Genomic DNA, 63,301 nt, shown 5'->3' with positions numbered 1-63,301 from the left:
ATCCAGGGATTGAAAGATCCAATGCCTGAACTCCCTCGCCCGAGGTCACACTTTCCGGGCCGGAGTTGGACCTCCTCCACTATCCCAGGAGCGTCTGCTTACGTTCAAAGATATTCTTAACTACTACCGAGATATCCGGCGCGTTTATGCACCACCGGCTTCCTCCCTAACCTTAACCCAGGCCTCCCACTGTCGCCGACTCCAGACCCGAGCTGCTCCCTACCCTACTCTCCTTCATGCCCGCTACCCCGATCAATTAATTTCTTCTTGTAAGCTCTGCGGGAAACCAGGAGACTTTCTTCATGTCCTCCTCACATGTCCTACCTTCCCACACCCTCCATCCCCACCATGGCGGAGTTATACTGGGAGACTCTCCTGGCCAGCTCCGCTGCTGCTGACCAGCGCCGGATAATTACCGACGCCCTGAAGCAGACAGCCTTAAGGCTGTCCTTTGCCCTGTAAGGGCGGCCCTCTAAGGGTTGCCTCGTGCCATGTTAGGGGGGTTTGCCCCCCTCTGTATTCGGCAATAAATGTTTCCACCCCCACACCACCACCACCACCAGAGAAGAAACTGCTGCACTACAGTTTTTTATTTTTTTACTATAAACGTTCAGTTGCGAGTGAGCGCTTGTGTAGTGTTGTTTGGTTTTGGTTTGATATGTGGGTTTAACGTCCCAAAACGGCTCAGGCTATGAGGGGCGCCATTGTGAAGGGCTCCGGAAATTTCGACCACCCGGGGTTCTTTAACGTGCACTGACATCGCACAGTATACACGGGCATCTAGAATTTCGCCTCCATCGAAATTCGACCGCCGCGGCCGGAATCGAACCCGCGTCGTTCGGGTCAGCAGCCGAGCGCCATAACCACTGAGCCACCGCGGCGGCCCGTGTAGTGCTGTCTTCTTCCCTGCCATTTTCGTCTTTTTTGCGCTCGTTAACAATGAATACGTACCAACTAGCCCAACTTCTCACGTCAACGTAAGTCCGGTTGCATCTCGCGTCACAAAGAGAGCGATGTGCCCCTCATGTAAAGCCCTCAAGGGCCCTTGAGGTATCTGTAATAAATAAATAAATAACGCCGCGTGCGGGCGGCTTTGAACGCGAACGAACAAACCGTACAAAGATTCGCGGCAGTATTAACGACCTGACTTAAAACATCACCATAAAGCGACGGACGTAACATGAGAACAGGACAGAAACAAAAACCCGGCTCATGAGGTGGGAAATTGCTCCAGTAATTCCTTTTCTGGACACATATTATGCGCAAAAATATGACCGTCAAATGTTGCCTTTTAAGAACAAGGATACTGCATGTATGTCCAACAAAGGAAGAACGATAAATTTAGTGCAGCTAGAATATTACAGCTTCATAAAACATCGCCATATTTCGTCGAACAGTGAGAGCCCCGCCGCGGTGGCTCAGTGGTTAGGGCGCTCGGCTACTGATCCGGAGTTCCCGGGTTCGAACCCGACTGCGGCTGCTGCGTTTTTATGTAGGCAAAACGCTAAGGCGCCCGTGTGCTGTGCGATGTCAGTGCACGTTAAAGATCCCCAGGTGGTCGAAATTATTCCGGAGCCCTCCACTACGGCACCTCTTTCTTCCTTCCTTCTTTCTTTCACTCCTTCCTTTATCCCTTCCCTTACGGCTCGGTTCAGGTGTCCGCCGATATATGAGACAGATACTGCGGCATTTCCTTTCCCCAAAAACCAATTCTTAATTTTATGACAGCGTCCGAATGCTGTCGAGGCCACACCCTCAAACGTTATTGTCTGCATTCTTTTTCTTTTCTAAACGTACGACGCAACTTGCCGCAACCACGAAGCTTGCAGGGCATCCGTGCCTGGTGGAGCGCTGAAGAGATTAAGGCCGAAGGCGCTGTGTGCGTTTTGGCGCTCTGTATCGCGCAGAGAAAGCGTGTTGTCACGGGCAGGAACAGCGGCAGGAAATTTGTACTGGTGCGAGCAGACGGGGGAGGGGGTGGGGGGGGGGGGGGGGGATTAAGACTTTGTGAATTTGGCGTGGAAAGCACAACCCGCCGCGGTGGCGCTCGGCTACTGATCCGGTGTTCCCGGGCTCGAACCATACCGCGGCAGCTGCGTTTCGATGGAGGTGAAACGCTAAGGCGACCGATTGTTGTGCGACGTCAGTGCACGTCAAAGATAATAATAATAATAATTGGCTTTTGGGGAAAGAAAATGGCGCAGTATCTGTCTCATATATCTTTGGACACCTGAACCGCGCCGTAAGGGAAGGGATAAAGGAGGGAGTGAAAGAAGATAGGAACGAATAGGTGCCGTAGTGGAGGATTCCGGAATAATTTCGACCACCTGGGGATCTTTAGCGTGCACTGACATCGCACAGCACACGGGCGCCTTATCGTTTTTCCTCCATAAAAACGCAGCCGCCGCGGTCGGGTTCGAACCCGGGAACTCCGGATCAGTAGTCGAGCGCCCTAACCACTGAGCCGCAGCGGCGGGGCAAAGATACCCAGATGGTAGAAATTGTTCCGGAGCGCTCCACTACGGCATCTCTTCCTTCCTTTCTTCTTTCACTCCCTCCTTTATCACTTCCCTTACGGCGCGGTTCAGGTGTACGCCGATATGCGAGACAGATACTGCGCCATTTCCTTTTCCCAAAAACCAATTTCGTGGACCGTAAATTGGAGGAGGCGGAGAAATATGTATTGGAACCAACGAGATTATTGATCTCGTGGACCGCAATTTAGGCGTAGCGTTATGCGCAACTCGTTACGCGTACCACCGTGAGGCGAGACAGTTATACTGTATAGTTCCTTTCCTCAGATCTAACCGGTTGATTTCTCTCGCCGTTCACTCTCTCCCTGTCCAATGGAAAGAGTGAAAGCGCACGGGCGCCTTCCACCTCCATCAAAACGCGGAAGCCGCGGTAAGGTTCGAACCCGGGTTCTCCAGCTCAGTAGAACCCGGGTTCTCCAGCTCAGTAGCCGAGTGCGCTAACCACTGAGCAAAAGGTGACCGTGTCCTATGCGATGTCAGTGCACGTTAAAGATCCCCAGGTGGTCGAAATTATTTGGAAGCCCTTAACTATGCGGCAGCCCGTTCTTTTATTTATTTAAACGAAATGCCTACAGCGCCCCTAATGGTGCATTTGCTGTATGGGGAAACATCACAAAAGCAACAGACTTATAATGTAATAAATTAGGGGAATGATGAAATATACTCGGAAAACCCATGGACTATGGGAGAATATTAATATTAATAATAATTGGTTTTTGGGGAAAGGAAATGGCGCAGTATTTGTCTCATATATCGTTGGACACCTGAACCGCGCCGTAAGGGAAGGGATAAAGGAGGGAGTGAAAGAAGAAAGGAAGAAGAGGTGCCGTAGTGGAGGGCTCCGGAATAATTTCGACCACCTGGGGATCTTTAACGTGCACTGACATCGCACAGCACACGGGCGCCTTAGCGTTTTCCTCCATAAAAACGCAGCCGCCGAGGTCGGGTTCGAACCCGGGAACTCCGGATCAGTAGTAGAGCGCCCTAACCACTGAGCCACCGCGGCGGGTGACTATGGGAGGAAAGAATTGAAAATGAAAATTGGTTTTTGGGGAAAGGAAATGGCGCAATATCTGTCTCACTTCGGTGGACTCCTGAACCGCGCCGTAAGGGAAGGGATAAAGGAGGGAGTGAAAGAAGAAAGAGGTGCCGTAGTGGAGGACTCCGAAAAAATTTCGACCACGTGGGGATCTCGCGCACTGACATCGCACAGCACACGGGCGCCGTAGCGTTTCGCCTCCATCGAAACGCAGCCGCCGCGGTCGGGTTCGAGCCCCGGAACTCCGGATAAGTAGCCGAGCGCCCTTACTACTGAGCCACCGCGGCGGGGTTGGGAGGAAAGGCAAAAATGAACGTTGCAGAACGTTCTTTCTTCTTTCACTTCCCCCTTCCTCCCTTCCTTCACGGCGCGGTTGAGGCGTCCACCGAGAAGTGAGACAGTTACTGCGCCATTTCCTCTCCTCAAAAACCACTATTTTTTCAACCACTGAGCCACCACGGTGGGTGGAGACCGATAGTATCGTGTTTCCAAAGTAGAGAGGTAGAGAGAACGCTAGAAAAAACCTTATTATAACGAAAGAATTCGGGGCACGCAGGCACCCCGCACGGTCCCCGCACGGCCCCACTGCATGCACTCAAGTGTTTATGTTACTAAGGTCCATAACACTGGTGCCCTGGCAGGTGGGGGTTGTCTGCACGGCCGGCTCCTCCGAGCGCAGCACGGTCTCCCGGACCTGCCAGGTCTTGAGGTACTCTATATATGCCCCGCGGTGGAGGGTCTACAGGGCAGAGGGAGATGATGTGGAAGGAAGGTTTATGGGGGTTTAACGTCCCAAAGCGACTCAGGCTATGAGAGACGCCGTAGTGAAAGGCTCCGGAAATTTCGACCACCTGGGGTTCTTTAACGTGCACTGACATCGCACAGCACACGGGCCTCTAGAATTTTGCCTTCATCAAAATTCGACTGCCGCGGCCGGGATCGAACCCGCGTCTTTCGGGCCAGCAGCCGAGCGCCATAACCACTCAGCCACCGCGGCGGCTGATGTGGAAGGAAGATACGACGGGTTCTGGGCATAGGGTGCAGGCAGGAGTGGGGAAGAAGGGATGATAGTGGGATAGCGTAATGGGTGAGGGGAGAGTGTGTGTCGGTAGTCTGCGCCAACAGCGTGCTCAATTGTTATCTAGGGAGTGGTGGGGTGGGGAACTAGCAAACACCATCATTTTCGGGCACCTTCCGTAGAGCGGCGGGCTTCCAAAGCCTCGGAGCTTTCCTCTAGGACTAACTCCATGCGCCAGATGTTCCTTACGAGTTTCCAAAATGTATGCTGTTTATTCTTAGCGTCTGTTTAAGTTATCTGCGAAGCTTTAGCTTTATAAACTACGACTCACTTATGTCACTTATAGTAACGACATTCCCAAAGCGGATACAGGAGAAAGTTATGCGATTGCAGCGCCAAGGATATCAGTGGGAGTCAGCAATGAAGCTTTCAAAAGGCGCAGAATAGCTCCGCGAGGAAAACAATAAAGGAGGGAGGAAATATGGAAGAGAGGAAGGGGTGCCGTAGCGAAGGGCTCCGTCGCAACCTAGTTTAATTGGTTTTAATCAAAAATAATAAGAGAAAAGTAAATTAGTTTAGGTGAAAAATAAATCCTAAGTTTTTTATACTTGCACACTGGCGACGGCTATACTGTAATGTATAATCAAAGAGGTATGGATAGCCTTTACTTGTAAGGATAAAGTGACACAGCGGTTCAGAGACTTTTGCCACTAACACACCAGCGCTGTATGCTGTCCAAACTGCGTTGCAGGTAATCACGGTCATAAACATTAATGCAGTAACAAATAGCCCATGTTATCAGCATACAGGCTTATTTTGCATGAGACATCCTCAGCAATGTCATTGATGTATACACCAGAAACAGCAAAGGCCCTAGAACAGACATTTGCGGGACTCGCGAAGTAACAGCAACATAGTATAGTGAGTCAATAATTACAAAGCGTTGCATGCGATCCTGCAGATAACACTTAATCCAATCAATTAGTAAAGGGGCAAGGTGGGCACAATTTATGTGGCTGCAAAAGACGTAGAACAGAATCAAAATGACGTTTTTCGCGGCTGCGGCTGCCCTGCAGTTGTTTTTGTACTGGTGTTGCAGTTTTTGTGTTCTAGTGTGTTGTTCTTGTGGTCCTCCCATTTTCTGCCTTTCGCTGTAGGGCGAAAAAACGAGCGCTGTATCGCATCCCTGCGTGGCATAACGCCGCACTTCATCATGGAATCTACTTTGCAACTCAAGTTGCAACTCAAGTTGCAATCGGTTGCAACTCAAGAGCGAAGTGGCAGATGCCCCTCAAAGGAGGCCCTCCAGCCAAGTTCTAACACAATGCAAAGTGATGAATGAGTGAAGTTTCGTTTACAAAGGAGATTTTATTACTTCTGACAGACATATACAACATGTATTAAATGGCAGCGTCAAGACAACACGATAACAACGTCAACATTTGTAACCTTTGCAGAAGACTTCAATGGTACTTTGGTCCAGGCGTATACATGTGCGGATATAACATCATATCATAGGGGTCTTTCACGGCAGTTAGTTCGTGCATTTTTACGGTTTTTTTAGAATAAGAGCGATTGCGTCACCATGCAGATGGCGCTGAACACATGTGACAGTACTACCACTGAGCGGGATGTGTAGGCGCACATACACCTGCTGTAATAACGATATTTAGCTTCATGTGTGCGCTCTTAATGGCTGTTCTCGGGTGACACTAATAGAATGTTTAAAAGTAATCAAATAGCAGATGTTCCAAAATTTTTTATTCCGCGATTTGAAATCCTTTCTGCGAACAAGCCTAACGCGTCAGCTCTCAACGATACTCTGATGTAAATGTGATCTCCTAACTCCTACACCCCGCAAAAAAAAAAAGAATATGTGAACAAGGCATAAGTTAAATAACACATTCGTTTCCGTAGACACCCTGAGAAAAGAGGACACACTGTGGTTGTGGTATATCTAGGATTCCTGGAGCCGTGCCTTTAGAGACAGTTTAATGCACGACCAACATCTCGTCCAATCGGAAAGAAGAAATTTGCAGCAAAGAATCGAACACAGAGTATCAGCGTGATTTTATAGCGAGCAGAAAGTAAGCTTTAACCGGAGAGAGAATAAATTTTTTGGTCGCGCCAGTCACAACCTACACAGTGTAACGCGAGCATCCCACAATACTGCTAAGCTCGCGAAGTGGCCCCCTGGACTCGCAACGTGCTCAGCGGGTAGATCCAATTTCCTTGCGCAGTTTCTCCACCTCAGCGGTCCGCTCGTCAAGTTTCCAGTCCTTGTCCGACGTGTAGATCTGTAACAGAAGCGATTCAGAGGCGTGAAAAACTTATCTGTAACGGGTGTAAACTCAGAGCGAAAGAAGCAGACGGAAACGCCTAATAGCGGAAAACGCAGCGGGACAAAATGTGCCGATTGCAGATGAATAACTCTTGAGAGTTTGATGAAGTTTATGCCGTTTGTTCCTCACTGCCATTTCTTCATTGTCTTCCGCCCTTTAAACCAGTGCAAAACGAATTCACCCTACCTGCGGAACCCTTTTATGTGATGTTGAGAAGCAAGAGGAGCTCCTGCAAAGCATCGCTGCTCTCTGGAAATAATTCCGTCTCGTTTCGCAGCGTCAACCCGCGCCACTGCAGCGAGCGACATATCCCATACGCTGCATGAAGATGCAGTCCTGTGTTGTACCTCCGAAACATCTCCCGCTATGGGTTTTGAATGGTGTATTGCAGTTTATAGCGGCTAAGTAATCAAAGTTGTCGTCATCCGTCGTCCGTTTGCTCTGCGCTTCTAAATACTCGTCGACAGCAGCGCTAGCCATGGCTGTGCGTGCGCAGTGGCGCCGGATTAGTCAAGGGGAATAAAGTTCGCCGGTTTTGTCACCGTCACCTTTATGATGTAGCTACACACGAAGGTAAGAAGGCGGCCACGGCGGCCGAACGCGTCGCTAAGGCTGCAGAACAATGGGCGCGCACCACGGCTCGTCTAGCAGCGAGGGACGAGAGATCAGCGTTTCGATTGCTGCATTAGGCAACCGAAAGCTACTGCTGACAACCACTTGGATCTCGGCAGAAGCGAGACCTGAGCCTGAGCTATGACAGGCGCGTGACTGACTAATAGCGTTCCTGATGTTGCCCGACGCGGACTATACACGCAGAAGCAAGCCACGTATGGCTCCGGCAGTCCGTGGGCACTCGTTTCCCGAGATATGCTCGTGCAGGTGGTGTCGTGAAGGCGCTGCGCAGAGCTGCGCGTTCTGATCTAAGCTGCCTCATCCACTGACTAGGCTATGTGTTAGTGCGTAAGCACTAATCCTATGGGTACCAGCCCCGAGCAAAATCGTCCGTTGTCGCGTTGTCTGTTCGCAGCTATAGCCAAGCGCGAGCGCTCCGTCCTGCGGCACTGCCCGCTCATCGTCGTCTTTTAAGTAGCAGAAATACGTGATTTCACACTAATTCGAATGTAGTAAACATTATTTAGTTTTTACGGCGCTGAGATCGACCCGGAAACGTCCAGCGCATGCGAGTTTCCCATGGCAGTGCTTGAGCACGCCTGGTACACAGAATTCATTGAACACCGTGCTCGATGAATAAACAAATTTAATGTTTCATGCTGTCAGAATAGTACACGCAGTAATTTAGAGCCCGCTGCAAAAGAGGAGCAGACACTGTTCTTTGTGAGGCGATCAAGTTATGATTTCGGCGCTCATTTTCACGCTCATGACACTGAGGTGAAGGCAAAAAACTCCTCTTTATGGGTTTAAAGAATAAGTCCGGCTTTATTGACAGGTGCATCTCGGGAGTATGGAGGATTGTGCTCAAGGAAGTTGGCGGATACTACTAGAATTTATGACACTTTCGTCTTTAACAACAGCCGAATGATGTGTCTATAGCCGTCCTAGCTCCATTGTGCAATTAGTCTTCAACTGCCGTTCTACAGCTCAAAGCGGCGTGGTTTACTTTTGGCAGCACGCATACCTTTTGTTTCTTATCGGCCCTGTATCGCATCCAAGATGGGATGGAGTCTTTCCTGCTGCACCTGCATTACGCAAAAGAAGTCCGTCGAGTGAGTGGCTGATAAAACACTGACGCATGAAGAAAGAAAGAGCTGCACATGAACAGAGTTATTTTAGTGCTAGAGCAACGTAGTCCGAAATAAAATCTGCATTAGAGCTCCTAGTGAGAGCAAGAAAGTTTCATTCAAGGCACTTAATTCCTTTAAGATAGGGCACTCGTTGCAGGACCTCGGCGGTTTAGGGAATACTGTGCAGCAGAGCATTCAGCAAATTATTCCCCGGCCGCGGAAGGGACAAAACGCATAAATTTGCGTTCGTAAAACCAAAATTCAAAAAGAAAACACCAAAACACAAAACAAGAACAAAGTGTTTTGGAGGTCTTTCATAAAAGCTGAATAACAAAGTATAATGAGGCATTCAGTGACACTTCACATGAGAAAATATTACTTGGTAGTCCCATTTGAACTATGTATTTCTTGGACTTTTTTCGCGGAAAAATTCATGTTCGGCATGAATCTCTTATGTAAAGTTTCATGCTTTTTTTTTTTGGGGGGGGGGGGGTGTTAACTCTGCCCTTGATACAAAGATACAAGGCCCCCCTTGAGGTATCTTTGATTTAAATGTTTCATTTTCTTCATGCGTCTAAAGAGTGTGAGAATGAAACGCAACAGTAATTAGTGTTATCGGACCGGATTCAATTTCCAGTTTTGTACTCTGCCCACCTTCTGCCGCTCAGTGACTTTGGCGTTCGGCTGCTGATTCCAAGGTCGCGGGACTGAGTCCCGGCCGCGGCGGCCGAATATATATGGAGGCGAAATGCAAAAGCACCCGTGTGCTGTGCGACGTCAGTGCACCACGGCGTACCCCATAGCCTCTGTGTCGCTCTGGGACGCTGAACCCCATGCATACCACACACCGCTACATTTCTGTACACTCACTTTTCAGCGTATTACGCATTCTTTTTAGTTCGTTGGCATTAGAAGCCCCATCGTGAAGAAAAGGCAGCGCCCGGCGTTGTATACTGTCGTGTACACCACCTGCTACGTTACACCTGCCAGCCACCTGCCAGCCACCTGTCACGGTTGAGGGAGAGGCCGTAAGGTGGCGGCCAGGGCAAAACCCCAGAGGGTGGCTACAGTGAAAGGTGGAGGGCCTAATCAGCCAATGCCGATCAGCTTTCGCTGATTAATGCGCTAAGCCGGCAGCTTAAGCTCCTCAAGCAAGGAAAGACCTGGTGCTAGGGCACTGTCATTGCATAATGATAATTGAGCGCCCTCGTAATTTTTATTAGCCACATGTTAATTATAACGTCCATTGAGGCCATGCGGCCCCTTGCAGGAAGCAGTCAAAAACGAGAAGACGTGCACCACTGTATTAGTGCTGCTCGGAGAAAGAAACTAACACCTTTCATATTTATTGATAGGAATATGAATCTTGAACTTACATCACATCCGGTTTCATCATCGAGTAGCAGCAGAAGCCCAGGCAACCGATTGTGGCCACACTCATGATCGCGACAAGAGGAAGCACCTGCGACACAAATGAAGAACGTCCAAGTTAATACTTTTCAATTCTTGGTTTTATCACTCGGTCTCAAAAAACTCAAACTTTTTAACTATGCAATGGCAGGATGACGCTGATTGTTCTGAACATTTACAATAGCTGTCATGTATGCTTGCCTGCGGTTAATGTCCTTATAATTGTTCCCTGTATCTCCCAGGACAAAACGTGTAGCCTGAGGCAGGTGACTTTAACTTCGGATCAGAAACGACTACCAACCAAACACGCTTTGTGTTTTTGCATAGCGTTGAGGCTGAACATCTCCCTAAACAGAAATGCTAAGACTAAGGCCTTATACGTATGAAACAAGCCAGCCGTAATTCCACTCATCGCTTTCGTAGCAAGCACTTCTGCCCAGAAATAATTTTTTTTTTTCTGAGAAAGCGCTCTTTTCCTTTTGCGAGGCGGAGATGCACTGTTGTGTCGCTTTGGAAAATGTGGGGACGTTAGGGTGCTGTGCAGTTACGTCGTTGTATAAAAACTTTATTATTTATTGTACGTAAGGACACTGCTCCACCTTCCTATATTATAACAGCGCACATCAGACTTGTCTTCGCACAGTGCTGATCATTCTTTAATAGAACTTGTTGGGCTTCTATATAACTTTATTTGCATTCTTCAATGGCGCACAGAAAACGAGCGGAATCTCCAATAAGCGATTAGAGCAGCAAGTTGGACAATAAAGTTGAGTGTTATCAGGTTCTAAGTGCTGCGCGAAACCAGGCGAAGCTCAAAAATAGCACTGCGAATGTGGCTAATAGGGAGCACATCATAAAACTGCGCAGAGCGCGAAAAACCACACACCAAGAACACTCTCATACCACGCCGGTGTGTGCATGCGTTTCTTTTGCGGTCGTTTGGCTTCTCGCTGTGTGCGAAGCTTTTCATTGAGAAAGTCGAAAGACAAGGCTACAGATACAAGCACCAGACTTGTTTACGTTTGTGTTCTGGCAGTTTTATTTTGTTTCTCGATTACTTATTCGTTCACGTTTTAACATCAGAACCTGGTGACGCTGTGCGCGTAATATTACGGGTGCACAATATTCGAAGTCATTTTCGTACCTCCTTGTGAGTTCTGAAGGTGTTGAGTCCGGCGATCTTCATCCTTTCGGGGTCCTTATATTTCTGCATGGTTGTGTCTGTCCTGAAAGAAAAAAAAGAAGGTGCAGTGGCATAAGCAAACAAAACATCCCTCTTTATAAGCCCTTGGGCTATCCACGAAGGCAGCATATCCATTATATGAGCTGGATGGATTTTCGCACTTATACCCGCTTGTTTTCGTCCCCAGATGCATCCGTTACCATTACACGTATATGAATTTCAAGCTAGAGATGCTGTATAATAACACGCTGCCTCTTGGTTTATTGATTCTTGAGGGAATAAGTACAACGATCCGAACTTAACTCCATACTAGACTCTGAAGGCAAAAAATAAGTGTGCACACGGAATACTCTAATGCAGCGCCTTTATTCGAAAGTACGCGCAGATTCGTTTCTGCGCACTGTGCGCGTTAAAAAGTTTTGTGCGGCAAGGATATTCTTGAATAGGGAAGTAAAATTTTACTTTGCACTCCGAACGAGGGAAACGTCGGTGCAAGCAGACGATGCTTTTAGTGCTCCTGTCTTATGCACGAGGGCCCACATTATAAAGCTCCAGTCTGTGTCTTTTTTGCTTCTGAAAGTCATAAACTCTACACTGATTGCAGAAAGAAAGCACGCAGTTATTTCTACAGCGCTGTTCACATCTGGAACGAGCTCAAATATTTTTAAGGACTCCAAGCAAACCCCTCAAAATTGGTTATAAACAGATAATAAATAATAAATTGCTTTTTTTTTGCGAAAATCACAAGGGTATTCGTTCAGTCCACAATTTATAATGAGTTCACAATGAGGCGCACTTTAATTTGGAATATATGACAGTATCCAAAAGAATTAACACTGTTGAAAGTTTAATCTGGCAAGCCTCCTTCCTTCGAAAATTCCCGGGCTCTGACTGTTTGAAAAATTATGATCCATAGTATGTGAGGGTTGCGCAAAACGGGAGGATAGCGCAACACAGGCGCTTTAGCGCCTGTGTTGTGTCACCAACTCGCCCAAGTTTCTACTCTTGTTTGAGTAATGAAGAGCAGACATGGAAGAAATTGTGCAGGCCCGAAGAGCCCGCGGGCACACGTGTCTGCAGCTTGTTCATAAAAAAAAAAGATGCCTGATCTAATGACGACGTCCGAGACCAATGTAGTGCACCTGATGTGGCGTAATGGGTGTTCACGAGCCAGCACCAGGGTTTGTACCACAAGGACAGGCAGGGTGGATGAAGTGGAGGGTCGCTTGCTTTAAGAAGCTATGCTTGTGCGCACTGAGAGAGAATTTGCATTACATAACATAGCTCTAACTGTACTGTAAAAGCGTTGTCCCATTTAGTGATCCAAAGCACCCCTCTCTATGGTCGCCCGTTCATAACCCTGGAAACTGCTGGAAATAGCTGGAAACTATTTAGCGTGTCCTTGAAACGTAAAATGACGTTTGACTCGAATTCCGACGCCGGCTTATTAACAAAGCTACTTGACCCCTATCCACTTTAAAGCCCGTATGGAGAAGCTCTTGATCTGAGAACTTATCATCGTAGTAGTATAGCTTGCTATTAAAATGAACCATTAGATGCAGCCATGCCACCCAGATTCTGCGCAATAAGGAGATGAGTTTTCAGCGGCCAGAGGAAGCGGCAATAACTTTGTTCAGCAATTTAACAATAATGATGAATGTGCAAGCTACAACAGCAAAGCGTGAACAGTACAATGTGGTCGAAATCATACCGCACGAGGATTTTTCACTGCTGCAAGTTTTGAAAACTTTAAAAGCAAAACAGCACGGTTACGCTACCACATTACACATTTTGTTGTTCCTAGCACTAGTTTTAGTCATCTCTCAAGAAAATAAATGACATCTTCGAGACAGTATAGAAGGCAGGGCATATAATCAAAACTTAACAAGGTGATGGTTCGGGCTAGTGGGTATGCGTTATGATCCATAGCGCAGCAACAAAACAGGGGACAAACACAAGCGCTTGTCCCCTGTTTTGTTGCTGCGCTATGGATCATAATGAAAACTTGTTGAGTTTTCATCGCAGATTTAACCGAATAAAAGCGAGACATCAAAATACCGACTTTCAACAAGTGATCAAATGACGGTCAATAAATCTGCAAAGAGAAAAAGCGCGGTGTACCTTGTGGGACTTCGGAGCGGCGATGGAACGCGAACCTCCTCCGACTCGCGGTTCACAACTCTGAAGCCGTACCGCACTTGCGGGCCGTCAGAGTCAGGTCTAAAACACGCGCCTCTAACTTCCGAACAGGATGAACACAGAGTCAACAGAGCAGGCCAGCGCCGCCGGACCGAAATAGAGTACGCTCGAGTGAAAACGCCGCCGCCACCCACACCGCTCCCTCAGCTGGTCGGCCGCACAGCTAGCGACGAACGCGCGCGAACGAAGGGCTCCCGCGCTTTTTTTTCGCGCCAAAGCTGTCAACGCCTCTGAGATGACGCTCTCAAGTTCAATGCCGTCAACGCCTCGACGTTCTGTCTCTGCTCTTCGACTCCTCTGCCCCGCCCTTTTCAGACATACTCAACTGTCGACGCGCTCCTCACGCCAGGAAGCATCCATCACGGCCTACGTGACTACTGCGCACGCCGACAGCTGCCTGCTGTCTTCGCTTCTTGTTTACTTATTGTGGCAGAAAAAAAGGGCATTGCGGGCAAGGAGAATTTCTACCGAGATCTGCAGCATTTATTCCGAATAAATTCGACACCGACAAACACAGGTAGGCCAATCGTCAGATTCGCGTACAATAATACATGAGTGAACCTATACGTGACCAAGAAATTAATTATATGTCCTGACCGCGGAGATTTAAAGAAAAAGAAAACTAAACGTAAGCATGTCGAAGGGTCGCAGTTAAATGAAACATATTCTCCCCTTGCGCTGCGCACACACAAAGACGCCTACTTCTGCTCGTTCACATGAAGAAAAAAATCGGCAGAGACACTAAAGACTGCTTACGTTTAGGAACACGAACGCATTACTGTCTCTGGGTGGATTGTTTACGTGTGATGTTTGTACTCGTACATGCATTAAATTTCTTGTGTTGGCGTATTGATTGCGCACAAGGCTGCAAACGTTCGGACCCTCTCGCTGCACAGCGATGAGGTTGGCCGAGTTTGCATGTCGTGGACGCAAGACGTCGTTTATGTTGTTTGAGTCATCCACACACACTCGCGCGTATGTCGATCGTCACTCGGAACGCTGTACGACGAACGGTTGCACCTCAGTTTTGGTAGGAATGTCGGAAAAACTGCGTCATATGACCGCTTCATGAGGTCACCTTACCCTATTTTTCTTGCCACCGCTGTATCATCGCTAGTCACACACACACACACACACACACACACACACACACACACACACACACACACACACACACACACACACACACACACACACACACACACACACACACACACACACACACACACACACACACACACACACACACACACACACACACACACACACACACACACACACACACACACACACACACACACACACACACACACACACACACACACACACACACACACACACACACACACACACACACACACACACACACACACACACACACACACACACACACACACACACACACACACACACACACACACACACACACACACACACACACACACACACACACACACACACACACACACACACACACACACACACACACACACACACACACACACACACACACACACACACACACACACACACACACACACACACACACACACACACACACACACACACACACACACACACACACACACACACACACACACACACACACACACACACACACACACACACACACACACACACACACACACACACACACACACACACACACACACACACACACACACACACACACACACACACACACACACACACACACACACACACACACACACACACACACACACACACTAAACGGCAGCGCGCTAACGCACTCGCGACAGCAGCCCACAATACTAAGCGGTTGTATGTCGCCATGTGGGCAGAGCCGGTAATGGGTGTCCCGCCGCATGCAATTACTGCGTCTGCAACGAGGTTATATTCGCAGCAAATGCCGGTTGTAGGCGTCGGTTATCATTATGCGGTAGTACACAAACGCCTATGGCCCGCATACGCGTGTCTTAATGTTCACTCTATGGTTTACTCGTGTGATGAACAATATCGGCGAAGCGACTACCAGAGGTGAGACATCCACTGACTACGTGTCTCTTCGGAGCGTTTGAGCCCCAACTACGACGTTCAGCGGTCGGACGCAGTAAGGCGCCAGGGCAGAGCTCGCGAAGCCTGTCTCGCTGCTTGCGCATGTAACCACAAGTCCGAGACATTTCTTCCCGCTGATTTTAGGCGCCCTGAGCAACAGCAGTGCGACCACCGTGTCAAGCGGTCGCTCAGCTTCGTTGTGATTCGTTGTGTCCCATGCAGTCGGTCTTCTTGCGTCCATGCAACGACAAGAAGACACTAGGACGACTGTTTATCACCTTCACTGGCTGCATCAAACTGTGCAGACAGTATGTAGCAGTTGTAGCCGGTGTAGACCCTGCCACTTTTACAGCGAAAGCTGTTATTGCTTTGGTTTAGCCGCATGGCATTGCATTTTACACTGGAATCTACAGTGTCAGACGTAAGACCTTAATTCTTAGTGAATTAGTTTATTTTAATTCAACTAGCTTTAATGGCCACCGCCTGCCAACCACGGCAGGTGGGTGGAGAGAGGAAAGTTCCCCTCTCCACGTTTAGGGGAGCGGAGGGAGAGGGAAAATGCTAGGGGAAGAGAGAGAAAGGATGGAAGGGTGGGATTAAACTGAAAGGCTAAAACCAAATTATATAACCTCTTTAGCTGATTGATGTTTCATAATATTTTTTTATCGATGCAGAAAAATTGTAGCTGCATTCGTATGCACGAACACATTCATGAGCAAAAAAATACGGTATGGAAACAGCTTTCTACGTACACCCCAAATTTTGTGTTGGTAGCAGAAGACGGAAACAGGCGGTTGTTTCAAACCGCGCGATGTCATTTTTCAAGCGGCGATTGCAAAGAACAGCGTTATCAAGGTGTGCCTAGAACACAGCAGATAGGTGTTGGCGCGACCTTACATCTCAGAGGGAAACCTTATCCTCCGCGAAGGTTACTTGTTTTTTATCACTGACTGCGATTGTAAACTGTTTTTCGCAGAGAACTCAATCAGCCTAGTGGAGCGTATATTACCTCGCCGCATAAGACGCACTTTATACATAAGATATATAGAAAAGGCGCCTGTACTCTTGGAGCCACCAAACTAACCAAATTAAACCGTCGAACAATGAAGAGCAAATGCGCATTGAGAAAGAGCCAGCTTCTTTTTTGCTTCCAGCCAAATGTTTGGTTATGTTCAGCTCTGAACCTTCTTCGGTAAACAAGCGGGATGTTATGAAACTTCAATGTAGAATGTCTTTTATGTCGTTGTAGATGATATTTGTCAACACATGCTCATTAGAACGATTGTTAGCGTGACTCGGTTGCTCGACCCGCAGCTGACTGAGATAGCTGGGTAAGAGAGGGAAATTTGAAGTCCACGGAATTTTAAGTCCACGAAGCTTGAAGCCGAACTGTGTTCTTAATAGTTATTCTTTCAGAATATAGGTTAAGTGATCGTGCAATTAATCCTCCATAGAGCAATCGATGAGCCAGCGCGAGGTTTTAGTCATTCGTATACTATAGCACTTGCTTATGCGGGCATCTGCATTCACAACACATGAACAATTGAGTGGAAATTGACGAAAAAAAAACAATATAAGGAGCAATTCTAGAATAGCTTGAAATTCGTGCCCAAATATACGACTTCACAGCTTTTATGGTGCTTAAGACTAAGGTGGTTTTCTTTCCACACGTTCGTCAGAATTTAGTACCTTTGTTCTGTAACACCAGCCATACATTTATGCACTGTCACAAGGAAAGTTTTTTGAAACACTTGTGCAACTCTCCCAATTCATCTGTATAGTTCTTTGTTACAAGACTCAGTGATTTATATCAGTTGCGGAAGGCTCAAGATAACCACGGTAGGACACCTTCAGTTCCTCAAAGCCAGCTAGCACATTATGTGGGAGAGTTTTGCAGTACATACCGTTCATAGGGTATACAACATTAACTGAGGGAAGGAGCCAACATTATTACGGCGCTTATATGGTGTGTAGCTTCAGACCGGGTTGGACAGAGGTGCTCATACCAGTGCGGATCACGAGGAAGACAAGTTCGTGAAGTCTGTAGAGGCAGGCGTCTGACTATACACCGACCCCTTTCCGAAATTTTTTTTTATGTATTGAGAAAAACAAGTTTTTGAATTTCATACAAATTTGTCATGCGCAGTAAGCTAAGCTCTATGAGAAAAAGAGAAAAAGGCTGGGCGAAAACTACTAAGTCCTGGCAGTCAAGCGAACGACTCACCTGACAAAGCCGCGAAGATGAGAGACTGAGTTGTCGTTCACGCGCGATGCGACCGCGCTCAGGAATCGAAAACGTCTGAGCGCGATTTCCGCCTTGGGCGGAAAACAAGGGAGAGTAAAGGCGTCCCTGGACAGGCTGTTGATAGCAAAGCGAGTTGCAACGAGAGTAGGAAACGGTTTCCGCAGGCCTAGCCCCCAAGTCCGACGCGGAGGGCGTGAAAGCGGAAGTGCTGTATATGGACGGGTTGCCGCTGTTCCCGCCAACAGCACTGAGCTCTCCGCTTATCGCTCGTCCAGCTACTGTCAGCGAACAGGGGCGAGGGGTGGAAACAAAGCACGTTTCGATATCGGACGGTCGCTGACCAATGCAATAGGATATATCGGCCCTGATGAGTAATTTTCGAGCGATATGTCCCCTTGGTAAGAATAGGGCCGCCACAAAAGTGTTGTCTGTCCTGCACTATGAAAACCATTGTACCTGAAATATGCGACCACAGCGCAAAAAACATGTTTGCCTATTCCAGGCACGCAACGCTCTTTTAAGAAATATATTTGAGGTTACTGCTCCATGAAGTGTGCTCGTAAAGGGGGAAGAGGTATCCGCAAATAATGAAAATGTCACAAGCAGAAATTCACTCTCGAGGATGAGCTTCGCTGTTCCTTTAGTATGCCTTTCAGACGGGTTGGGATTTCTTAGAGGCCGCATCAGAGAAAGGAAACAGAAAAATACCATGAAAGAATTCTGTACGATAAGTATTAAGGAAGTAAGGAACATATTTTTTGCACATGATAACACCACAAGTTTACTTTCTGACAAGAAAGAAGCCATTTAAGGAGCTCATCTCACCTATCCGTGAATTGAATGCGCGTGCACTGACGAATGCCAGGACGGGCGCGTTTATTTCGAGCTATTCTTGCATTCGGCTGAGCGCATCGTGCAGCGGGGAGGAACACCTGGCCAACAAAACGAAGACCAGATAGAAACGGACATTTCCCACTTATGCAGTTGTTGAACGCGGTATTCTAACGCTGTTATGAATGTTTAACGGTGTCTTAGGAGCCCCACTTAATGCATACATTTTTGACTGTTGCTATGGGACAATAAGCAAGAACATTCAGTTTTTAAATGTCGTTTTAGCATCTTAGAAAGCTTTGGTTATACTTTTTAGCAGTGAGCATAGTTAGTCTGATGATGATTATGATAGAAGCAGTGAAAGCCATGAGAAGCAGGGTAAAGGAGCCCTCGTCTCTTCAACACTTCCTTTTGCTAAACGCCCTGGTCACATGACGGCAAGCTATTCCGTTACTGCTCTCTCGCAGACGTGAGCTAAGCGATCTCCGCTGCTACCCCCTCCTCCGCACCGAAGTTCCGCCGAGAAAGCTGCCGTGACTGCCCCTCGCCCCCGACGCAGGAACGTGCAGTTTACTCTGCCAAGAAACTCGAGCAGTGTATAGCCGTCAGCGGGTCGCTAAAAGGATTTGCAGAGTTTACCGCCGTACATGTTTAGACAAACTGCGGTTGCCCACGTTTCTCAACCTGAGCAGCCTCGCGTGCCCATGCATTGGTTCGTCGGGCGTTTGCACAAGCAGCAGAGCTCCCCTCGATTCACAGCCATAGACTCCGTTCGTGTCCTCTCGTGTGCCGTGTATCCCCAATGACGGCTGCACGCCAGTCTGTTATTCATCCGTACGACTAGCGACGGGGACCTTAGCGCAAGGACGCATCGACCGCGGCTCGAACTGGCTCCCAGGCGTGGCACTCAGTCACCCGCGGGGCAGCTCCACATGACTGGATCTATTCTTTGACGAAAAGTCAGTATATAAACAGCGTCGACACGGTGGTGACCTAAGCGCAGCGCGGCGCACTGGCTTCCGTTTCGAGAAGACATTTAATGCAACGCCTAGGAAAGCTCCGTCCAATAACTTTTCTTTGCAAAAATCGATATTATTCTTCTTTCTGGATATGTTGACGTTTCGCCGGCAGCAAAAGACGCTTTTATTACTTAGAAAAACTGTATTTAAAAATTTTTCCGCCACTCGATTCAGAAGCTGATATCGAAAAAGACTCCGTGATCGGGGTGCTTTTTGAAGGGAATGGCGGTGAAGCTTAGCCTCAGGGGTACGCGTTACAAAACCCTTTCTACGCACACAATGATTTTACTATGCGAAATCGGTCTGTGATGGCGACACCTATATTTCGTTTTTTGGCCTTTTCTATAGCTTATAAAAGCCTCATATTTGTTGACAGTGGTCACTGTGATAAGAATACAGTAATTTATCGATACAGACCAACTACAAATTGTCCTCGGTGTCCCTTTAAATACCTTGCGTATACCTGTGTAAACATTTAAGAACTGCCAGCGTAGTTCCTGATGTCTATAATAAGAGTTTACTCCCGAAGCTAGCTCGAAATAAATGAAATAGGTCCGAAAAAAGACGGGATTCATGACAACACAAAATGGGCAAGGCAATGAGAGAAAACTCGTGTGAACTCGCTAGGCGAGCAGTTGAGGCTCCCCTCTCCCCTGTATATTGCTCAGCAAAACTAACCGCCTAATTAACTTTAGTTAGGCTGAAACTTGCATATGCATCTGCCATTGGGGGCCCCCATCAAGTAAACCTTAAAGTCTTTGAATTCGTCCCGATTCTTTCGGCACGTTTAGTATATTCAGATTATTCTTACCACACTAGCGCTACGTCACCAAATCACAAGCTAACCTCTGCTGCTTTGATCGCGCCGAAAATTATGTAGACTTTGCCTTCATCATAAATTCTACCATACACCCATGAGCACTTCCGTCACCATCTCAGTTCACCATCATTTGCACCGTAGTAGCCACCTGAAATCTATGCATCCCTCTCAAGCATCACCCTCTGCCCATCTCCAAGTCATTCTTCACCCAGACTGCTACAGAGTGGGTCAACTTGCCAGCGGAAACTGTGCTACATCATGCTCCTGACCGCTTAAGGTCATGAATCGAAGAAGTGATTACTTAAATACTTTTAGCATACCCCTCATGTATGCCCCCTTGTGGGTCTTTGAGGTGTAAATAAATAAATATTAAATCAAAATGCGTTTAACAAGAACTGCACTTGAGCCACGAGGAGGGAACAAAGGTCAGCGTTAGTGCGCCGTAATTCACATTACTTTCAGTTACGTTCAGCTTTACCTAATAAGACTAGATTTTGTTTCTTGTTACGACGGGGCTTTTTCACAAGAGTCAGCGTAACCCCCTTTTCACGTCATCTTTCCGAGCATTTAAACGAGTGATTTACACCTCATAAGAGCATGCCAAAAACCGAATGCGCGAAATTCTATCCGTAATACTGGCGCTCGCTTTGCGCACGCGACCTCGCCCGTTATTGGCTTTCCAGAGTCGGGCGTCTTGCTCGGACGTTGTTGTCACCGCTTCCAACTCCTTTTCATTACGCACGCCGTTGCTATGGCATCGCGGAAGCAATGTTGCTGCGCTGGTCCACAAATGGCGAAACCATCAGAATCTGTCAGCGGATGAAACAATAAGGGGTCGCCGTCCCATCCGATCTTTTGGCGAGCACTGCGTGTCGGGGGCTGTAAGTGGGTCAGCGGGGGGGATCGATGCGAGTTTGTTCAGCGAAAGGGGAGCAATCTCGCAGGGTCGCTACTTAGGGGAAGGATATTGGCGTCTATCGCTAACGAGGCGTGGAAGTGCTTAATCTGATCTCTGTCGACCCTCAGGATATTGCTCTTCCGGCGCCCGTCGCGTAAAGGGGTGTTATGGGCTGGTTACAGTGACTGCACGTGAGTGAAGCATAATGTTTTGCGTTATCGCCGACAGCTACAACCGCTGACAGATAGCATATGAATCCAGCCGTGGCTAGACGTGAGAAGCTTAGGCAAAACTGTGATTTGAGCGCGCACCAGATGGAGCTGAGGCAGTGTTAGACAGTCAGCCACGTTATTGCGCCATTTAGGGAAATGCGGAGGGTAAGAGAAGTTATAGCAGCTTGTACAAATCACTTTTCTTGACGTGGTGCAGCCACTGCTCGCAACCCGCACTCAGGAGGCGAGAACCTGAAGTTATGTTTTGCAGTAAATACCATTATTACACACACACACACACACACACACACACACACACACACACACACACACACACACACACACACACACACACACACACACACACACACACACACACACACACACACACACACACACACACACACACACACACACACACACACACACACACACACACACACACACACACACACACACACACACACACACACACGCACGCGCGCGCGCACACACACACACACACACACACACACACACACACACACACACACACACACACACACACACACACACACACACACACACACACACACACACACACACGCACGCACGCATACACACATATATATATACATCGAAGTATACGCTTCATTTAAGGAAACATCGGAGGACCGATCGAAACGTCGAGTAGTAAAATAATGTTTCCTTAAATGAAGCGTATACTTCGATGTATATTATTTTAAGCAGTCAAGTACCTCATGTTATCGCAACTATATATATATATATATATAAAATATGGTTTATGGGGGCTTAACGTCCCAAAGCGACTCAGGCTATGAGGGACGCCGTAGTGAAGGGCTCCGGAAATTTCGACCACCTGGGGTTCTTTAACGTGCACTGACATCGCATATATATATATATATATATATATATATATATATATATATATATATATATATATATATATATATATATATATATATATATATATATATATAAAATATGGTTTATGGGGGCTTAACGTCCCAAAGCGACTCAGGCTATGAGGGACGCCGTAGTGAAGGGCTCCGGAAATTTCGACCACCTGGGGTTCTTTAACGTGCACTGACATCGCATATATATATATATATATATATATATATATATATATATATATATATATATATATATATATATATATATATGTATATATATAGCAGACAAGGTAAAGTAAATGAGGGGCCCGTTTGACAAACTTATGAAGAGAGCGAACAGTCATCGAAACCAAGGTGCATAGGGGAACGTTATTTTTTTTTAATGTGTTGTGCTTATCAGTGGGATAATATTGCTTAGATTAATAAATTGCTTAAAGAAAATTACTTATAAAGCAGCAGAAAAAACAACCATGCCGCCGGTGGGATCCGAACCCCCCACCTCCGAATATCGCGTCCGGTGCTCTTACCAACTGAGCTGCGGAGGTCGATATTCGGAGGTCATGGGTTCGGATCCCACCGGCGGCATGGTTTTTTTTTTCTGCTGCTTTATAAGTAATTTTCTTTAAGCGATTTATTAATCTAAGCAATATTATCCCACTGATAAGCACAACACATTAAAAAAAATAACGTTCCCCTATGCACCTTGGTTTCGGTGACTGTTCGCTCTCTTCATATATATATATATATATATATATATATATATATATATATATATATATATATATATATATATATATATATATATATATATATACCTTAGTGCTCAAACCTCAATGAACAATGAACGTGTCTTCTCAATATCTCAATAGCACGTACGGCGAAAAGGAAGACTGATATCGGGTAATGCTCTGTATTTGCAAAAAATAAAATTCTCTGATGAAATGAGAGAACTCTGGGTACATATTATCCCGCTGTCGATCTGTGAGCATGCCTGTTTGTCCTTGTGTCGGCGCGTTAGTGTCTCGGCACGGCGCCGCTGTAAACCCAATCGAAGTTGGGAACGGTAAGATGATGGCAAAATAAACGCGGAATACTAGTAACTCACGTTGTTACTACCAAGGGATCGAAATCACGGCTAATGCCGCCTCATTCCGGAGGCGGCTGTAAAAAAATAGAGGCTTTTAGCATTCCGGAGACGTATCAGCGTAGACGTATACCGTTTTACTGGGCGCATTCTGGGCGCGCGCGCAGTGGCATGGCGGGGCCACTGCACGGGCCCAGCGTTATCCGGTTTGATTTATGGGGGTTTAACGCCCCAAAGCGACTCGTGCTATGCGGGAAGTCGTAATGAAAGGCTACGGAAATTTCGACCACCTGGTATACATCTACGCTGAAACGTCTCCGGTATGCTAACAGCCTCTAATAAATACATCGTGGTGCTGTCAGTGCAATCTGCATTTCTTGCTTTCAAAACTGCCGAATTCATCGCAGGGTATGAATAAACACGTGCACCTCGCTCTAAACTGCATCGATCGTGGCTGAAGTTTCACGGGCCTCCGATTAGGGATAGAAATCTGTCGAAAAAATAAGAAAAACAACAAACTGGCTGGTGCTCGGCCAGCAAAATATGCAAAGATGTTTTATGAAGAATGATTGTTTAGAAATGCTGAACCTTAGTAATGCGAAATAAATTAGATTTGAATTGATCTGGACAAGGAGGAGCTCCAGCCGGAGGCGCATTGCGTCTGGAGCGCTGCTCGCTGACCCTGGATCTCTGCATTGAGCAACCGCCTCTGTCTTGCGCTGGTGGGTGACCAGCGATGTGTAAACGATAAAATATAAATATAAGAGAGTAAATAAAATGGCCCGAAGGGGGGCAACATCCCAATTTCAAGAGAGGCGGACAGTTGAATGAAGAAAGGAGAAAAAAATTGACAGCCTTGTGGCAAGCTGTTCGGTTTAGGTGTCAGTGGTCAGAGCCCTATCGCAACATGCTTAAAGGTCACGCTGGCGGCATTCCTTTCTCAGTATTCTCAGTTCTGTTCTTGTATTACCACACCCTCCGTGCCTTACGTGCAGTCCAAAATGTGATATTAAAAAAAAAGATAATTCGAAAGCTGTCTTAGCGGCATGCCCCTCAGGTTTGCGTATCCGAGACAAGCATTGTTGTTACAGACAGGGTCCCGTCCTTCCCGCGGCAGTTTAAATTTTGCTGCGAGCAGAGTTTGCGATTGCCAGACCAATATTAGTTCGGAGATAGTTTTGCTGATGACAAGGCTTTGGATATATCATGCATGTGGAAAGTCTCCATGTGAATAAACACGACAAGCTCTTCCTGCGGTTCTCGGCGTTTTCTTAAGACCAGCGCTTGCCTTCATTCCAACAGGAGGCGGCACTCTCAGGTCCGTCCCCATGCTGCTATGAGCTGCCTTGCTGCCGCTGGAGGCATTTCAACGAGACATTTGAGAAACACGGTCAGTGGCCCAAGGAAATGTTTCCTTATTGACACGCGCCAGATGCGCACCACGTCTGAAGGTGATGGCGCGAGCCGACGCTGCTTTGCTCATGATTGGAGTGGTGCGCTCCAGAATCGCAGCATATATTCGGATGTCTTTGCACGAGTGTGATCAACAACCTTAAGCTTCAGCTATCAAAAGAAGTGGCACAGCTTTTAACGCTCACTCGCTATAACATCATAGTAGATATTTTGTGCATGCCTCCATAAACTGCATCGCATTGTACAACATTTAACGACAGTTACAACCATAATACGTGCTGCCTTTGTCATACTTTAGAGACCGGGGGGGGGGGGGGGGGTTGCTCCTAAGTCGTGTAGGGCGGCTTTTGTAGCATCCGTGGTAGTCCTAACTTTCGGAGAAGACAGGGCCACAGTTCTTATCTTCAAGCTTGTTCGAACGCTGGATATGCGTAACTAGCCACGTGGCGTGGTCCGGAAGCGAATCCCTGCGCTATAAACTATTCACAAAGGGTGTAAATCATTGTCCTGGCTGTTTTCCACTTTACTGCGCGCCACATCCAGCGAGCACTTCGCAACAACACGTTTTAGTCTGCAGGATAACCCCGCTACAGTGACGATACGGCATTTTCATTTTCGGTCTACGTCCGCGGCCATTTATTCGTCTCATGACCCTCCAGTGCATCGTTAGTGGCGCTGGCTGGTACATAGCCTGCCTCCTTGACCTTCGTTATGTTTGGATTGCCGCATCTTCCGACACTTTTGCATTTTACGCTAAAAGACGACCAACATAATCGCCGCCAGAGCTCAGGTTTTAATCAGCTGTTCTCGAAACAGAAGGCACGTGTTCACAGCATTCGTTCCGGCTAGTGTGGGAAAACCCGCCACTTTCCTGCATGACAAACACCTCTCGACGTAAGAGCTCTCTCAATGCTCGCGGGCTCTCAAATATCACGAGATAGAGAGAGAGAGAGAGAAAAAAAAAGAAAGAGAGAGAGAGAGAAAGAAAGAGAGAAAGAGAGAAAGAGAGAGAGAGAGAAAGAAAGAGAGAGAGAGAGAGAGAGAGAGAGAGAGAGAGAGAGAGAGAGAGAGAGAGAGAGAGAGAGAGAGAGAGAGAGAGAGAGAGAGAGAGAGCGTTCGCGACTCCTTCCCGTCGCTCTCAAACCCGCTGCCTCTCGGAGAGAAGGGAGCGAGCGATGCGCTCCAAGTTCGCACGGCGAAGTTTACGAGCGATGCGCGCCGGCGCGCTAGACACGGCGCATAAAACGCCAGCGCCGTCAGCGGCGGCGACGTTCGCAATCAATGACGTGTCCCGTTTCTCGCTGGGCCATACAGACGTAGCAGGCATAGAGCCTGTTAGCGCACATTTGGTGTGCCCGTGAGTACTGGCAAAGTATGCGCTGTCGCGCAGCGCAATGGTGACGTAATGTTGGTTGATTAATCGCACTCTGGATGCCACAAACTGCCGAATGTTTTCATACCCAGCCGTTTTACAACGAGCCGTAAACATGCGTTGAAGCATGGCGGCTTTCTGGATCGAACGCAACGGGGTACAAGCAAGGCGATGGCTATTAACCGGGCTTAGGCTCCCTTCAATTAGGTTGGGCCCACACAAAGACGGAGCGGTTTTCAATTCACTTACCAACCTCTCCATGCAAGTTCGATAAATAATGATAAAAGATGCCTGGAAACGCTGCTTCACAGCAACTATGCACAACTGACGGCTTGATCTAAGGCCGATGGTTTCTTATCAACATTTATCTTTTTCAGTCTCTTCCGAGTATTGTTACAAGTTATGCCCAACCACGCGACTTTTGTGGTTGGTAATCTTTAACGCATGTGTACTGTGTGGACCATGTACTTGTATTTAGTGAAGGCGTTATTAGCTCACGGTAGAAATAAAGCTACAAATCTCAAAGATAATGTTTTTCTTTTTTTTTCATCTGCATTCGGCTTATGGGAGAATACTGTGTTCCGCTAGCGCATACCTTTTTGTTTTTTTCCCCGCACTTGACGGTCACAGAACTTTTCTGTTTACACAGGCGCTGTTCGCTCACTCTGCGAAGGCATGAGCCACCCACAAGCATCTCGCTGCATTCCGTGCCAGCGAACGCATTCCGAATGGCATGAATTTGAGGTGAGATACGCTTCACCGGGGCTCATGTGTAATTACGCATCGTCGCGCGTAATTAGGGCGTCTGTCTCGGCTGCGCGAGGTGGTTGGAACGCACAGCCGGACACTCTCGGTAGAAATGGGTACAAGCGACCCCAGACCAAGCGCCCGGCTTTCTTCAGGGGTGTGCACTTTGTGAAGCTCTGTTAACCAGTTTCGAAAGACCTCGCAAGCGTGATAAAGCTGGTTCCTCGCGCGAAACGCCCTCACCTTTGCAATATTGCGGCAGTGCTTATCGTTCATCGTCGCGTTCTCGATTAAACAGGCTGCCGAAATGACGTGAGCCGCTGGTGGTTCACTGTTGTGATAGCCCTCTTGGACAATTAAGGGTATCAGTAAAAGTGAATTTAAGCCTGGTCCAATCCTGCTTCTTCAGGGTTAAAGCCGATTAAAAAATAGAAAGCAGGCACAGGCTGAACAGGGAAGAGTTACCGGAGCAAAGCTACCCACGGACCGTTTGTAAAAGCAAATAAACCCAAATGAAGAGGAGAAGGTTAGGCCGGGTGGCCCGTCGGATGTGCCCGTATGTAACCCATGGGAATAAGGCGCCGGAGAAACAAGCAGCGAAGTGCAGCGGGGAGCGGTGTCTGTCGTCGCCGTCGTCATGGCAGCGGCGCCGGCTGACGCAATGACACCGGTTGCCGGCGCTGCGAGCAAAGCGCGCCGGCGACGGTCGCGCCCTTGACGCTTCGGACCCGGGTCGAGCGGGGAGCGCACGCGAATAGCATCACGTATACACCTTCCCGTGCCTGCGAAACGACGCCCACGCAAGGAGGAGAGGAGGAGGGATTGCGGAAAGCGAATCAATTCAAAAGCAATAGAAGCGCCTGGCTAAGGCGTGTAGCGACGATAGATAAGCAACGCGCGCGGCTGCCGCGTTCCGTGTTGCGACACTTGCCACACGAATGCCCACGTTCACGGTTGCCGCTCGCGACGGCGCAAATTTCCCCCTCACACGCGACCCTGTGTAGCACTACTTTCTGTATTGTTCGCCGCTTATCTACGTAGCCGCGTCATTCTGTTTTTCTCTTTCGCGTTTCACATGGCCTTCGTCAACGATGGAGGCAAGCGCGATAGGCGTGGTATCCAATAAATCGAAGCTCCATTGCGTTTACATTAATTAAAACGTCAGGCGCGTTTACTGCCCGAGTCTGGCAATTATGAGGAACGATGTGCAGGAAAGCTCTGGATACATACATTTCTTCCTGAAAATTTTTCGTTTCACCGTGCGCTGCAATATCGACACCTGCGTGTGGATCCCTGCATTTTCACTGGCACGGAAATGCCGAACCTTTCTTTACAAACAAAACCTAGCCGCACACACCAGAAATGCTTTCACGTTCTAAATACTGCGACACTTCAATTTCGATCTGCTTTTTGTAAATTGTTTTGTAGCATCAAGATGGCAACAATTTCACGATAGCGGAAAAAAATTATGAGAACACCAGCACAGGGAAGGGCGGCGGCGCTTAGATAAGACAGCGGCAGGGAATATTTGATTAAAATAAAATGGAAGGGCAATTTCCACGTGGAGGCAATGACGCCATTGCAATGCACGGCGACGCCCTCATTGCTGTGCGGAGGCGTCACACGTTACTCCCGCCCAAGAGCTAATTTACTGACCAATCGTAGTCCTACTGCTTCACAACTTCACCACACAAAAAAGCCTCACCCTGCCTCCGTGTGCATCGCATGCAATGGCAGACATATTCGAAAAGGGGATACGCTTGGCTGGAGTATGCGGGGTGTAGCACAGATCAGTGTACAAGTGGCGGAAGAGAATGGTGACATCAATTTTAGGAGGTTAGGTTTCAAACCTCGCCCCTTCAAACTGGTCCAATAGCTGCGCGCCTCATGTGAAATGCTTTAGCGCTAACGATGAAATATTGAAGGGTCGAAGTAAATGGCGGGTGACTGTACAGAAATGGTTAATTGCTAATACGACTTTTTCCTATAGGTGACCGATGCTGTTGGCTGCGCTCTGAACGGTTTCATGCTGCGGCATAGGGACTCAAAATGAAATGTCAGCAGGCTCGAGCAAATGAGCAGTGTGCAGTTGAGAGGCTCCCTACCCGCGCGTTGGAAACCGCCGTCACGGAGCTTCGAAGCCCTCCGAAAACGCCATTTGTTCTATCCTGGTCACCACTGGAGTGGTAATGAGAGAATAGAAACGTTCTCACAGAATTCTCGAGCTCATGACGCCGCAGTTTCATTGGTGTGAAGAAATAAAAATCCTCACCCAGGAGTCATGATGCACGAAATCTTCAAATTCATAACTGGCCCTCTGTCAAATCGCCCATGTCTCGAATCGCCCTCCTCGCAACCTCAAGTCGAGAAAAATGCGGAATCGTATGCACGTGTTCCCGTTAGCTGTTTCTTCCTCGACAGACTCGACGGCAAGTTTTAGCGGGTATTTATCGGCCAATGAAGCTTTCTCTCACTTGGGCCTGGATGCACCTGTACCCTCCTTGCGATCTATTACTTCCATGATAAGCCAAGTACAAAATCGGCCAATAAAAAAAAAACTGGTATTCAGTGACGTCCAGTTGGAGTCCTCAATTATCACTAATTCCGCACAAATTCTTCCATTTGAAATTAATTCCTCACTAGCATGCTGTATAGCTTTCCTCATTTTCCTCGGTAATTCCCCATTTGAAAGCTGTGTATCTTTCCTTCGTAACTGTGCGCCTGCGTTTGGGTGGATGGTAATGAGGTATTACTCCCTAACTTCAAATCTGCTCCACCTTGGGCGATTCCCGTAAACGCTGGACAATTCCGCACTTGTTCGCAACAAAACTCCCCGCCCCGACCGCCTCACCTTGTCCCAGTCGCCTTTCCCGCAAAGTGTTCCCTCCCGTCCAAGAGCCCTCCTTCCTCACGGTCCCTTCCGAGAGCCGGCAGAGGGAAAGGAGGAGCGAGCGGAACGTGCCAACCGTTCCCTTCGGGCAGACTGCTGACACCAGACGAGTCCGTCACGTCCGACGCCAGGCGGAGTCTGTCAGCGGCGGATTCTCCAATGGGACGGTCGAGCTCGTCTGAGCGGGGCCCGAGCCATCGATCCGGCTCACGGCTCGACCCCGGTTCAGGACGACGGGAATGCAAACGGCCGGCAGAAGGGGCGCCATCTGTTGATCGCACTTTCAGTGCCCGCGTGGCAAGGCACGAGCTAGTTTTCTGGAGAGTGCCGATCGACGGCGCTTTAAATGTAGCCTTCGCAAGGGGTACATCTTAACCGAGAAAAAAAAGTGATGCTGATGTCAAATTTTTATGGTGCAAGGGCTTCTGTGGACAAAGAGCGCCATGGCACAACGTTGTTTCTTCTACTCAAAGTGGGGTCAAAGGCCCATTTTCCAAGCATTTCAGCCTAAAGAAGCCGAGCATCAGGCAGGGGAAAGCTTGTACCCATTGTATCACCGGTGGGTACCCGGCGGCACTGGGGATCGAACCCCGCACCTCCCGTATGCGAGGTGGATGCTCGAACGACGAGGCCACCGCTGCTTTTTTGTTTTTTTTTGCCTGTTTCGACAATTTACAACAGATCGCAAACATGTTCTGCGCTACATTCTCAAACATCAAGGGCGGACATGCATCTCACTCACGTGAGAAAATCAATACTGTTTCAAGGAACACAACTCTCCCATCAACTCGATATCTTCATCTCTAAAACGTATCCCATACGGCGTCAAGGGTAAGCCTTTCTTTATTGTACGCTGGAGCACGTCCCAAGAGAGGAGCGCATCCCAGCAATCTTCGCCAAATGCTGTGCAGGCCAAGAAGGAAAATTACATCGTATTTATAAAGATCCGGTTCAACGTCCAGGAATCGTATCCCATACGGCGTCAAGGGTAAGCCTTTCTTTATTGTACGCAGGAGCACGTCCCAAAAGAAGAGCGCATCCCAGCAATCTTCGCCAAATGCTGTGCAGGCCAAGAAGGAAAATTACATCGTATTTATAAAGATCCGGTTCAACGTCCAGGAATCGTATCCCATACGGCGTCAAAAGTAAGTCTTTCTTTATTGTACGCTGGAGCACGTCCCAAAAGAGGAGCGCATCCCAGCAATCTTCGCCAAATGCTGTGCAGGCCAAGAAGGAAAATTACATCGTATTTATAAAGATCCGGTTCAACGTCCAGGAATCATATCCCATACGGCGTCAAGGGTAAGTCTTTCTTTATTGTACGCTGGAGCACGTCCCAAAAGAGGAGCGCATCCCAGCAATCTTCGCCAAATGCTGTGCAGGCCAAGAAGGAAAATTACATCGTATTTATAAAGATCCGGTTCAACGTCCAGGAATCGTATCCCATACGGCGTCAAGGGTAAGTCTTTCTTTATTGTACGCTGGAGCACGTCCCAAAAGAGGAGCGCATCCCAGCAATCAATAAAGACGTGTTCTATTGACTCTGGTTTGTGACATAACAAGCAGTCAGCACCCCATGGTAAAAACAATCCCTTCCTCCTCCATCCATGTTTTAATCGGCCGCCGCTGCGGTTCAAGAAAACTGATCTATACTCAGTAGTGCTACTTTCGGGAAATTTTTTTTTCTTTTAAGAGAACTTTTGGCGCAAAATTTGGTGAAAACAAATTTTCGAAAGATTTCAGAGAACTTTAAGAACCGAAGTTTTCTCACTTTTTAAACTGTTGGATTTTCAAAACTTCTTCAGAAAAAAAGGGCCAGAAATAGAGATTTTTTTCCCCTTTTAATTAAGGGAACTTTTTGTTATGGTATGGAACAACACTTACTCAAGTATTATACGACGTCACTTCCTTGCTGTCAACTACCCCTGATCATATTTAAAACACGTGTTTTCGAAGGTCACGGTGGCGAGCAGAGATTAAAGGATAAAACGTGCACGGATAGTGAGTGCTTTCGGCCGGGAGCGTGACAGAAAGATTAGGGTAACTTGGATGATGACATGCTAGTTCTTGGAGAGAAGTACAGAAATCGCATATAAAAGGGCCCGCTGTACAAGAAAGATAATAATAATAATAATTGGTTTTTTTGGGGAAAGGAAATGGCGCAGTATCTGTCTCATATATCGTTGGACACCTGAACCGCGCCGTAAGGGAAGGGATAAGGGAGGGAGTGAAAGAAGAAAGGAAGAGAGAGGTGCCGTAGTGGAGGGCTCCGGAATAATTTCGACCACCTGGGGATCTTTAACGTGCACTGACATCGCACAGCACACGGGCGCCTTAGCGTTTTTCCTCCATAAAAACGCAGCCACCGTGGTTGGGTTCGAACCCGGGAACTCCGGATCAGTAGTCGAGCGCCCTAACCACTGAGCCACCGCGGCGGGTCGTAGGTAGTCTAGTGTCCGCGTTTCCAGAGCCACTGTCGAACATTGAGCGCATGACACAGAAACGACTTCGAGAGAACTGGGGCTGTATTTTTGAACGTTTCGTTTCGTTCACTTTTGGCCCTTCGAAGGAGTCGAGCGCTTCAGGAAACAATAAACGAGAACTAATGGCCTCGCCTTTTTCCGCCGTTTGGAAAGTCTGCCGGTTTCCGGTTGCTTGGAGCAAGCACAGGTGCTTGCAATTTCATGTGTTATCCAGTAGCGTCCCTGGCTATTAAATTTTTTTTAAGATACTTATAGTACAGCAGGACCAAAACTAAGCGTAGCATTAAAAGTAACGCCCCTTCGATACACACAACAGCATCAGCACGTGGCATCTGAGTGACATCCGTCGCAGATTGCTTCGAGCTCCAAAGAGCTCTAAGCCTGAATTCGCCGCTCCTCGCTATCTTGAGTTTCAGCACACCGCATGTGTAGCGGCGCCGGATGTGCCATGCCAGAAGCGGATGTAAAAACTACTCTCAAAGTGTTAGTGAACCGGATAGTGCGGAACACAGGACAGTAATTTGATTGTTCGTAGTGGGACCTGAAACAATGCGCTCAGGGAAATATAATGGCTCTGGAGCACAACGTACCGCGGCGGTCTGCAAAACAGAAACAAAATTTAAAAAAAGAATTCGTCCGTAACTTGTGCTTTGGTATCGGCCCGCCGTACGAAAGCGCTAATAGTCGTAAGTCGCGAGTAGTTGTAAAACGATGAGCGGTTTTTAAATTCAGTCTTGGTTTCCGACAAAAGCTACTTCATTTCCAGAGAGAGAAAGAGAGACAGTAGAAAGGAAAGGCAAGGATGTTAACCACGTGTAAGGCCCGACTGACTACCTTACAGGTAGTGGAGAAGGAAATAAGGGGAGCGAAATGGCAAACAGGTTCTGTCCGTCCTGTCCACCGGACGCGACAGATGACATTAATCTGTCGTGGAGAATAAAAACAAACCAGAAAATTCCAGTAAATTGCGAGGCAAAGTGTACAGCTGGCGTCAACTAGTATGCTGCGAAGAACGACAAAGGTGCTAGAAAAAACTCAATTTTATGAAGAGTTCGAACGTCCAATTGCAGTTGCTGAATTAATTACTCAGCATCCACCCAAGTGCAGCCGGACGGCTACAAAGGAAAGCTATACAGCTCCCACAGAAATTTCGTAATTGAAGAAAAATTTGTCCCGGTGCGGGGTTCGATCCCGGAACTACCGTCAGCCCGGGGCAGTCACTCAACCAACTGAGCTAACGAGAACGGCTAGCAGATGGTTGGGTAAGAAAGCGAATTGATCAACAACTCATAGTAGGAATGGTGCTGGTCCAATATTTAAGGGAAGCCGCCAAGATGGCGCAGATTACTAGTTAGTATCCACCCAAGCGCAGCCATAAGGCTACAAACGAAAGTTATACAGCTTGCACAGAAACTTCATAGTTGAAAAGTTCTTTCTGGTCCACGGTCGACCTTGGACCCGAATTTCAGTCGTTTGATAACTACACGCGGCAGCAATCTTTCGCAAATATAAGAGATTAAGCCTTCCCTAAAATTGTTGTTAATTGTAGTCATAAAGAAAAAAAAAACTGCAGGCGTTTCTGCTTGCCGTATTTAAAAAAAAAAAGGTAACAGAAAAGCGGCTTTAACTCCTCTATGAGAGCAGTCACCCTGAAGGAAAGGCTATTAAAAAAACGTTCCCCACCTCGCATATATTTGCTCTGTGTGTGCGTAATTTTTCTTTGGCGCCATCTATATAAATCTTTTCTGGACGCTTATCTATGCACTGTAACAGCATGAACTGGCTCCCGTTTGTCCGACACCCAATTCCAGACAAAGGCATTTTTGAGCGGGAAACCGTTTATGAACGCAATGTTTTCATATAATGTAAGATTTCAGTACGACAGTCAATATATCCAAAGACCACCCGACGACAGTCTTGCATTTTTTTTTGCTATTAACGTTGTTATTATCGTCAAAAGCGTTACCAATTGTTTTTCTACGGCAGTATTAACTGCACGATGTGATCGATGCAAACAAACAGAAGAACGGACCATTCATTGCGTTCAATATTTCCATAACAACATATTTCAATTTTTCAATACTCGAAATTTTTGCCCCACAATGTTGGACATGAAATCGAGGAAACTCGAACAGGAGGGGACGTGGGAATGAAGGGGCTGATGCAAAATGATGTTTTAATTTTAAATTGTGATTAGTTTTGGCGATAGTTTTATTTTTTAAACGCAGACTTTACGTTCGCGCAGATACAGTGTGTGCTTTCTTGATGTCAGTTGGAACATAAGTAGCCTTCAATGAAACCTTATAAATGCTCATGCTAAACATCTTCGAAATGTGCCATGCAGTGCGGTGTGTGTACATTTTTAATTCACAATAAATTATATGCCTCTGCTTTAGGGAAATATAAGGAAGTAAATGAGAGCTGACCAGAAATGTTCACTTTTCATGCCCGGCTGTAGTGAACAGGATGGATTATTTGTGGTTTGCACGGGAAGCTCCTAGTACGGTCCTTACCGGGTGAAGCATTGATATCGCGCTCCGCACTGAAGAAACAACGCATAGCACTTGAATCTGGCCGGAAAATTGGTGCTCTATGACCCCTATTGTAGCTGTACAGTGCAGACCAGTCAGAGTTCAGATCCTCAATTATGCGCAGGAATGTGCTCGTTAGTCTTGCAGTGTGTACAAAAATAAAGCGGTGGAGAAAATGTAGTGATTCTGGAAAGTAAGTAGTAGTAGTAACGATATTAGACGGATCTGAATGAAGCACTCGTGGATCTGAATAAAGGGCATGCTTGGAGGCCAGTGTTTTGAAAGAAGTTGTGGTGAGATTGCTCCAAGGTTTTCTTAAAGCATGAAAAGCATATATTGGCTCATAAGAGGAAACAGTATTTGTTGAGGCTCGTCGCCAGATAATGTTGTAAACGAGAGAGCGTGAAGGCGACAGTGGACACATGAAGAGCACATAAAAATATACAAAGAGCGGACGCCAGACAGTCACCAGTGCTGAGTGCCCTCGCTGGATGTTTTCCTTTGCCCGTCGTTGCCTTAGCGCTGCGTCATTTAAAACGTACACACGTGCCAGCTAGCTGAGCTGACCATTCTTTTGCCGTCGTAATTACGCTCGGCGGCAGAAGCCGAGTTAAGTGCAGTGCAGGGCAAAGACCTCTTTCGGTGACCTCCAATTCCTGCCGTTTTGCGCCATCTGCGGCCATGGCATGAAGTTGAGGCTAATTTCATGGGTTAGCAGCTCCGACTCTCCGTCGTCCTCGATTACGTTTTCTTTTGACACTGTAATACAACCATCGCTCAGGTATGACAAAGGAATCCAAACATAGCTAGCATGCAAATCGCTATGCCTGAGCAGTGGAAGGACTTGTTGTCTTTCTCGCACTAGACTGTCACCAACAGTAGGCGGAAAGGGCCAGGACAGCAGCAGCGCCCAATGGGGGCCTGGACTAGGGATTTCGACTACGTCCTTGAGAACCTACCCTAGAGAAACGTCAGTGCTTCTACGGCTCACCACCCGTACAAACTTCTGCGTACTCCATTCCGACGCAGTGTTTCTGTTATAAGTGCAGAGGATATGGGGCAGAAGAACAACGAAGGCAGGACGGAAAGGTTTTATGACAGTACTGTGAAGTTCCGCTTTGGGTCAATAATACGAAGTGCAGTGAGTGAGGGCAGGTGTCGGAAACTACTCAGGGCAGGCATGTGCGTACAATTCACGGCGCCGTTACTGACTGCACACTGCGATACCTTCCCAGTCGACTGTTACTCAATCCTTTAGCCAGTTGGGTATTCTTTTTCGTTGCCTTTACCTAGTGAGAGCATTGGATTAACGTTTAGCGGTGTTTGCTTCGCAAAAAGTCTAACTTGAAGTTATCGACATGGATATTAACCCGAACGTTTTATTAGTTTTGCTAAATATTATTTCTATCGTTGTGTTCTTCGAACTGCCAACATTAACCGTGTACAACACCGCAGGCATTGAAGACGAGTATGACTACGTTATCGGTGAGTTCACTTGACAGTTCTCGGTGCGCGGCTAACTAAAAAATTCTATATTCTAGCATTAAAAATTTTGTGCTTTCTCGAGGAGTTCGCATTAACAAATAACACGCGAGCTGAGGCTTGCTTCCACGTTCCCACAAATGGGCAGCGATTCAGTCGTACCCGAAAGCCAACATCAAGTGCTGAGCTGCTTATGATCATATTTACCTAATACTAAAATCTCTGGTAAGACGTGTACGAATCGTTAAAATGTGAAGTCGGTCAATGAACTGCAGTTGTAGCAGGGAAAAATAAATTAATGATAGAAGGAAAAATCATTGTCTTTCAGCCGATGTTAACGTCTCATGAGAGAGCTTTGAATCGAACGAATGCTGAAAACCTAGGTGCAGTACTTAAGGCAGACGAGTTTAGCACACAAGTGCATACCACTGAAGCTCTCCGCCGGGAGAATCGGTGTCCATGCATCGATTCATGGATGACATAAAAGTCCACTGAAGAAAGCCAGTGCTAATCTGATAGGCGTTGAAAACGCGCTTGTTTCGCCTGACTATGGCAAGGCACGTTTTTCTCACCGTTATTGCGAGCGTGGTGACGAATGGTTTACAGACAAATGCGCACTTTGAGCTGAACGGAGCGCCACCTGACCGGGCCTTTGCGTAAGGTGTTCTCTTGCGGCCCGCGGTGCATGATGACTTCAAGAAAAGGTGGTCTCTATACAATGTTCCTCACCAACTGGTGTGATCGCGGAAAGTCTCACCAGCGGTTGTTGCCATGCCAGCCGTACGCCTCTATGGGCATGTTGAAAGGCCTGCGGCAACGCACACTGAAAGAACATCAGTTCCATAAGAGAGAATAATCACCGAGTGCACGCCATTAAAAGATTTGGGATTACGCACATCTAGGCGCACCCCCTAATTTATAATATTCCGGAGCCTGCCATGAAGCAGTTATGATAAGGCGCGTAAATACGCGGGGTAGCCAGGCGCCCTTCACGGCCATTATTTAATGCTACGAACTTGCTAATTGCCAATTTTTTAGACAGCGTGGCAGGTGGGTAACAAGGAAAAAGGAAGCAGGTGATATTTCCGCTTGTGGCGACGACCTTTCTACTGCTACGGAAATTTTGTTTGTCAGAAAACTGTAGTGTGAAGATTTATTAAAACTGCCACTGAAAGAAGGGAAGTTACAAGTAATCGCGGCCCGCAACCACCTCACTGTAATGAGCACATTTATTATTGTTGCATTGTGTAGTTAACGTAAACTTCCGTTTCCTCGCACACCGTTCATAACTGACAATGGGCAATCGCTTACTTCCGCTCGTGGAAAATAAAATGTCCTGGCTGTGCGTAGTTCTGCCTCCTGACCCGATACCCACAGTTCAAAGAGCGCATGAAATATTCTTTGTATACATGCAACCGGTGAACTAAGCGGTCAACAACATATCGGCCACACATCGTCGTGTAACAGGTTGTGCGGGGCGGAAACAAATTGACCAGGTGGTTAGCCTTGCTCACTCGACGAAAGAAACGCCTTACAACTTTTCAAATATTCCTGACATCGCAAAATTGGCGCCATGTGTTGGCATGTTACTGTGACGTTGCGCAAAAGTAATCTCAGCCTAGCTGGGCAGCGAGCGCTGGAAGACGAGTACAAGAAACAACATGGTTGGAAGAGATGCTGAGGAGGGTAAGGTTCTCTCAGTTGGGAATGACGGAGGAGAATGAGCAACACGAAGACATGCTTGTGGTTGAAAAACAGCGCACCGAATTCAAGCCAAGACGAAAACCGGAACGGAACGCAAGAGTTCTGGCACTGAAATTGAATCATCTCGGAGCACATTTGTCTCGGCACCTTTTCAGGAATGAGGCTGCCTCGCTTCGCTTTAATGGCGAAGACCGTCATGTGGAAACTTTTTAGGTATGAAACTGGATCCGTATTTTGTAAGTATGCACTAATGAGAAATGTCCACATGGGTGTCGCTTAAATTGTGCACATTCTGTTTGCTCCAAAAAGCGACAAACCCAGCCGCCGCTGCCTTAGATTGCATTAGTTGTGTAGAATCTCTCCCCGTGTTTAAGTCAAGTGGAGCCGCCAATTTCTTCTTTCAAAAGCTTTTGTATAGATTATAAATCATCATAGCATAATTTTTCTAGCATTCAGTTTTGCACTGCAATTAACTGATGCAGGCACGTGCAGTTTCAGCTGAGAGGACGAGACAGGAAAGGTGGGTGAGCTGTCTTAACGCAGCCGCCATTTTCAGCCACTGGTGCTGACCGAAGTGGACATGCCCAATAAGTGGGCACTTCCAGAATAACGGCCATATTTTCCAGAGTTCTGCATCTGACGTCACGCAAAAGTGTGCACAGACGTAAGTCAGTACATGGCGTTTGCCTACATCGGCATGTAATTTTTATTTAGAAGCAACTGTTATCTCGTGTGACAAATCACGTGCAACAGGCGCTTCATCGGATCTGAAACTGTTGATTAGATGCCGCAAGCTACTTCGCACGTTTACTGGCGCCTGTGGTCGCTGTATGTCGCCCCTTCCCTTACAGCGCAAAACGGTATGGTAGCGCCCTTAAAGCCGAGCAGGAGGGCACCGCATGCTGGGTCAGTGGTATGATGAAACTAAGCATTTATTGCAATCTTGCCGAAAGTCACACCAGATTTCGACAAACATGAAATAATCGCTCCATTTATGGATACCGCATCTCTGGCTTACATTGACTTTCGGGCGAATTCATATCTTTTTTTTTTTTCAGAGAAGATTAAGACCCGTTATTGGCTGGTCAAATGTTGCTTCAGTCTAGAGAAACTTTAGTCCAGCTCGTGGGCGGGACAGTGTGTGGCTCTTATACTTACTCGCCGCCCCAGTGGGCGCCGGCTCGGCGGGCTGCGTTCTGGCCAACCGACTCACGGCGGACGGCAGCGCGCGTGTGCTCCTGCTCGAGGCCGGCGGTCTCGAGGACGCGGCCGTCCAGGTGCCCTTCTTCTCCCCTCGGCTGCAGCTGACCGCGTTTGACTGGAACTACGCTAGTGAGCCACAGCGCTACGCCAGTCTCTCCTACGACGACAATGTGAGTCATCGGGCACTATAGCTGACACGTGTCTGCCAAAGCATTATACAAGCTGCGTAAGTTGCACAGTGTACAGATGTGGGTCATTCAAAGCATAATTACTCTGAGAATGCACTGCCGAGCTTTATGCACAATGCTCCGCAGCAGGAAACAAATTCAAGAGAGATAAACCTGTAGGTCAAATTCTGCACGATGACGCTCTTATCACCGGAAAAACAAGCATTGCTAAGAACTTACGTATCTTTGTAGTGTTTTTTCGAAATCAAACGCCAACGTACGTAAAACTGCCCCATCCTACCAAAACATTGCGTCTTCTGCAGGCGTCTTGCTCATTGCACTGAAATGGCGTCAGAATTTCTTGTCACGGTCATCTTCATTCAGGCATTTCAAGAGAAGTGCTCATTTGGATTGTGAGTTGCGCGTATTGGGCCTGTGTTTAAAAAAGGTGAGGCCTCATCTATTATGCATTTTATGCCAGTATCATCGGCATCATCTTATTACAATAAAATACATTCTATCTCCATTTTAGCACAGGTTTAGAAAGAACTTTTCGACTGTCACTCAGTTAAAACATCTAGTTCACAGTTTTGCTAATGTTCTAAACAGGTTAGGGCAGGCTGACGTTATGTTTATGGATTTTATGAAAGCATTTGATCTTGTACATGCAATACTAATTTCCTTCCTTCATAATTAACTATATTTCTGCTTACATTACTAACCGCACACAGTTTGTGAGCATTGACGGTCACTGCTCAAATGACCTCCTAGTCACTTCTGGCGTACCGCAAGGAATTACACAGGGACCATAGCGATTTCTGGTGTACATATGACATTATGAATCTAATTAGTCAACTAATGCGAATTGGGATCTTTGCAGACGATAGTGTGTTTTTTGAAAATGAAATCACTGTCCGCCACGGCTCTAAATTCTAACCTTCAAAACATTACGCCTGGTGCAATGATGCCTGGTGACAGGAAATGAAACAAAGCTGACGAAACAGACTTCGGGAAAATAACAAACGAAAGAAATAGCCTGTTACTTTTATATAAATTTTCATATCACCCGTTTGGGGAAGTTAGCGAATACAAATACATTCGAGCTACTGCAACCAATAGCCTCAGTTGGAATAAGCATATATCTAATATATGTACATCATATTTTCGGAAATTAGCTTTTTTTAGGAATTATTTAAAAGCACTTCTTGCACCGCCTGGGACTGTTACACAAAAGACAACATCCAGACATTCGAAATGATCCAGCGAAAACCTGTTCGATTTATAAATATCGTTCAACTGGCTCTCCAACCAATAGATGGCGAAGCATAACAAACAGAGCATAAGGTAAATTTAAATTTCTTTTCTTACTCAAGAATAAACTCTCCTTGAGGGCTGATTAATTTATTAACCTCCTGACAACGCGACTGGGTAGGCATCGACAAAAACTGCTAACACTGTACAGAGGAAAAAATTAATGTTTCTAAATATTCATTTTCCCCCGTACAACAACTGAATTGAAGTACTAAACAGCGTAAAATATAGTACCCAGATTGTTTATTGAGGGTTGTTTCGTTATTGTTTTTGTTGCTTTGTTTCTGTCCTTGTACTGATATGTTCGTTTTGCAGCACCTTAAATTTTTTAGGGCGGAGGGGGAGGGGGGAGTACATGGAAAGACCTATTCGAATTTCTTTTTTGATTAATTTCGTTTCTTTTACTGGGATTTCAGTAGTCTATAGGGCCATTCCGCAAAATCACGGCGTTGGCGTGTGAGATCAAAGGCTGAACCTCTCCCATGCATCCAAGTTGAGGCCCAAGGGAGCCCCCGTCACCCCTCAGCGAAATTAAACTCAATAATCCCCTCCGGCAAAAAAAAAAGAAGTTATCTTAGCACTGCTCATATTGAGCTTGCCGCATTCTCCCACTTCGCCGCGCGACGTCAGGCCGGATGACGTCACGCGGCTAAGTGCCCAATCGGTTGCGGCGAACCTCGAAGCGAACCGTCTTGTGGATATACCCCATGACTACGTGCCGGGTCGGCAGTATACTGTAAATAAATGAACCCAAGAAGAAACCGAATTAGCAGTAGTGCTGCAACAAAGGCTGGTTCTCACGCTTAATAGCAAGTAAAGAAAAGTGCAATTCTCGCGAGGAGCGTCTAATTAAAATGCGTAGGCTGTCTACCATCGGGATGCGTACGAATTACCATACGAACGAATCTTCAGCAACGCCTTGCTTTACACGCGTACCGTTCTCTCGCAGGTAAACAGATACCCACGAGGAAAAGCTCTCGGTGGCTCAAGCTCTATCAACCACATAATTTACTCTCGAGGAAACAGGCAAGACTACGACGCATGGGAGTCGGTATACGGAGCTGTCGGGTGGTCATACAAGGATGTTCTGCCATATTTTTTGGATATTGAGACCTCCTACTTGGGCTACGACAACGGTACGATGCGCAATTTTAGATGCCTGCAAAAAATAAAAACAAAATAAAATAAAAATGAGTCCTTGAATAGGCACAGAAAACGGCTGATTTAAACAGTTGTAAACCAAATGAAGAATAATCTATAAAGAAACGATATTGTTTTCGTTTTAAAAGACGAATTTCGGTGTTTCAGTAACCATTTTAACCATCTGATATATGATTATCAAGTTTTCTGGTGTGGACCATTTTGATCATTTCATGCACAAGGCGTCGACTACTCCTGTTGTTTTTACTCAGGATACCACGGGCACAAAGGCGAGGTTCCGGTCACTTTCCCCACATACCACACCGTAGCCAGTGACGCTTTTCTGGAGGCTGGAGAAGAGCTCGGCTACGACCAAGGCGACTACAATGGCGAAAATCAGAGCTGTAAGTGTTGCTTGGTGACATCGGTGAGCAGGACTTAGGCGCTGCTGGAGCGTTCCCGCACACTGTACAAAACTCGCAACTTTCCTTTTATTTGCATTGTTTTTTCTCCGCAGTGTTTAGTTTGGCGGTTTACTAATCGGCACAACGTGCACGTAATTTTTGAAACAAGAGCAGCAATCTTTGCCGCACTGAACTGTAGAATTCAAATGAGAAACCGTGCGAGGCTACTACATACGTTCAAACCGATTCTGCTCATTTGCTTTGAGAACGTCAAATGACTAAAAGTAGTTGAGCATGTATAGGGGTGTGTAACTGAAAAGTTTTGCCGGAAGCAATATCTCACACGGTTGTTGCGGAATGCTAGTGAACTCTGTAATATTCCCCTGCCTTCACAATCTGGAGCACACGTACTCGACATAGCCATTAGACAGAATGGGAATTTCTGGCTGATGCGCACAGAGTCCCACGCTGTTTTAGTTGCTTATTTTGGATGGTGGTGATCATGCTTGCACAATGACATTATGCCGCAGTGACGTTTCTCTGGCGCATCAATCACAACTCATATTCTCTTGGCTGTGGCCTGGATGTGCTCCTACCTGCACCTGCGTGTAGGCATGAGTAGTGCGTCCTGTCTCGCACACGATCAGGGTTGCGCCTGCATTGGACTGATGCAGCTGGAAAAGCATGTCTAGTATTTTCGGGCAAAAATTTTGAAAATTGGGAAATTGTAAGAAAATTATAAAAATATTTTAATTAATGGTCCATTCTTCTGATATGTAGCAAAATCTTTAAAAACCATTGGGGAACGCTTTCGACAACAGCAAAAACGTTAATAGAAAAAAAATGCAGGACTGTCGTCCGGTGATCTGCGGATATATTGACTGTTCCAGTGAAATCTTACATTATATAAAAAATTGCGTTCATAAACGGTTTCCCGCTCAGAAATGCTTTTGCCCACAATTGCTGGGTATGGGAAAATTCTTGTATGTTGGTACCTTTCAATTTTTTTATTTCGGGCTGTTTTATCCCCTAGTGAACGGTTACCAACTGATTCAGCATTCCATCCTGCTTCCGACTTCTGTAAGTTGCTTTCAAACATTGGAGCGTTGAGCCTGGAGGCATGCATTATTAGAAGTGATCGTTAAGTGCGCAGGATACGAAAACAAGATGGGAAATTATTTCCAGTCGTTTGGCCCATTCGATCAACTGCGAAATGCTCGGTTGGATTAACTGAAAGCCGTTCAACCTCATTTAAATCCCAGAAACTCACTACGCGCTGGAGAAACAAAAACGGAAAAATTAAAACAATGTTAGCTGCCTGCCTACAATGCGGTCTTTTTTACACATTGTCGTCGGGTGGGTAGACGAAGTCCCAGAAGGAAGGAGGCTTGTAAACAGCAACTGTGATTGATCTACGTGAACTGGTATGTAACTACATTTGATTTCGGACGTCAGAGCTTCAGAGACGTAAATATTGTAGCCTTCTTTCAACCTTTCAGCGCCAAAGCAGCAGTTATGCAAGATTGTGACGCAACAGCGATACATATGCTTGTTCGGAATCGTGAATTGCTGGGCGAGTTGGTACATGTTCAAGAGAAAAAAAACAGCGAAGAAAGTCGCAGGAAAAAAGACACACAGTCTGTGTGTGTCTTCTGGTCCTGCGTGTTTTTTCGCTGTTTTTTTCTCTTGAATATGTTTGTTCCACTATTCTTTCGGGCCGCGAGGAGATTGAATACAAGAACAGGAAAAGGACGGCGCAGTCGGTTGGGTCGATCTCTTATCGTCATTGTGTTTAGTCGTCCTAGACGCCAGTGGGGATGACCTATACCATTCAGCGGTAAGAGCCAATCACTGCGTGTCATTGTCGTGGCATTATGTAAAGTACACCATGAATGAAGAAATGGGCCTCACGCGTAGTGATAGCGTCATCTAATAATAAATGCTGCATATCTACAACCAAAAATTTTAATTTGAAACCCGACGTTTCATAGCTGGCTCGGTTCCTTCTTCAGGGGTGATTGAGGGCAATGGCTAGCGTCTTCAAGTATGCATAAAGGGGAGCAGGAGGTATCGTACTTTGTTTCTCCCAAGATTTAAGTCATCTACCGGGCGTGACACTAGTGCGACTAGTGCGAGGAAAAGAACCTCACTTTAGATGCAAACTGCTTCGCGCCGAAACCGACAATATTTTAAGCCTGCCTGTGCATTCAAATACTCTGAATTGGGCCTCTATATTTTTTAGTGTCGTGCACAATCGGCAACTTATGTGCGATGTGAGGAACACGAGATGATCGTCCAGGGTGTCTTATTTTTGTGTGTGTGTGTGTGAAGAAGCCGCAAGAGTGTTTTAATAGATTGTTCGAAGCTTCAAAAGGCTGTCATATCAAAGGATGGGCTGTCCGCCTTAACAAAGAAAAAAGACTTTGGACGAAACGCATTTGGCGAGGTCGGGTAAAGTATAGAAAGAATTAGCTAGTAACAGGATCAGCTCTCCGCTTACCCACAAGGTGTAAGGAAAAGCCTTCCATCTAACGGGGGCAGAAGGAGCGGTAATTTAGTCATATGCAGACTTTGTAGTAGTGAATATTTGTTTTCGAGAAGCGCAGCTTGTATCTCGGCATTGTTGTTTGTCGGCATATGCAGAGTTATGTGGAAGGCTATGTTTTCTTCCACCAAACAACAAAATGGACCGCAATGAGTGTCTTCGCCCGCACCCTCGGTTTGAACTGGTGGCTGAGCCAGCGAACAGCCCCGGATCACTTGGCGCGGCAAAGCTTCACTCGGTTGGTCGGAACTGACACGCGGCGACTACAAAGGCGGACAGTGTGCCGATATTTACCGCGTAGCTGGCGTGGTAGAGAGGCCCAGGGAGCTGCACCAGGCAGGTCGAGGCTTTGGGTCCGCTGGGCCACGGCGTCGGGCCTAACAAGTCGCCGATGCCCGGAGTCTGCACCCAGCTCTCGACCGGAGGCGAGTGAGTCGCCCCTCTCACCCGGCGCCTTGGCCACGCAGGAGACCTTCGACCTTTCTTCGTTAACAGCGGATGATTCAAATCGCGTCACGCGCTGTGGAGCGCGAGACGCAGCCAGCCACGGCAGACACGGCACAGACACTTCGTCGCCTTCGTCGAGCTCGCCAAGCTGTTGCGGCTCACGTCAGTTACACCAAGCAATTAGGTGACGACACTGGGACGACGGCGCTTCGCTCGAACTAGACTTGAAGCCCGGAACGGTATCAAAGCTGGGATGAATTGAAAATGCGATATTGCGTGAGCGCCAAACTTTTCTCTCGTTTCATCTGCATTCAAAACTATCGGACTCTTGTGCGAGACGAAGTCGGTGATTTTGAATTTTCATGTATGAAAACGCGGAGCTCATGCGACGTGTCAATGCTAAGTTGGGGGTTCGCAAAAACATGACGCGGTTGCGTAAAGCTCTGACGGTGCCATGATTACTGTAACAGAGACTACTATAACAAATTAATACTTGCTGGCGTGGAACCATCTCAGTGGATAATTTCATAGCGCCGGTACAAACCGCAGGGGCATCTAAAGGAGAACAGTTGATAAATTTCCCGTGTTAAGTTGTTTCTTGTAGTGGCGTTAGAACGTTAAGTTCGCTCACAGTGTTGAGGTCGTGTATTTTTCCGCAGATTTTTCTCGTGTTCAGAACAATATCAGAGACGGGGAGCGCTGGAGTTCTAGCAGATCGTTCATCGGCTCCGACGTACGCTCGCGGAAAAACCTCGATGTGGGCCTGTTCTGTCACGTGACCAAGGTAAGCTTATAGATTCTGGGACGAAAAAAAAGAAGCATCGCAGCGTGGGAGTATGAGTACAATCTAATATGTCTACGTGATGTGCAGTACTCAAGCGATCATAAAGTTGGAACATAATTGCACAGGGCAGGCTTTATACTTTCTATGTATACTGAGGTATATTTAAGACTTGTTTTCTGAGTCCCAACTGCACATGCTCTACCAGGTTTGCTTTAATGAATTCTTTATTCCCGCTCGGCGCTTCTTGTAATGAAACTAGAATTATTGTTTGATAGCAAATATTTAAAGTTTTGGGATTTTTTTCGAGGTGGTAATTTTTTGTTTTCACAGAATAAACTATCTCAGAAAAAGACCCGCTACGCATGCGTGTACCATTCTAGTTCACTAGTTTTGCATCATTGTGTTGACAAAGCTGGAAAGAAGGTCAGCCTTCTCTCTTTTCTTGTTTTCCCATTAACGGGTCAAATGTAACGAAAGTGACATCTTGTCTGCTAGAAACAGGCTTCGTGGTGTAAGAACTGACTAGGCGAGTATTTTTGCACCAAAGGCTCATTCGTCATCTGGCTCTTGTATGCACACCAAGTGTCGCGGTCTTCCGAACACAGCATATGACAGGTGTCGCTGTCCGTAGCAAACATGTGGAAATACGTGGTCCAGCAGCCTTACGCATGTCATTCCGCTGCAGAACAAGAAAAAAACCCAAAACTTACAATTTAACCACACAGGAATGAAGAAATCACACGCCTCAGGTGAAGCAAGAACAGCAGACAATAAAACGTGTCAGAGTTCAAAAATGAAGCGTAATATGTATTTATTACTTTTTTTCTGGCTGCTGTTATATAATCTGCCAAGGTTAGAAAAATTTTTAGTTCTGCTTTCGACATCAGTTATTATCATAAAAATGCAAAGGAGTGGAAGGTCCAAAGAAATTGGGATTGCCGGCGTTCTACATGGTTTCGAAAACCGTGCTTTCCTGGCTCTACCAAAAGGCGGAAAAGCATGCGAGCCACTGGCAATGTTCAGGACGGTTTCGGCAGTTCAGACTGACAGGAAACCAAGAATCAATTTTCTTCCCCAATTTAGCCTATCCTGTTTCGCAAAAACACAGACACTGTTTTGTAGAATTGCACAGCTGTCAGCGAGCACGGACAGATGTTACCTGTTTAGTCTTTGATATATATTTGTCGCGAGAATGAAAGTAATTTCTGCGCTTCACTGCAGTAGAACAAATAAATAGAGTTCTGTCAACTGAAACTGTAGCGATAAATTCGCAAACTTGCGAAATAAGTGTGGCATGTGCAGACGCGCCCGATATGACGTGTGCGTAAAGATTTGTAGGCACTAGTTAAGATAGGCAGCCCGAATCAGTCGGGAACAGTTATTACTACCTCTCCATAATTTTCTCTTTTACCGACCGGCTACAGCCTCTCCATAGCGCGTTGCTACTCGCAAAGTGGGTCACAACCGCAGCTGGTGCGTTGCAGCTAATAATGAGCTCGGAGGCGTGCGAGACGCGCAGCTTTCTCTGTAAAAAAAAGACTGACCCCCTTTCCAAGTTCTGAACTGTGCCGCACTGCATGTGGGTGCCACCTGACGATGAACTCCTGGAATCGACACCAAAAGTGCATCGTCATATATCATCGTCATACAGTACATATGTGGAACTCATAATCGAGGCGTTGGTAGCGTGTTGTGTAAAGCATCCAACGTCCAGTGGACGTTGGATGCTAAAATAAAAAAAAAGTTGACTTTGACTTTGACTTTGAGCAATGAGGTTTTTGGTACAAGTGAAGTGTAAAAAACAGAACTTCGGTTTTGTTTTTGCATCTGACTTGCGCACCTGTATTAGTTTTTGCGGAAGTAAGAAAACAAAAGATGCTTACTGCTCTCACCATATTGCGGGTACGTAACTCTTATCTGACGTTTGATCATTAAACCTTAACGATCAAGATTCCCAGCCGAGCTCAAGCTTTAAAATCGATTGTTATTGCTCAGCTTACTAGTGCCATTTAAAATGTGGCCCTGATCAGCACAACGCTACTGGTGGACATCCCATTTTCTAAGAATGCTTGCTTTTATGTGAGTGCTATGACACTGATGACTACGCTGAGACATCTGGAAATAGAAAGTGAAAACTGAGAGAAAACTGACCTTAGCTGCCATTTCTACCTACCGCATTAAGGGTATTACGCGATAGCGTTAATGGGTTAATGCGCGTATATGTGGAATAGGCCATTCTCTACCTAAAGTCATAGATCCCTGGGAGTACTCATACCACTCCTGGCACAGTGGTACAGCTGTTAAGCAATGTGCCACTTTCCTGCAATGGAAGACGCCGCAACCTGTGGGGCTTGTGGCACCCGGTTGCTCTCCTCGAGCAACCTCTCGCGACCAGTCGTTAATTGAATTGCCACCTGCCACGACGGTCAATTTTCTCAGAACCAGTGGGCAGGTTGTGATAACGTCACAAGGCCAGGTGACATAAGTGGCCCACCTGCCACCTAGGTTCCCTCTTTGAGGATTTTGCCTGGATTTTTCGCCGACGTCTAACGATGCCGACACCGATGACGACGCAGGCTTTTCTGTTATACGGGCCCCTTACCGCTATCGGGTTAAAAAAATCAGAGAGCTGACCAATAAGTGAAGTTTGACCCGTCGCGGTGTCTCGGTGGTTATGGTGCTCGTCTGCTGGCCCGAAAGACGCGGGTTTAATCCCGGCCGCGGCGGTTGAATTTCGATGAATGCTAAATTCTAGAGGCCCATGTGCAGTGCGATGTCTGTGCGCGTTAAAGAACCCCAGGTGGTCGAAATTTGTCCGGAGCCCTTCACTCATAGCCTGAGTCGCTTTGGGACGTTAAACCCCTATAAACTAAAAAAAGTGAAGTTTATATATTTTAAGATATGGAAAGTGGCGACTAATAACATAGTCCAGCTGTTGCTGTGAAGGTGCTGTTCGATGGAGCAACCGCAGTTGGCGTGGAATACACTCGGAACTCCACAACGTACACAGTGCGGGCGAAGCGGGAGGTGATTCTCTCCGCTGGGGCATTCGGGTCGGCCCAGCTGCTCATGCTCTCTGGGATTGGGCCGAAATCTGACCTAGAAGCATTGGAGGTAAGGAAATAAAGCAGTGCCTGAATGGTCGAATCTCCAAATGTGTTTTGCGCGCAGTGTCCGTGAGTTCACAGCCTTTCCGTGAAAGCAGAAGGCGCTTTCGAGGCGCTCACTCAAGCTGCTATTTAGTTGCAGAGTAGCTAACCTGTTTTGGCTAGCCATATTTAAAGTTGCAGAGCAATAGTGTGGTGAGGAGAATACCAGTTTGAACTTTGCGAAGGACCTGTGTTCTTGTTCCGTGTTGAATGGCGGGTCTTGGTGGGGTGAAATTGCACGGTTTTCCTTGGTAGTGTTCACTCATTTGCTCTTTGCATGTGGCGATGTCTTCCAGTGACGTTGCATTTGGCAAGGAAATATAGGGCACCCGTATGTTAATTTGGAGGGCCTTTTGATAAACCAACTCATTTCCCTAGACCCCAGCATGAGCAGGACTGCATCTACACTTTATAAAATCAAAATATTTTTCAATACGCTTTACTAGGTTTTATTTCCTGCAGTGTCAGGCGGTACCCGTTTCAAGATGTACCGGGTGTTTCACCTAAGATGTTCTATAATTTAAAACAATAGGCTCTATGAGTTATAAGAGCGCTTTTTTCGGAATTCCATTGTCTGCGGTATCGAACATCAGAATACAGCCGACATTATAAATATAGGGCTGTTTAAGTAATATTGCAAATATAACTTTTTCACTACTACCGTTAGTCTTCTTATTTACCGAAAGGCATGTAGCCCTTCGGAACTAATGTGCTTATCTGCTTTTATAATTTAGAAAACGGAGTTACCCTCGGTGCTCTGGCCCAACAAATTGTGGCTACATCGCGGCAAAATACATCAGCTTTCGAGAAGCTTGCAGCCAAAGTAACCACTCCAGTGCACGTAACTCATTAGAATAACCAAAATTTGTTGGGCCACAGCGCCGATGGTAACGGTGTTTTCGAAATTGTGAAAACTGATATTGATATTACTTACGGTGGACTACACGCCTATCGATAATTAAGGGGACCATCAGTAATAGTTAAAAAGTTAACTCCTGAATATTACTTAAACAGCCTACTAGTGTGCACGTCGTATCTGCATTCTGTTGTGATAAACCGCTGACAATGCTATGAAAAGAAGGCTCTCCCAACTCAAAAAGCCTACTTTTAAAAATTGCACAGCACTTTAGGTGAAGCGCCCTGTTTGTAAGTATTAGCGAAATACATAGTCATGGCTGGCGTGTCTTCTCCTGCTTCATTCTGCACTGAAAGTTTGGCCATGCACTGCTAATTTCACGCTAATTTACGTGGTTACCCTAAATAAAAATACCTACTGGCACTTCTCCGACGCAGTGCTTTAAGGCGGTAGGCGTTACTGTTACGCGACTGTGCAAAAGCTGTGTACTTGCAAAAAAAGTATATCACTGAGAGGTTGGGGATGATAGAAAGACTAATCCGTGCACGTTCGAGGGAGCTTATTTTTAATTTTTTTTCAAGCTCTGCTTTCTTTCCCGACTTTTTTTTTTTTGGCGTTTCGACACTTATGTGTATAATCCGTGCTGATTACAGTTAAAATACTACCTTTATAAATTTAAGAAGAAAAGATACAAGAAAAAGACAACTAAAAAATTGGCAACTTATTCGTCTTCGTAAAAGTTTAAAAATTTTTCAGATACCTGTTCTTGCCGACCTCCCTGTTGGTCAAAACTTAAAAGACCACGTCACAGTTAATGGGATCGCAGCTACTACACAGGAGGACATCATCATTGATTACAACAGCAACTCGACAGTTCCTGATTATGCGTATAACCGGACAGGTGAGCTCAAAATTTTTAACAAATACGCATTTCTAGTCAGGTTTTTCTAGACATAATTTCTTGACAGGATATCTAGACAGAATTTAAATTAGCCTGGCTTCCTTAGCTTCTTTTCCGTTTGAAATTGTATGGTAACAGCTCCGCAATACCGTTTAAAAATTCGTCAAGCGCTGACCATTCGTGGAAAAAATGACGTTTCTGCCCCACTACGGGGGCCTTTGGGGGGGGGGGGGGGGGGCGACGTCGCATGTAGTGGCACTTGAACGTTTGCGCCTGCGTCATCATTTCGAAGTGATGGTATAATATGTTGTGTTTAACGTTCCCGGCTATGAGGGACGCAGAAGGGGAAGGCTCCGGATAAATTTTGACCAACTCGGGTGTTCTCAACGTGAACTGACAGCGTACAGCGCACGGGATTCGATCCCTCGTCCTTAGTCTCAGCAATTGTAGGCTGCTACTAAGTCGCTGCAGCGGATCCCTTCCTAAATGAAGCGCGGACGTTGTACAGTATCGCACTAATCAGAATTAAGGTTAGTCATGGTCTCTAACTAGGTCCCGATAATGTTAGCCGCTACAAAACTTGTCCAGCGCGGTGTATGAGTCATCCTTTGGAAATCATCTAGGCCGTGTTGTAATTCCTTCTTTTTTTTTTCTTTCCGATGGGACGGCACTGCTTTTAAAGCAATATTTTGCTCCAGGATACATAATATTGAAGCTCCCTGCGTGTGTAGTTCACGGTATACCTCACCCTTTTCATTTCTTCTGCCCCAACTGCTCAAGGTCCGCTCACACGCGCGTTTGGAGTGGAGTGCGTGGCGTTTGTGAGCACGCCCTTCGCGGAGCCTGATCACCCAGACATCCAGTTTCTCCTGACCACGTTGAATCCCACGACGAGTGCAGCGGAATACCTGTCCCTCCAAATCGGCATATCGCAGACGGTAGGTGAGGACGACGCCTTATGTACAGCACCCTGATTTTGAACATCTGCGTCTTACCAATCGAACTACATCGCTGCGAATATTAGAGATCCGCGAAGATATTGGAGTGTCCCGTTGTGTTTCGCTCACTGATAAAAAGAAAAGAAACCTACCACCCGCACGGTTTTGCTCCACTTTTTTAAGTGGAATTTATTGCCTCAGGGCATCAATGATAGGTGAAGGTAAGTATGAAAGATGTAGTAGTGATTGAATGAATGAAAAAAAAAAAGGCTAGCTGATTTGATGAAGTCATGTAGAGAACGATGGTGCGGTCCCTGCGTCCAGGCAATGTATGAAGCAGGGTTGCTTGGTGAAAGACCCGCTACCTTCAGGTGCCGGATCCTCGTAGGCTTGAGAGCTGGGCAGTCCCACAGTAAGTGATGAATGTCGGCTTCAATGTCCTCGTGTTTACATATCGGACACCGTGGCCAAGGAAAAAAATCTTGGTACTGAGGCCACTTCCGAGTGACGGCTGGTGTGATGGCAACCCCGACCCGGATCCTCCTAAGCGCATCCTCCTCTGCACGGGTAAGACCGCGGGGGAGAGTTACCGCACACGGAGGGATGAGAGCACGTGTGCGGCGCCGGAGGAGTTACTTTCTTGATGAAAGGACGGTAAAGTTGTCCAAATGAAGGAGCCGAAGCAGTGATGAGTCTGGATTCGCAAGGCGGGTCGCTAAATCTGCCTGGCTTTGAGAGGTCAGCAGATCCCGTGGGACCCACTCAATGCGTACTGGCTGCGGGATGTTTTGCTCCACTTCTTTGCTGACTCTGAAAAGAAGCAGGATGACACTCGTTACGAAAATCATATTGAAACTGGTGGCTCGCATAAGCATATTTTCTCCTGCACATGCTGCGCGTGGTTATAAGTCAGATTTAGACAACAGAGGCCACGTCAAGAAAATCAAGATTGCTATGGCGTCGTTATTTTCACGTAAAGAGGGCTTCCCCTGACTCGCACCTAGACGACAGACATGCGAAGCGCTGGCTTACAAGAGAATTTTATTGGCATCGACTGCGAGAAAGCAGCGTTTCATTTGTGTGTCCTGCTTGTTTTTTCGCGTTATGTTTCATATTAGGTTCCCTGTTAAATATGCAAACGGGCTCAAATTTACAGCGGTTGTAGCTGAATTGCATTCACGACTGGGCCAAACTCGCCTGTCATGATAACTGGCTGATATAAAGAATCTGGATGACTCGGGAGGTCCATCATCAGCTATAGTTCTCTTGTGGCCTTGCAAACTTACGATGACGTCCTGCAATTTTAATTTAGCGATATCTTGTGTACCAGTTGCAACTGACAAAGTGATTTGCACCAGTCAGATCAAGAACGAGTGCACTGCGTAGCCTTCGTTGTGGACTCTTATGTTTTAAGTTTTTGCGCTGATATGATGCCACTTAGCAAACACGATAAGCGAAACTTGTTTTTTTTTTCTCACCACCTCGCAAGAAATGGTCCTCCTTGTTCTGGGTGAGTCTTTATAGGCTAGTGTTTCTAGCGAAAAGCCTGGTGGCTTAAAAGCGACTGATTTCAATGCTAGTCAGTCTGGAACGCTGCTGTGTCACGCAGCAAGGTACAACAGGAAGTTTGACCTCATTCTCAAGGTTTTTTGATTATTTCTGGTTTCACTTCCATCAAAATGTATCCATAGTGACCACAATGAAACCAGCAAATTCGCACTTTACACGCACGTTTCTGATGTTTTTGTACGCGTGAATTTAGTAAATACGATCCCTTTACAGACCACGGCATTCTAAATTGCCGGACGTTCAACTATATTTGCTTGAAAACAGGTAAAGTTGACTTACTGTCCTTTCCCCTCTACGTACAGACGTATGACGGGTACTACAAGAAGAAGAGAGGCGATTATGCGTTCCAAGTAGTGCCGACTCTGCTGAGACCAGAATCTACTGGTGTCGTTAGGCTTCGCAGTGCTGACCCCAAGGAGTATCCTATTATAGACCCCAACTTTTTGTCCGCTGCCTCTGATCGGGACGTAATTGTGCAAGGTAAGAACGTTACATTTATTTGAATGAAGAGTTTTATAGCAACGTGTTCCTCTTGATTCATTTAGCTAAAGGAGGCGTATTTTGTAATGATTACTTTCCAGATACACTGTCTATACATCTCTGCCAGTGGGTGCTAAATATAACGTTGGTTCGTTCCTATCAGGGTTGACATCGAATGTGGTTGCTACCAATGGCAGAGGAGAGGAAGAACGGATTGGAAAAAGAACTGCTACAGACTAAAACCGCAGGTGGCGAAAGCAAGCAGGCTTAGAATACTGTAACAATTCTATTACGTTTATTTTTTATATTGTTTCTCCTTGCTCATAATCACTGGCTCGAGCAACGCAGGCCTGGGGTAAGGCTAGCATAGAATGGCAGATAATCTTTTCTGTCCCAGGCCTACATGAAGCCACCTGGGAAGTCTAGGATTGCCCAAGGGAGATTAGCTAACTCTTCCAAGCAAAGCACACTTCTTGTTGTCCTGTTCGAAAGCACAGATACGCGCCTCCTCTTCAGGTGTCAAGCTCGCAGTGCAGACGCTTACCACTGAGGCGATGAAGAGGGCCAACGTGACCCTGTGGGAGATTCCTGTTCCCGGCTGCGAGAACGCGGGGCCCGTGTGGAGCGACCCCTACCTGGACTGCTTCGTGAGCCAGATGTCGCAGAGTGGATGGCACCCGTGCTGCACGGTGCCAATGGGGACGCACTCTGAAGCCGTGCTCGACGCGAGGCTTAGGTGAACAAGAGTGTCACGAGTGGTCGCATTCAAAGCTTGTGCAGATATTCTGGACAAACGGTTCAAGTTTCGGCCACCCCGTGTCGTATGTGCTTTCCAGAACTTGTCACTTGCAAATATTCAGCTGTAGAGACAATTGTGCCCCAGAATACTACTCGTGGGGTTGAGGGATAAACTAACACTGAAACTGGAAGGCGAGTGAAGCGGGCCTCACTACCAGACAGTAGTTTGCTGATGTTACGGCAGAAAACGAGGGATGGCGGAGAGAAGGCAAATATATCTAAACTCTATTTTACCCCTATGACTCATATTTCCAGCGCACACCATGACTCATCTTTGCACCACCATGACTCATCTTTCCAGTGCACATAAAAAACACGAACGGAGGAAAGTATTTTACCTTTTCCGTGTGTTCTATGCGCGCTGGAAAGATGAGGCATAGTAGTTGGTCAAATGTTTAAGAGAATCCCCCAAGGTGGAAAAGATTTGTAATAAGGAAGTAATTACTTTAGCTGTGGCATCCACCCAAGCGCGGCCATACGGCTACAAAGAAAAGCTATACAGCTCTCTCAGAAACTTCGTAGGACGAATTTTACCAGGACGAATATTTCTTTAACTACGAAGTTTCTGAGAGAGCTGTATAGCTTTTCTTTGCAGCCGTATGGCTGCGCTCGGGTGTACGAGGCATAGTATTATAAACCGCCAACTAACGCAGCTGTCTACGGTAAGTCTGTTTTGCCCATTATAGTTCTCGCATGGGCTGTCATTAAACACGCGTCCCCAGAGTTCACAAAAATGAAAGCTTCCAGTGTATTAGTGGGCGCTTCTGATCAACATCAGATGGCGATAGAGAGATCTGAAAACATGCTGGAAGTAAACGAAACAGCCGCATCGCATGTTTGCGTCCGTGAGGCATTAAAACATGGGCTCAGTCTGCAGCCGCCATAGGGTGTCGCGCCTACTTTCGGTACCCGCCAGCTCAGTTTAAGCTGACGAATAAAGCCACTCCGGAGCACATGTTTCGTTTCTCATCCGCGTTCAAATACCATGAGGAGTTGGTCTGGTGTCAGCCCGTGACATTCTTCTGCAGGGTCCGTGGCAACGTGAGCAGGCTGCGTGTCGTCGACGCCTCGTCCATGCCGGCACTTGTTTCCGGGAACCTCAACGCCCCGATGATGATGTTGGGAAACAAAGCGGCAGCAATGGTCATCGAGGACAACGCTGGACGCTAATTACAAACGCATTCTGCAAGAGGGAACGATGCAGAGCTGTACACAGCTCTTCGCTTACAGAGCATACAACTACAGGATGCCTGGTGCACGCGCAAGTTGCTGGCCGTGTCTGAATAAAATATTATTAAGAGAGCGGGCGCCCACTTATTCCACAGACTTGCACACCTCAAAGATAAACGCTGAGGCCAACCGCCATGCGCCATCTGAGGAACGCACTTTCATCTATGGCAGGGACACCAAAGACTGGCTCACGCGTATGTGACCGTCCTTTTGGGTAAAAAAAAATAGTAATCTTCAACCAGCTTTCTCACAAGTTGGTCTCGATACCCGTACAAAAATGTGGCGTGTGAACAGTTCGGCTGGCCACCGCAGGGATCGCAGCGTGCTGACACCTGCGAATGCGCGGAGTGCGAAAATCCTCCTTTATTCTCTTAGGCTTCATGTTTACACAATGTGTTCCAAGTTCAGGTTATTTGATGAAAAAGACAGCTCACAGGCAACTGCGCCAGCGCAGGTGACGAACTTCAGTCTCTGGCTGTCCTAGCAGTTGAAGAAGCTCTCGTACGGCAAGCATTATCTACCCATTTTTTTTTTTTTGCACAGCACAACATAGGCGTTTCACTTTTAAGAGCAACGCAAAAACAAATTGTACCCATGTAAAACTGCGCCGCATTCTTTCAATGGTGCGTCAAGCGGTGCACGTGAAGAATAACGACCTTTCTTAACCAAGCGCCCAGTTTTTTACTTTCCCTTTCACTCAGGGTAGCAGCTTTTCTCACGCGCTGACAAATACGTGCTCTGAAAAAACTGCCGCCGCAAGCCACTTCAGTCGTGAGAGAACACTCTTCGCATCGGTGTGGTGACATGACTTTGCCAAGGTAAAACGCAGACGACAAACAGGAATCTTTTTTTTTTCTTTGCGGGAGAAGGGGGGCTTTTGAATGCGGCGACAAGGAAATTAGGCAGGGATTGAGCAGAACTCGGTTAATATTTCCAGCACGTGTGGCCATGTTTAAACACCAGCTTATGTTTAAAATATGCGGGCTATCTTCTTTCGGCAGCTCAAAGGAGAAAGTGAGCCCAAGACCCCATTCTGTAAACGCTTTCTGTACATTAAAGATAGCTACCTATATATCGAATCGCCTCAAGTGCAAGACCTCTTAAATTTCGTTGCCTTGCGCTAGCCAACCCAGCCACTCGGCTGAGAAATACATTACCGAGAACCGGGGCCACCTTGTGTCCAATAAAGAGCTTTTGGCTTCTGGAGATAAGTATCTGCGCCAAGCGACATAGGAGGAGGTCAAGGAAAACTTCTGAACATCCATAAACGAGTGCACTTAAACACCTCCGTAGCACATTTTTTTTTTTGTCAGCAGTAAAGAGTTGGTCGTGGGCAATCGAATGATTCAAACATGCGAATGCCATGCTAAAAACAAAACGCGCACTGGGATTACACTGTTCGAGCGCCTGGACGAAGGAGTCTAAATTAGATGAATTCTAAATACGTGTCCTTAAACTTAACGAAATCGAGGTGTTTCTGAAGGAAGTCCGAGACTTCATGCAGTAATGTGTAGTCCCCTAATAATATGTTCTGACACAGAATACTGTAAAGTCATTAATTCAAATATCAAGGTACCAGAGGTGTGTCTGCGAATTATATGAAGTGTATCGTAATATGCGATCCCAGAGTAAATGAGATTTGCTTTACAGCTATTTATGTATATAAATAGTATTGCCGCAAAGCTTCGTAATGTTTATTTGTTCATGGTTAAGGCCGCCGGCACAAGGCCTTATCAGTTTGTGACGTGAGATTCGGCCAGATTTTCCTCGAAGGATAGCACCAATGCGGAACCGATCCTACGCTGTTGGAGACCGTTGTGGTTACTTTGCACGCCGTATCACGCAAGTTCATTGTCGGCTTCAAACTGAGCACGGTCGAGAGCGGCGGGGATTCTGTTCGACGACTACCGAGCACGCTTGTTGCTATCGCCGCAGCCAAGCCATTCAGGCCTTTGTAGGCGTGGGTCCGGACAATAAAGAGTTTCTTTTGGAAGTATTTTGGCTGCCTTCCTGTCTGCCGGACTGTTGTCACCACTACGTGACATTATTTTGGAACCTTTTCAGTGTGCGAACATAGCTGTAAGCATTTGCATAACAGAAGATATGGATGAAAGGTACTGATTTGTTTATTAAACCAGCAATATCCGGCTGCTTGTGCGGTGAAAAAACAGTGACTAATGATGCACTGGTTTCCCAGTAAAGTAAAACCGTGTTAAATGGAACTTAAAGAGAGTGAAAAAAAAGTGAAAATTATTAAAACTTCAGATTACCAAATTGCCACCAAAAATTCAGGTTAAAATTGTGTCGCGTTATAATTAATTTCGTCGCCAAAGACATTGGGGAATGGTTGTCTGCATCTGAGTGAAAACTGCACGGCAGTGACGATAGTTTGCAGTTCCGACAAATAACTTGCTGCGTGCGCACTGTCGGGAGCATTGCAGCCGAACTGCTGCAAATAGTAAAGGCGTTTCAGCGGCCACATTCTCGGTGCAATGCGGTAGAGACGTATCCGCTCACAACTGGCGGTGTCATCTGAGGAGCCTTCACCACTCAAGCAGCGAAGAACTCGCGATGAGCGCTCAGTTGCAGCCCCCGGTAAAAAAAAAAAAGTAAACAAGACCAGCGACCGCGAAAATCAGCGCCCGGAAAGGCGCTCAGCTGAGCTTGGCTGACTGACGCGCGGCCGACAGCCGCCCTCGCAGAGGAGAAAAGCTCAGAAAACGAAACTATGCGGCGACGGCAGCCCTCCGATCTTCGTCCCGCTATCAGTGGTGAGCATGTCAGCACTTACGGGACAACAGTGTAAGGAGCAATTCAATCTTGTCGAGGGGTAGTAGCGGTCGTTTGCTAGAAAGGAAACCAGCTACAATACGGCTAGAATGCAAGCGTAGCAGGGGGCGGCAGAAAGTTAGTTGGGCTAAGAAGTTTGCAGGGATACGGTGGCCGGAGCTTTAATTGGAGAGAAATGGGACAGGCCTTTGCCCTGCATTGGACGTAGTTAGACTGGTGATAATGATAATGATGAACGGTCATTTACCGAGTCGATGTATAACCGGCGAATTTCCGACTGACGTGATGCCGCTAACCTTACGTATACTACTTCAATCGCCGCTCTTTTGCTTGCAAGGAGCTTTTGAGAGAGATAAAAATTTAAAAGGAATTGAATATATAATCAGCCAACCTAAATTTTGAAATTTGTTTGAATTAACCAAACGTTCATATTATCCAGCTTTAATTTATCGCGAGTCTTCTGCATATGCATGGCTTGTAGGCTTCAGCTGCAAATAAGAAAAAGGAAACTGCTCTTTGCCTTTCGCTTTGCTTTTAATCCCTTGGGATCTCTGTAATGCATTTTTTCGGCGATTCACTAATGTTTTTTTCAGCTGGCTGGATGAGAAATCAACCGAAATATAATATATGTTGTCTTTTACCATATGTCGTTCGGTAATTGAATGCCGCGAAGATCTTGAACCCCTGGTCTGCTATACACACCGCAAGGCACTGTGGCCCACATTCATGGTATCGCCGACATTCGACGAGCTCCCAGCCTTGCCATGGTGTCGTCAACAGAAGTTCACACCGATGTTTCCGACTTCCAGCACGACATTAAGCCCGCGCTTTCGCCGAAGCAGCGAGGCCAAGTAGAAAATCTCCTACAGCGCTACGGCGATACATTCTCGACTTCTTCCCGCGTCGGAAGAACAAACTTGGCCAAGCATCGGATAATTACCGATGACGCCGTGCACCCTCTCAGACAGTAACCTTACCTTGTGTCTTCCACTGAACTTCCAGATTAACTACCAGGCATACCTCTCCTGTAATCTTTAAAATGCTCTCTTTCTCATCCACAAGCGTTTTTACGTAACTTAGGTCTGAGAAGGCAAGAAATGATAAAGATGGAAGTAAATGAAGTAGTCATAACAGACGCCAGTATGATTGCAACAATTTCTTTCAGAGTGTGTTCGTGAAACTTGACGTGTTCTGCTGATAACTCACGAAGGCGTTGCGGCAATGGAATGCTTAACCTTAATATTAAAGAGCGTTCAGAGACGCAAGGTGTTCCGAAGATATTTCTAGGGTGCTATTCTAGACAGATGTCAGAATGCTTAACTGACATGTTTAACTTGTCGTTAACTAACTGAGAGATACTATTTGATTATTGTAAGGCTCAAGTTGTGCCGATGCGTAGGAAAGGTGATTGTCTATTAGTTTTCAAATATCGCCCTGTTTCTGTAATGAGTACCCGTTGTAAGTTATTAGAATTATTTTACCTTATATGCAAAGAGACATGCTAACTGTTGCAGTGCACGTCTCCCTGGTGCATGAATTGTTTTGAGTTTCCGATGTTTCTGGAAAAATAGTAAAGCGTTTGATAAAGTACCTCATCGAAAGTTGCTGCGTAAACTAAAATTGGTAGTACTTCCCTTCAACATTATACAGTGGAAGCGTGCCTTAATTATTGGCAGCAATTTGTAGCGATGCGGAATTGCGGAGTTACTCAAGACACTGTTTTATGAACAAAGTTGTTTTAAGTTTATGTGAGACTTAGCAGGTGTTGTTGAAAAGTATGTGTCTATAAAGTTGCTTGCTTACCACTGCGTTTTTTTGAAGAGACAACGTCGGGAAATGACCATACATCATTACAAAAAATCTGTTGCAGCAATCGCAGACTGGTACAAAGGTTTCGGGTATTGAGATACATTAGGATCAAACTGCATTGCCGAATATCACGAGTTAAAAGAGCTGGACTACATAACTATGTACTTTATAACTGTCCTATATTAGAGGTCGAGAGCTACAGGCACGTTGGAGGAATCCTCACTAACCATTCCCAGCTTTCCTGGACACTCATAACACTAAAACTAATAGATAAATTACAGGCTCCCGCTGCCGAAGGGAGCCTGCAGAGTTACGCTATGAACGATCAGCAACTAGCGCCGTTTGTGAACCGCCAGTAGCGAGCACTGCGTAACTGAATGACAATATTATAAGCTTGCAATTTAAAAAAAAATTACAGTCTCGAGAAATTCTGTGTGAACATGGTGACTGTGGTGTTGGACTTTACCTCTGGCTGCAAAATTTAACCTATACAATTCTTCCTGCGCTCACACCAACTATTTTCGATGACCAAAGAAAATAAATGGGATGCACCAAAAATTCGAAGTGCCCGCGGTTATTATGAGCGTTCAGCGTCACGTGGCATGTGGCGGCAGCCGTGCAAACTAGAAACGCTTGCCCAGACTTCCTGGGCTTCAAACATACCTGGCCCTCACATATCTCTGATATTTGTAGATAGGCATCAAAGAAGTCGTGGATTATTAAAACAAAAGTTAGAAACGCTTTCATTAGTACGAAGGCAGCTGCGTATAACTGTTACATTACGTCCAGGCTTGAATATGCCGTAGAGGCGTGTGATCTGCATATTAAAAATGACAGTGAAACTGGAGTAAATATAGAACTCATTCAGCGACTGCGGTAATATTCAGCGATTGTGGTAAATATAGAACTCATTCAGCGACTGCGGTAATGCTGTAACACGATGTACAAACTATAGAAATGGGAAGGAAAGCAGGCCATCTCATGTTGCTTCACAATTACGTTAATAAAATATTTGAAACAAATTTGCCGAATTGTGTGAAACCGGTAAACACTATGGCAAGGTGACAAGCAAATGATGAATTGTTTGCCCCAAGTTTTGCAGGATTAAATGGGCACATGCGCAGTTCTTTCCTGAGCACTGTCATGGATTGGAACACTCGAACGCTCTTTCCTCCAATGTATTTGAATCGAAATATTTTGTGAAGAATGCTGAAGATTTGTTTCATGGCTCCTAGAATTGTTGCCATGTTGTTTGATATCTTGATTTGTTCGTTATCTCTTTTTATTTGATTACAATGTCCCACCACCTTGGACCGGCGTTATGACTCGCAGTATGTACGAGTAATAAATAAACAAATTAATGCTTTGTTTTTGTTGACAAAGTTGGCAACCGGGCTGGTCGTGGATGCACTGAAGGAGTTGGTAGCGGTGGTCTGGGGCTGACTTTCTGCTTTGAACTATCAAAGAAAAAAGAGGTTCTGAATTTTCCAAACATCCCACTGCTGTTTACGATTGACACACGTGTTGGGAATATGAAGCGAGATCTGCTAAATTCTTGCCTTATTTACCTTCACCGCATTCTCAGGCTACAAAAAATGTTTTTATTCTTTTTGGTTAAGTTCTGCCTTGGTAAAGTCATACCACCACACCGGGGAAGAGTGTTCTCTCACGACTGGAACGTCTTGGAGCGACAGGTTTTCCAGGGCACGTGTTTATTAGTGCGTGTGAAAAGATGATACTCTGGGTGAAGGGGAAGCAAAATCTGGGCGCGTGAACCAGAAAGGTTGGTATTCCTCACGTGCAAGTGGACGAATAAATTAAAGAACGTGGCCTAGCGTTACGCCACGCATAAGTTGTTTTTTTGCATCACCCTTGAAACTGAGACTTCTGTAATCTGTTGCGCCGAAAAAAAAAGAGAGAGGTAGGGAATGCTTGTCGTACCAGCCGCTATCACTGTTCGGAGAGTAGCAGACCGAAGTTTGTCGCCTGTGCATGTAATAATGTGCGCTCGGACCAAACAAGTGACAGTAGAAACATGAAATTTCGATGACCAAAACGCGCATCGCAGGTGACCACACTGTGGACTCTGCGGTTACCAGGCCGATTTTCCGGGGTCCACCATATTCCACCGGCACAGAGTACAGCTTGTGGAAGCGATTGCTATTGAATAGGAATGTTATATGCGCATGAGCCAGCCTTCGGTGTCTGCATAAGAGAGAGAAGTGCGGTTCTTAGATGACACATGACCGTTGACTTGAGCGTTTAACTTTGAGCGCACATATCTTCGTTTTATTTCTTTTTTTGTGTTATAATATGTGCCGTCTCTTCAAAATTCGTTCTTTTTACTTTTGCTGACACGTTCTCCTACATGCGCACGGTCCGAGCGTTACGTATTCATACATAAGTTTGCTCTGTTGATATAACTATTTACTTCAGAGCCAGCACTCGTCTTTGATTTTATGTTTACATCCCTCGTTCTTCTTGCGCGCGCCGTGTAGCTCATTATGTAACTGTCTGATCTCATTTTCCTTTTGGCGACTAAAAAACAAAGCGGCGAATTACTACTGCATTGAGGCGTTTAGTTCTTGCTTGTTTTTCTTCAGTTCCGCAAATAATAAACGGGTGATTCCTGGATAAATAAAGAATTAC

The 63,301-nt window shown here is 46.5% G+C and overlaps 2 protein-coding genes across 6 annotated transcripts; one reads left to right on the top strand and one right to left on the bottom strand.

The window, feature by feature from the left end:
* Positions 1–5,939: 5,939 nt before the first annotated feature.
* Positions 5,940–45,325, bottom strand: LOC144136300 (normal mucosa of esophagus-specific gene 1 protein-like). 5 transcript variants are annotated; one of them, XM_077668540.1, is made up of 5 exons: positions 45,196–45,325; positions 11,230–11,311; positions 10,052–10,137; positions 8,570–8,630; positions 5,940–6,888 (listed from the first exon to the last, which is right to left on the bottom strand). In XM_077668540.1, the coding sequence occupies exons 2-5, from the start codon at positions 11,296–11,298 to the stop codon at positions 6,802–6,804; spliced, it is 303 nt and encodes a 100-aa protein (XP_077524666.1). In that variant the 5' UTR covers positions 11,299–11,311; positions 45,196–45,325; the 3' UTR covers positions 5,940–6,801. The 5 variants fall into 5 exon arrangements, with proteins under 5 accessions (XP_077524666.1, XP_077524668.1, XP_077524669.1 ...); XM_077668542.1 differs by lacking the exon at positions 45,196–45,325 and adding an exon at positions 39,290–39,372; XM_077668543.1 differs by lacking the exon at positions 45,196–45,325 and adding an exon at positions 29,893–30,175.
* On the top strand, positions 36,000–56,101 carry LOC144094468 (4-pyridoxate dehydrogenase-like). Its single transcript, XM_077628398.1, has 11 exons — positions 36,000–36,086; positions 39,238–39,504; positions 41,762–41,948; positions 42,225–42,356; positions 46,008–46,132; positions 49,079–49,246; positions 50,894–51,038; positions 51,819–51,976; positions 53,848–54,025; positions 54,542–54,761; positions 55,852–56,101. The coding sequence occupies exons 1-11, from the start codon at positions 36,000–36,002 to the stop codon at positions 55,991–55,993; spliced, it is 1,809 nt and encodes a 602-aa protein (XP_077484524.1). The 3' UTR covers positions 55,994–56,101.
* Positions 56,102–63,301: the final 7,200 nt, after the last annotated feature.

Source organism: Amblyomma americanum, chromosome 6 (assembly GCF_052857255.1).
Source record: "Amblyomma americanum isolate KBUSLIRL-KWMA chromosome 6, ASM5285725v1, whole genome shotgun sequence".
Lineage (NCBI taxonomy): Eukaryota > Metazoa > Arthropoda > Arachnida > Ixodida > Ixodidae > Amblyomma > Amblyomma americanum.
This window is presented reverse-complemented; position numbering and strand designations above follow the sequence as displayed.

What these genes read in the sequence shown, in the direction of transcription:
- LOC144094468 (XM_077628398.1), top strand. Translation starts at nt 36,000, where the DNA reads ATGGGGCAGAAGAACAACGAAGGCAGGACGGAAAGGTTTTATGACAGT. An exon ending in TGTTCTGTCACGTGACCAAG is followed by an intron (nt 46,133 to 49,078) that starts GTAAGCTTATAG and finishes GTTGCTGTGAAG; the next exon opens with GTGCTGTTCGATGGAGCAAC. An exon ending in AAATCGGCATATCGCAGACG is followed by an intron (nt 51,977 to 53,847) that starts GTAGGTGAGGAC and finishes CTCTACGTACAG; the next exon opens with ACGTATGACGGGTACTACAA.
- LOC144136300 (XM_077668540.1), bottom strand. Translation starts at nt 11,298, where the DNA reads ATGCAGAAATATAAGGACCCCGAAAGGATGAAGATCGCCGGACTCAAC. An exon ending in CCTTCAGAACTCACAAGGAG is followed by an intron (nt 10,138 to 11,229) that starts GTACGAAAATGA and finishes TTTGTGTCGCAG; the next exon opens with GTGCTTCCTCTTGTCGCGAT. An exon ending in GGGCCGATAAGAAACAAAAG is followed by an intron (nt 6,889 to 8,569) that starts GTATGCGTGCTG and finishes CTTCTGTTACAG; the next exon opens with ATCTACACGTCGGACAAGGA.